At 52.0% G+C, this 70,121-nt stretch overlaps 2 protein-coding genes across 5 annotated transcripts; both read right to left on the bottom strand.

The window, feature by feature from the left end:
• Positions 1–11,680: 11,680 nt before the first annotated feature.
• Positions 11,681–29,161, bottom strand: Tbx21 (T-box transcription factor 21). The gene is made up of 6 exons (XM_052195620.1): positions 28,437–29,161; positions 15,576–15,730; positions 15,128–15,249; positions 13,337–13,495; positions 13,165–13,226; positions 11,681–12,974 (listed from the first exon to the last, which is right to left on the bottom strand). The coding sequence occupies exons 1-6, from the start codon at positions 28,922–28,924 to the stop codon at positions 12,371–12,373; spliced, it is 1,590 nt and encodes a 529-aa protein (XP_052051580.1). The 5' UTR covers positions 28,925–29,161; the 3' UTR covers positions 11,681–12,370.
• A 21,314-nt stretch (positions 29,162–50,475) lies between these two features.
• Positions 50,476–65,789, bottom strand: Tbkbp1 (TBK1 binding protein 1). Of its 4 annotated transcripts, none has more exons than XM_052195435.1 (10): positions 65,703–65,789; positions 63,715–63,968; positions 63,285–63,407; positions 62,985–63,089; positions 61,810–61,990; positions 60,894–61,078; positions 60,744–60,805; positions 53,669–53,787; positions 52,816–53,534; positions 50,476–51,927 (listed from the first exon to the last, which is right to left on the bottom strand). In XM_052195435.1, the coding sequence occupies exons 2-10, from the start codon at positions 63,937–63,939 to the stop codon at positions 51,799–51,801; spliced, it is 1,848 nt and encodes a 615-aa protein (XP_052051395.1). In that variant the 5' UTR covers positions 63,940–63,968; positions 65,703–65,789; the 3' UTR covers positions 50,476–51,798. The 4 variants fall into 4 exon arrangements, with proteins under 4 accessions (XP_052051395.1, XP_052051396.1, XP_052051397.1 ...); XM_052195436.1 differs by lacking the exon at positions 65,703–65,789 and adding an exon at positions 65,290–65,450; XM_052195437.1 differs by lacking the exon at positions 65,703–65,789 and adding an exon at positions 64,335–65,154 and having other exon boundaries at positions 60,894–61,075.
• Positions 65,790–70,121: the final 4,332 nt, after the last annotated feature.

Here is a 70,121-nt window from a genome sequence, read left to right as displayed (position 1 = left end):
ATAAAAACAAACAAACAAACAAACAAAACCCCCTTGTGAAATGAGAGGGGTCTTTAAGGAAACGGGGGCATGGCTATAAGAAAGCAGAGCACTGAGCTGGCCAGTTAGCGATGGGAGCTGCCACTTCTACATGTGACATGCTCTCTGTGTCAGGAGCCCAGTCTCTGCCCTCGAACGCTGTCCAGTCCCAACAAGGCCGGAGCAATCAGGCTGGGAAACAGGCACTGGATAAATACATTGGAAAACAAGAGTCACCTAATCTAGAAGGATCCTGAAAGAAACCTGAGTCTGCTTTGCCCAAACTGTTGTTTGTTGTGGTGAATATTATTTGTGGTTTTTCCCCACCTTTGATCATTTAGATCCCAAATAAAAGACACGAAACCATTATATTTATAAAAAGCTTTAAGGCATTAGAGTGGGGCAGATATCAACCCTCTCTGCTGTTCTGTCTGCTTCCCTGTTAAGAACCACTGGTGACGATGAGAACTCACTCGAAGGCAACCAGACCTTTGGGTACAGAATTTAGCATTACAATACATAGCAACAGTCGAAACCCCAACAGTTGTCCTTCCGCTGAGCTATTGAAGATGAGAGAAATTAGCCAAAGAGAAAAGATGAAAGTTCAGAGACAGACGATCACACTTAGAAGCCACAGTTTCCGGTTTGGGAAAGCTGTCCAAGAGAGGGCCACAGCAGGGGGAGGAGAGGGGAACTAGAGAGTCCAGCTTGGCGGGGGACAAGGGAGGGCTGGGGAGGTGGCTGTGGGCCCTTCAGGCTGAGACACCTGGAAGGTGACTACACTGTCTTGATGGCCAGGGAAGGGCACCAGCCACAGTGGATTTGAATGCACTCCAGGGAGTGAAAGCTGAGGACATGGAAAGCACCTGGGGCTTGGGCGAGGGGGACCTGCAACCCAGCCGTGCTTGCTGCACAGTGAACGTGGAAGGAAGCTGAGAGTGACCAGCGCAGGTGAACAGTGACTCCTGCTGCCTTGTGCTTCTCATTTCAAAGCTTCCAAGCCAAGCAGAAGATTTCCCGCCATGGAATGAAGATCCGATGGTCGGCATACTGTTCAGCTACGGCACCCAAAGCAAGTCAGAACAAAACATTGAAAGGGTAGAAGGAACATTCAGACCGTGGGTTCCCAAAGTCCGTCTTCCAGTTCTTCATTAGCAGGAAAAGCTTGAATCAGTGGTTGGCTGCAATGCCCACGAGGAAGACAGCTCACCTCTCCCGCTTCCCTTGCAGCTACACTTGCTATTTAGTTCTACTTGTCCCTTCCTTCCGTGCATCTCCTTACATCCCACTGGCTTTTGTCAGGGAGAAGGGTCAAGAGAGAGTTTCTCTGTATAGCACAGACTGTTCTGGAACTCGCTCTGTAGACCAGGCTGGCCTTGAACTCATAGAGATCTGCTTGCCTCTGCCTCCTAAGTACTGGGGTTAAAGGCATGGCTACCACCTCCGGGCATCCATCCAACTGACTAGAAATCTGGGACTGTTTTCATGGACTGTGAAAACAGCGAGTTGTATCTTCACTTAAATAAGGCTGAATGCATGCTCAGTTCTCAAAGAGGCTAAAAGAAGGCGCTACATCCTGTAGAACCGGAGCTTCCAATGGATGAAGCACCAGTGGGTGCTGGGAACTGAACCTGGGTCCTCTACAAAAGCAGCAAGTGCTCTTAATCATGAGATGTCTCTCCGGCCCCTTTTATTGTTTTAAATTACATGTGTGTGTACCACGTGAGTTTGTGCATGAGTGTAGGTACCTGCTTAGCCCACAGATCCCCCAGAAGTGGAGTTCAATCAAATATGGACGCTGGGAAGCAAACTCAGGTCCTCACTAACTACTGTAGAGCCATCTCTCCAGCTCACCTCCATCCATAACTACTTTTGTTTGTGTGTGTGTTTTGCTTTGTTTTTGAGATAAGGTCTTACCAGGAAGCTCTGACTCGCCTAGAGCCTGCTCTACAGACCAAGCTAACCTGGAAGTCACAGAGATCCTCCTACTTCTGCCTCCTGAATTCTGGGATAAAAGGTGTATGCCACCACACCCAGCCCATTTCTAACTGAAGTTAATCTTGGGGAAAGAGGGTTGGACTTGGTGGGGGTCAGAGCCTGGGAACGGAAAGTGTTTGTTCCCTTTACTTCTGTGATTTGGTTTCATGTAAATGGATATTGAGCTTTCAGTCCATTTTCTGTTGTTATGCCAATATTTACAGCTGGGTAACTTACAGAGAGAAGTTGATCTAAATTACAGTTCTGGAAGCTGGGTGTCCAAGGACGTAACAGCGCCATCTGGTTAGGGCACCGTAACATGACAGAAAGTGGGACGGTGAGAGTAAATATAAAACAGAGCAAGGAGGACTGGGCGAGTTTCCCGGGGACCCACTCTTCCTGTGAGAGGATTTTCATCCCTCTTAATTGCTGCTTGAAGGCTCCACCTTCCACCAATACCGCAGTGATGGTCCTGTAAGGACAACCTCTGGTTTTGTCGACCCCCAGATGAGGCCCACTTTGTTACTTCCACTGGCCTGGGGGAAGGGTGCGTCTCCACCTGATTAAGTTGGCTGGCCAGCTGTCCTCAGAAACCAGCCTGTCTTCACCCCTCCTGGGAGTTTGAGTGTACCCCACAATGCTCAGCTTTTCTCATGACTTCTGGGGGATCATGGACTTCTGGGGAGGGGGGTCAAGGTAGGTCCTTGTGCTCTATAGCAAGTACTTCATCAACTAAGCCTTTTCCCAGTTCATAACACACACACACACACACACACACACACACACACACACACACGTGTGTTATGGATGCCAGCTGTAGTGGTGCACACCTTTAACCCCAGGAGGCATAAGCAGGTGGATCTCTCTGTGAGTTCCAGACTAGCCAGGTGTACAAGCTGGTTCTGTGTATCAACTTGACACAGGCTGGAATGATCACAGAAAAAGGAGCCTCTCTTGAGGAAATGCCTCCATAAGATCCAGCTGTGGGGCATTTTCTCAATTAGTGATCAAGGAGGGAGGGCCCCTTGTGGGTGGTACCATCTCTGAGCTGGTGCTCTTGGGTTTTATAAGAGAGCAAGCTGAGCAAGCCAGGGGAAGCAAGCCAGTAAGTAACATCCCTCCATGGCCTCTGCATCAGCTCCTGCTTCCTGACCTGCTTGAGTTCCAGTCCTGACTTCCTTTGGTGACGAATAGCAGTATGGAAGTGTAGTGTTTATGTAGGAATAGAAACCCTGACTAAGACACCTGGTGTGCATAATAAGTTCCAGGTCAGCCAGGTATACAAAGTAAGAACCTACCTCAAGAAACATAATAAATACAAATAAGATAAAACTTTCATTTATTACTGTGTGTATGATGTGTGTATGTATGCGGAGTGTGGTCATGCATGTGCCACAATGCATGTGTGGAGGCCAGAGGACAATTTTCAAGAGTCAGTTTTACCATGTGAATCTTAGGGTTCAAACTCAAGACATCAGATTTGGTCATAAATGCCTTTATTTGCTGAGCCATTTTGGCAGCTCCACTATGTACTGCAGGCATATATATATATATACAGATGTGTGTATGTATGTATATATGTATGCATATATGTGCACACATGCACAAACACACATACACACACACACACACATACATATGTTTGTGTGATTCTGGGTATCCCTGGCTCTCCTGGAACTTGCTCTGCAGACCAGGTTAGCCTAAAACTTGAAAATCTGCCTGTCTCCATCTTCTGAGTCCTCGAATCAAAATGTGTGTGCCACCAGGCTTGACCCCAACATATTTTTTTATATATAATTCTTCCTTTGTTTTAATTTTATGTGTATGGATGTTTTGCTTTTATGTATGCCTGGGCATCAAGAGTGTGCAGTACTCAAAGAAACCAGAAGAGGGCATCAGATCTCCTAGAATTGGAGTTGCAGATAGTTGGGAGCTACAGGGTGTGGGTTCTGGAAATTGAACCCAGGTCCTTTGGAAGGGCAGCCAGTAAAGTCCAGGATGGGGAAAATGTACCAGATGGATAGGGGCTGGGCCTGGGGGTGTGGTCATCTGTTTCACAAGTCATATGGTTGGTTCCAAGTTGGGCCGCTCTCTGAATTCATCTCAACTTGTCTTCCACGGCCAGACTTGAAAAACTTTAAAGTCCTGCAAGAGTCCCACTTCCTGCTGGTATTAGAGTTGGACCAGCCTCAGAGCTGAGTAATCTGAGGCCCTTATTTTCCAAGCTTGAGATTTTTCTGATGACACAGATTGAAGTAAATTTCACTTGGCTAGCTATCTGCCATTCAAATTCCTGGGAATACCATAGGCAAGGAACTAATGCCCAAAGCTGTCACAGTCATGAAATTTGACCCCAAACCTAGTTGTAGCGGCTCTGTCTTGTTAACAGGCCTGGAAGCTCTGTTGGAATCACCCCACCCAGATGTTCTTATGCCCCTGCAGGTAAGGGTCTCCTGCTTCTGGGCATAAGAACATCTGGGTGGGGTGGTAGAGAGCTTGGGGACTGTTGTTGTTGTTTTCCAGTGGAAAAACACCTGGCTGGCATCTTAAAGCCCTGGATTCAATACCCAGCACAAGAGAGGGGGAGGAGGAGAGACAGACAGAGACAGATGGACAGACAGACAGAGACAGACACAGAGAGATAGATGGACAGACAGCGCTCTCATGTGAATCTACTTTAAAGAGCTATCTATCTTCCTCATCTTATCATCACCCAAGATAATTAAACTAGTCTGGGATTATTGTTTGCTCCAAGATTGTGCCCATCAGTCCTGCTTCGTCTCCATAGCTAAATTGATTATTCATGACTGGCAGATCAATCAGAATGAATCACGGAAGTCATTTCTGGGAACCAGAAGATAAGGACCTACTCTGTAAGGTTTCTTTCTTGAGACAGGTTTTCACTATACAGCCATGGCCTGCCCAGAATTCCAAGTGAAGAGCAGGTCAGACTTGAACTCATAGCAGCCCACACGGGCAGTGGTGGCGCACACCTGTAATCCCAGCACTCAGGAGGCAGAGGCAGGCAGATTTCTGAGTTTGAGGCCAACCTCATCTACAGAGTGAGTTTCAGAACAGCCAGGACTATACAGAGAAGCCCTGTCTCAAAAAAAAAAACCACTTAATTAATTAACTAATTAATTTAGTTTAATTATTTTTATGTGTATGGGTGTTTTGTCTGCCTGTGCATCTATACATACTGTGCATACAGAGACCACAAGAGGGCGACGGATACCCGGGAACTGGAGTTAGGGTTGGTTGTGAGATGCCACATGGGAGATGGGAATGGATTCCGCATCCTCTGCAAGAACAGCATTGGCTTCAGTAGCCATCTTTCTGACTTTAACTCCATGTCAGGAGTGTACCATGGCAAGCCTCGTGAGCTTCGCCGTTCACACAGAACTGTCTCCTTAACTCTGCAGGAAAGCTAGGTATGCTGACGCATGCGTGTAATCTGTGGGCAGAAACGGGAGGCTGTACGTTCGAGGGTAGCCTGGGCTCAAAAGGAAAAGGAGAACAAAACCTCCAGGAAGACCTAGGAATGACAGCGCCACCTTTTGGACGGATCTGCAAATGACGTCCATAGGGGTGAGGTGTGGCCTCTGACTCCATCCCAGCCCCAGCCTGGGAAGCATCTTCCCAGAGAAGGAAGTGAGCACATCACATCTTCATCCTCCTGCTCACAGAGACATGTGACATGTTTATCATGACTGGGGGAGGATGTCTTCATTGACATGTGCTGAAGACTTTCAGACTCCCACTCCAAATCAAAGGGAGGCTGTTGCCAGCGCTAGGCGGTGACTGCAGGACACGGAGCCGCCCTCAGGATACCTTAGCCCAGCGGGGTCCGGGGAGCTCCTGTGCTCTTGCTCTGGCTGCCAGTTACTGCTAACTCTGTGTTCCTGTGTCTGTGCACTGACGGTCTCACGCTTATCTCAGTACCTTGGGCTTGCTTTAAATTCATGGCTACTCCCCTGCTTCAACTTCCAGAGAAATGAGATTATAGATGCCCAGTAGAGTGTTTGTTTTTTTTTAATTTTATTTTTGTTTACTTGACATAAACTCGAGTCATTTGGGAAGAAGGTATCTCAACTGAGGGATTGCCTCCTTGCCTCCAACCAATTGACCTGTAGGCAAGTCTGATTGTTTTTTGTTTTTGTTTGTTTCATGGGTTGGTTGGTTTTTTCGAGACAGGGTTTCTCTGTGTAGCCCTGGCTATCCTGGAGTTAACTCTGTAGACCAGGCTGGCCTCGAACTCAGAAATCCGCCTACTTCTGCCTCCCAAGTGCTGGGATTAAGGGTGTGTGCCACCACCGCCCGGCACAAGTTTGATTATTGTGAGTGAGCCCAGTCCATGCTGAGTGGTGCCACTCCTGGGAAGACAATTAATTCTGTGCTAGGAAGAAAGAGAGAGACAAAGAGACAGAGAGACAGAGAAACAGAAAGAGGAAAAGAAAGGGAAGGGAAGGGAAGGAGGGAAGAGGCAGGAGAGACAGCTCATTAGCTAAGAGCACTGGCTTCTCTTTCAGAGGACCCAGCTTTGATTCTCATGCCTACACGATGGCTCATAGCTGTCTGTAACTCCACTTTTAGAAGATCTGACCCTCTTCTGCCCCAAGGGCGTGCTACACTCTTAGTGCACACATACACACACATACAGGCAGAATGCCTTACACATTAAAACAGAACAGAACAGCTGGGCAGCAGTGGCGCTCACCTTTAATCCCAGCACTTGGAAGGCAGGGGCAGGCAGATCTGTGTGGGTTCGAGGCCAGCCTGGTCTACAGCGGAAGTTCCAGGATAGTCAAGTCTACACAGAGAAACCCTGTCTCAAGAAAACAAAACAAACAAACAAACAACGGAGCGAGCCGGAGGGAGCCGTGGGAGTCAGCCAACAGGCAGTGCTCTTCCATGGGCCACACTTGAGTCCCTGCTTATTTTTCCTCAATAATGGACCAAGATCAGAATGTGTAAGCCAAACATAAATGTAAGCGTCTCCCCTGGCCCCATGTGCTTTTGGTCATGGCTTGTATCCTCACAGCAACAGAACACCAAGGACCCCACCCCACTCCTATATGTTCATCTGCTTGACCGATCCATTACAACACAGTTCACAAAGCCCCCATTAGAGTGCCACCCGAATCTGCTAGCTACCCCTCCATCCCAACTCCTTCATGCAACAAGCCCCTTCCAGAAGGCTCTGATAAGGTATGGGGTGGGGCACGAGAGGGGACCCCTTCCCATCATATAAACCTGACCTACTTAGGGAGAGGTGGGGGACAGAACTTTTAAAAAGGACTATGATCTGACAGGTTATTTTGAGACATGGTCTTATGGAGCCTCTGCTGGCCTCTAGCTTCCTATGTGGCTGACAACGACTTGGGAATAACAATACCATTACACAAAATGGAGCTGAGGATTAACATGCCTTCTAAAAGGGAACTGATTCGTTCCCCCAAGGGGCGGTCAGCAGCGGTGGAGGAAGGGCTTGAGCCCCCCCCCCCCCCCCCCCCGCCGGAGAGAACTAGAGGATGATCAGAACTCTGAATTCAGACATGTCAAGAGACTCATGGCTGCCTCTCAGGCTGAGCGAGCACCTGGTGCCACCCCAGCTCCCCCACCCAGGAGCAGGGAGCCCTTCTCTGCAGAGGAGGAGGGGGACAAACACAGGACTCAGAACACGGAGGCAATAAGAGGGATTGGCAAAATGGGAAAAAGAAAATGAAAGTCACATTTGTTGCGGAGGACTAGAGAGTTCAGTGAGTTAAGAGCTTGTCACACAAGGTGACACGCCTTTGTTCATGTCCCCAGAGCTCATGTAAAAGCTTGGCATGCAGTTCAAACCTGTAATCCCTGTGTTCCCAGGAGCCAGGTGGTGGAGACAGGAGAATCCCCCAAAGCTCACGAGTCAGCACACACACACACACACACACATACACACAAATGGTAGAAAAATAATAGAGTCTCAAACCAGGGGAGAGGGAAGGACTGATACCCAAGGATGTCCTCTGACCTCTGTGCACATAACATAGCACACACATGTGCATGCACACACACACTCATGCACAACCACACACACAATCACACACATACAATCTCTCATGCACACAATCACACACAATCTCACACACACAGTCACACACACAATCACACATGGTGCATGCGTGCACACACACCATACACACACAGTGGGCTTTAGTTTCCCATTCTGCTGCCCCACTCCCAGGATGCTGTCAGCTGCAGAGGGTTTCCTGGGGAGAATGGATCTTCTCCATGGAGAAGGGGTCTCTCTGTGCACTAGTAGTGCAGGGGATGCCAGCTCTCAGTTTTGCATTAGGAAACACAAGCTCTTTGGGAGGAACTGTGCCTCACTGCAGTGAGGACTGATTTCATGGTGTAAATGTTCCACTGTGGACAACGTCAAGCTCCCAACCTGATGCCACTGGATGCTGTGAGGAAAAGCTACGCCTGTTCTTTTTCAACCTAAGAGACAATGGATGGATTCAGAGAAAGGAGCTGGTAGGAGGTCACCCTTCACAGCAGCTTCATTACACGGGGCCTTGGGAGGTGAGAGTGGCCTTCGGAGTCGGAGTGGCCTGTCGGGTATGATGGGGACATGAAGGGACATGAAGGGACCCTCAGACCCTTGAGCTCACAGACTGTCAGTTACACCATCACAGCCATAGGGGGCAATAATGGAGCCTTAAAGGGCAAAGAGAATCCCTTCAAATCCAGATTCCCAAGGCAGTTTCTGGCACTTAGAGGTTTTCAGTGGGCAAGCTTCATACTATGTGGTCTAGCCTGGCCTACCTGTCAAGGGGCACAGAACAGGCACTAGGCAGGACTAGAAACTGGAACTGTAAGACCACAGTCCAGTATTTCTCATCAACTCTGTCCTAGCAATAGTGGGCTGGCTTTTCCCTCGGAGATCTAAGGACTCCACAGTCACAGCATCTATTAGTTCTTTGTCTTAAGGGACATTGCATGGAAGTGTGGCCTGAGAGTCTTTTGTTTTTGTTTGTTTGTTTTTGTTTAAGACAAGGTCTCTCTACTACACAGCCCTAACTGTCCTCAAACTCACTATGTAGACCAGGCTGGCCTTGAACTCACAGAGAGCAGACTATCTCTGGAATTAAAGGTACCACCAGCCAGGTTTTGTGGTGCACACCAGTAGGATTTGCTGAAGGAGGCAGAGGCAGGAGGGTCACGAGTTCGAGGCCAGCCTGGGCTACACAGAGAAACCCTGTCTCAAAAAAAAAAAAGAAAGAAAGAAAAGAAAAGAAAGAGAGAGAGAGAGAGAGAGAGAGAGAGAGAGAGAGAGAGGAGAGGGGGTGGAGCTGGGCTGGCTTTTCCCTCGGAGATCTAAGGACTCCACAGTCACAGCATCTATTAGTTCTTTGTCTTAAGGGACATTGCATGGAAGTGTGGCCTGAGAGTCTTTTGTTTTTGTTTGTTTGTTTTTGTTTAAGACAAGGTCTCTCTACTACACAGCCCTAACTGTCCTCAAACTCACTATGTAGACCAGGCTGGCCTTGAACTCACAGAGAGCAGACTATCTCCGGAATTAAAGGTACCACCAGCCGGGTTTTGTGGTGCACACCAGTAGGATTTGCTGAAGGAGGCAGAGGCAGGAGGGTCACGAGTTCGAGGCCAGCCTGGGCTACACAGAGAAACCCTGTCTCAAAAAAAAAAAAGAAAGAAAGAAAAGAAAAGAAAGAGAGAGAGAGAGAGAGAGAGAGAGAGAGAGAGAGAGAGAGAGAGAGAGAAAGAAAGAAAGAAAGAAAGAAAGAAAGAAAGAAAGAAAGAAAGAAAGAAAGAAAGAAAGGTGCCACCATGCTCAACACATTCAGGCTTTATAAGCTAATGAGGGTCAGCTCTAGCTCCCCAATGCCAGCTTCTCTGCAGGGTCACCCTTCCAGATCACCCCAAGGGAAGCCCATGGGATACAGCCACTTCTCCTATACACCCAAGTGTTCTTAAGGGGATTATTAGAGCCTTGTTATTAAATGTGAGCTGTTAAGGATCACCCAGACTCCAATGTGAAAGAGAGTCCAGAGCCCTGATTCTCAACCTTCTTAATGATGCAACGCTCTAGTAGAGTTCCTCATTTTGTGGTGACCCCTCCAACCTTTTTTTTCTTTTCTTCATTTCAGGGGTGTGGTGTCTGTGCAAAGAATAGTTCTGCTAGTGAAGAAACTTTATCACCAATCAACAATTCTCTTATTTCAGCTGGGCTCTGAGGGTTTGTGTGAGAGTGAGTGTGTGTGTGTGTGTGTGGTTTTTTTCTTGTTTGTATTACTAATTTATAAATTAAAATACAATCATTTTCATTGAGACAAAGCATGATTTCAGTAGGGTCACAGTTTTATAAACCTTTCTGTTTGTCTAACCCATGGAGCAGTAATGTCAATTATTCAAGTGTAGCAAGATTTGACATAATTTGCAGTTGTCCTTATTCTTTTCCTCACTATTTGAATGGTTTTCCTTTTGAGACAGGGTCTCACGCACTATACAGCCTAGGCTGGTCTTCAACTGTCTGTCTTCCTGTCTCAGTCACCCGAGTGCTGGCTTTGCAGGCAGTTGCCACCACAATTGGCTTGGGTTGTTTTGTTTTTTTAATTTTAGGGTATGCAACAGTGGCTCATGAGTTGAGAGCATGTAACGATGTTGCAGAGAGCCTGAGTTTGGTTCCCACCAACCCATCGCTCATCTTGAGGCTCAAAGCCACATCTAACTCCAGCTTCAGTGGAAATCTGATACCCACTTCTGGTTGCCATGGCACCTGCACAAATATACACATACGTAGCTGGGTGTGGTGGTTCATACCTTTGATCCCAGCTCTCAGGAAGCAGAGACAGGTGGATCTCTGTAAGTTCGAGGCCAGCCTGGTCTATGTTGTAAGTTGACTTTCAAGCATCTTACCCACCAGACAGCTCCTTCTGTAGCTCAGGAGACACACACACACACACACACACACACACACACGGCGCACCCCCACCCCATTTGCTCACAACACTGTAATTTCTGCTCTCACTGAAGTTCTTGGGGTTCCATATTTTCCTCATTCCCCTCCAAGTCTAGCTGGATTGCAAAGTTAAGTTTATGATTATGAATAAAAACTAAATGAGAGAGAGAGAGAGAGAGAGGGGAGAGCGCACAATGACAGCTCTCACTCTGAGGACTTCGTCAAGTGTTAATTCTAAATTCTGCCAAATCCTGCCCGTGTACTAAGCTGACTCCTATGGATTTGCTGGTGTGTGGCTGATCTTGACCTACAAAGAGCAGCAATGTCACATGACATCGTCTTTATTTATGCCTTTAACACTTGAACAAACCTAAAAATGGGGAGTGTTCAGATGCATAGATAAATGGAGAATCCTGGCTTTCCCGAGCTCCGCCTGACACAGCCTGGTCCTAACCTTGCCCCCACACTGCCTCCTCCAGGGTCCTGAGCAGGCAACACAGGCTGAGGGGCTCTCTGCTCACAATACACCTTTGGTCACATGAACCATCAGCTGGAGTGCTCAGGACAAGACATACACTGAGTTTGTCCCTGAGTGGGGTCACTTTAGGCTCCTAGCAGTTACCCCCCAAATCAAGAGCCCACCGAACAACTTTGTTAGATCAGCCAACCTTGATCCGCACACACCCCCTCCCACCCACCAGCCATGGAAGGAGGAAGCACTTAACAGGTCCACGTTTATTTTCAGAAAGTGATGCGAAACAGAAGAAATACATCCAGACACCACTCTCTCTACAATAAATAGCCTCCCCCTCCCGAAGAAATAAAAAAGAACCAAGCCTGTGTATACACACCGGTTCAAAGTGACCTCGCCTGGTGAGATGTGCACCCCCAAGCCCCCCCAAGCCCTTCCTCTGCATCCACTCTCTGGTCTCCTCGCAGTGGCCCAGCCCACCGTAGTCATCTGAGTCTTCTCTGTTTGGCTGGCTGTTACAAAAATGCTATCTTTACTTTCAGGTCAGAGATTAGCAGAGACCAACAGTCGAAAGTTACTGGGCAGGGGAAGAGAGCAGCTCGCCAGTCCTGGACTCCCCCTGTGACCCCTCCACCTCGCCAGAAGCCATGAAGTCCCTCTGGATCCAAAACTTCCTGGAGTCCATTCTCCATTCTCCACAGAACCATCCGTCAGAAGCAGCACCAGGTACGTGACTGTAGTTCGGGCAGAGGAAGGGGCAGGGGACACTCCTGCCATATTTCCGTGTGGGCCAGGAAACAAGTGAACCCCAGAATCCTTCTTACCCTTCTTCCTCTCCAACCAATCGCTATACAGGGAAGGGATGGCGAGAGCTCGGGGCGGAGCCCCCGTGTCTGTTTTCTAAGTTAGTTGGCGCCTTCCAATTCAGCGGCATTTTCTCAGTTGGGAAAATAGTTATAAAACTGGCCTTCGGTTTCCTTATCAAAAGGAGAAGGGGCCCCAGCGGGAGAGGAGCTGTCGCCACTGGAAGGATAGGGGGATATTCTCCTCCTCTTAGTGTCTCCTTCACCTAGTCCTGAGTCGCTGGGCTCCGGCTGTAGGGAGGTGACCTCAGTCCACAGCGAGGGGGAGCCCTGTTCCTCCGAGGATCCCAGGCCGGGGTCCATGGGCAGAGTTCGCATGGGTCGGAACCAGCCAGCTGGGCTCATCTTAGGAGGGTACTGAGGGGCCACGGGCCAACCAGCTCCAGGTGTCAGGACATCTTGGCCCCGGTAGTAGGGCACGGTGGGCCCAGGGGCAGAGGGTAGGAATGTGGGCTTCATGCTCACAGCGCGGAACTCTGCCTCATAGCTGTGTTCTCGGGGTGTCCCCAGCCAGTATGGCTGTGAGACCATATCTTTGGGCTGGCCTGGAAGGTCCGGGTAGAAACGACTGGAAACAGGATACTGGTTGGATAGAAGAGGTGAGTAGGGGTCCCCCCCAAGCAGTTGACAGTTGGGTCCAGGTGGCGAGGGAACACTCGTGTCAACTGATGCATACATGCTTAAAAAAAAAAATAAATAAAATCAGTGAATGAGAAACCAAGTCACAAGCATGTCTCTTCCCTCCCCTGTTCTCTCTCCCCGGCCTGCCTGGCCCCCCAGGTGCCGAAAGCAGAGACAGGACATGCTGAGCACTGAACTACAGTTCCATCTCAGAAAAGCCAAAGGGGATTTGAACCCAGAACACTTACGACTCAAAGTTCTCCCGGAAGCCTTTGGCAAAGGGATTGTTGTCGATTTTCAGCTGAGTGATCTAGAGAGGGGAAATAGAGTTCTCTGAGTCCCTCCCCACATGAAGTCTGTCCCGCCCTCCAGCAGATGCCCACCCCCAGGTCCCCAGCACCCCATCGCCCCAGCACTCACCTCTGCGTTCTGGTAGGCAGTCACTGCAATGAACTGGGTCTCTTGGAAAGTAAAGACGTGAGTGTTAGAAGCACTGCAGGTGGCCTCTGACTCTCCATCATTCACCTCCACAATGTGTAGCCGGGGCTGGTATTTATGAAGGGACTGCAGGACGATCATCTGGAGGGGGGAGCAGGTGATGACAGGGTCACAGAAGGAGCCAGAAGGTCCTCCCGACCTCATGGTGGCCTCTGGATACATTCACCTACCAGTAACTACTAGCTTCACCCATCCTACCACCATACAAGGTGTCCCTATTTGAACTCACCAGTGACCCCTAGGGATCCACTTGTCCCAGCCCCCACCCCAGTGCTTAAATGACTGGTTCATGCCATTACAGCCGGCTTCTCTTTCTCCTTTAACCTGGGTTCTAGGGGTGAAACTCACTCAGGTCCTTGCTTTACCAACTGAATCCTTTCTCCAGCTCCAGAATTAAAAACAAAAGGATTGGGGCTATGGAGATGGCTTAGCAAAGATGGCTCAGGCTTGCTGCCAAGACTGGCAACCTGTTTGATCCCTGGGATCCACATGATGGAAAAAGAGAATCAACTCCAGCAAGTTGTTCCCTGACTTCCACAAACACACCATAGCAACTCACTGCCCCACAGCTAAAACTAACTTACCAACTTACTAACTTACTAGCTAAATAAGTAAATAACCAGATATAGATAGATAGATAGATAGATAGATAGATAGATAGATAGATAGATGGATAGATAGATAGATAGATGCATGGATAGATAGATGGATGGATGGATGATGAATGAATGAATGGATGGATGGATGGATGAATGGATGGATAGATAGATGGATGCATGGATGGATGGATAGATGGATGGATGGATGATGAATGGATGGATAGATAGATGGATGCATGGATGGATGGATGGATAGATGGATGGATGATGAATGCATGGATGGATGGATGGATGGATAGATGCATGGATAGATACATGGATAAATGGATGGATGGATGGGTGGATGGATGGATAGATAGATAGATGGATAGATGGATAGATGGATGTATAGATGCATGAATGGATGGATGGATGGATGGATGATGAATGAATGAATGGATGGATGGATGGATGAATGGATGGATAGATAGATGGATGATGAATGGATGGATAGATAGATGGATGCATGGATGGATGGATGGATAGATGGATGGATGATGAATGCATGGATGGATGGATGGATGGATAGATACATGGATAAATGGATGGATGGATGGGTAGATGGATGGATAGATAGATGGATGGATAGAGGTAGTAAATGTGTAAAACAAACCCAAACAAAACCCATGATTATTCAATGTGAAGTCACTTTCACATAGAACATCCATTCCCTGGGACACTGGGACCATCAAGGTGACAGATCAGGATCTAGTGAAGAAGCCATCATACTGTTCTGGCCTGAGAGAGAGAAACCCCTGCCAGAGATCCAGTGTCCCCCCCTCCATCTCATTGTCTCCCCAAAATGGGTAGGAAAGAGGCATAGAGAGGAAGGGAAGGAGCCTAGCCTAGCTCAGCCGATAGCACATCTGTCTAGTCTGCTGCAGTATCTAGAACCACATGCATCAAGCCTGTGATCTCAGCACTCGGGAGCAGAAGGAGCAGAAGTTCAAGGTTATCCTTGGCTATGTGGGGAAGAGGGGGGAAGAGGAGAGGAGACTCCAGCAGCACAAAGAAGTGTGTGTGTGTGGGGGGGGTAGATCTCAGACGCAGAGGCAGGTGGGGCTGACGGTCCTACCTGGGTCACGTTGTTGGAAGCCCCCTTGTTGTTGGTGAGCTTTAGCTTCCCAAATGAAACTTCCTGGCGCATCCAGTGGGCTCCAGTGTTGGGGGAGTCTGGGTGGACATATAAGCGATTCCCTGTGGACAGTTAACCTCATCGTCAGGTATTGAACAGACACTGGAGATGTGGGATTTTTGCCTGTTGTGGGAGGACCATGAGAAAGATGCAGGGGAGAGGACAGGCAGGCTGAGAGCAGGGGCAGATGAGGGCAGAGGATTGAGCAGGAGTCTCTATCCCCCCCCCTCCCCAACCTCAGTTAAATCAAATTAGAGAGGAGGTAAGAAGCCAAAGGGAGGGTGAGATGGCTGTAGGACTCTTTCTCATCGGGGCAAGGGCTTGAATAATCCACCAGGGGGCGCCCAGTCTAGGAGAAAAAGCACGCCCACCACCCCCAAAGTCATACCTGGCATACTGCCTTCAGCCTTTCCACACTGTACCCACTTGCCACTCTGGTACCGCCAGTGGTGCTGGTCCACCAAGACCACGTCCACAAACATCCTGTAATGGCTTGTGGGCTCCAGCCCGGCCACAGTGAAGGACAGGAATGGGAACATTCGCCTATGGGGAACAGAAATTCCAGGGTCCGTCAGCCGCAGCTCAGTGGCAGTCACCTGTGCGCATGTGTCAAGCTGCAGCCAGCCTCTACCTGTCCTCAAGACCCAACTGACAAGTGTGCCAGAAGGTCTCTAGCTTGTCAGTTATTAAATATAGATGTGACAGAAAATTAATTTGCAGGGCCGAAGAATGGCTCAGTGGTTAAGAGCACACAGTGGTCTTCCAGGGGGACTGAGTTCTCAGCACCTACACCAGGCAGCTTGCTACAGTTTCTAACTTCAGCTCCAAGGTGATCCAATGCCTCTGGATTCCACTGACAGCCACACGCATGTGTGCATGTGTGTGCAAGTGCGTGCATGCACACACACATACACACATACACGTGTGCATACATACACACATGTACACACTATTAATACATCTTTTATAAAAAGCTAAATTGTACTAGCCAGTGTGGCAGCACACACCTTTAATCTTAGCACTTGAGAGCAGAGGCAGGAGGATCTCTGAGTTCGAGGCCAGCCTGGTCTACAAACGCAAGTCTCAGGACAGCCAGGGCTACACAGAGGAACCCTGTCTTGAAAAACAAAATAGGGGGCTGGAGAGATGACTCAGTGGTTAAGAGCACCGAGTGCTCTTCCAAAGGTCCTGAGTTCAATTCCCAGCAACCACATGGTGGCTCACAACTATCTGTAGTGAGATCTGATGCCCTCTTCTGGAATGTCTAGAGACAGCTACAGTATACTCACATAAATAAAATAAATAAATAAATCTTTAAAAAAAAAAAAAGAAAAGAAAAGAAAAACAAAACAAAAATTAAACTGTCCACACTTAACAATTGTTACGTTCTACTGAAAGCCAAGATACACAGGTGTTTTGCCATGTTGTACTGTGGCCTGAGCTTAAGGTGACTTGTGTCTTTGTATGAGTAGTTGAAGAACAGACAATGGTTAGTGTGCATTGCCCCCCCACCCCCGACTCTGTGTTCAACCCCATCACGCTGGGAGCTTAGAGTCTGCGACAGGACATCAGCAGACTTGATAAATCAGTGCCTACCCCTTTGTAGAGCTGCTGATTAAGCCTAAGGCTTGGTGTACAATGGGCCTGCACTCTACCACGAGCCACATCCCAGGCCTTGACTTTTGACAACGCTTTCCTCTCAAAAGATCAGTTACCAGATAATTATCTGGAAACCACTGTCTCTAACATTAGTGAGCTTCCTGCATGGGTCAAAGGCACCAGGCAACCCTTTAAAGAGAGTACCAGAAGGTGGGCGTGCCTCAGTTCCGCGTCTCCACCGTGACTCTCCCGCTCTGCAGCACACTCCTGCCTCACGGCATTCACTGACCGGCCCTCCCTGTCCCGCATTCCCCCGCTCGGGTCACAACATCTATGGTACAGTCTGCCCCAAGTCTGGGCCTTCAGACACCCTGGGTGTTGTGAAGACTCTAGCTGTTCTTACGATTAGTCTTGGGTCCCAGGAAAAGCAGAAGTCGGTGGGTCGGATCCTCCCTAGTTCTAAAGTGAAAGCGACAGAAAAGGGAGCACTCTCCTGCAATGGCCTCCTCACCACTTCCACCGTTGCTGCCCCCATTATCATGATCCGACAACCACCACCTCCATATCACAACCACCATCACCCTCACCGCTATCTCCACCATCACAGCGACACTATCTTCACCAGCACAACCTCCAGGGTCGTTACCGTCGTTTCCACAATCATCACCGTTACCATTACCACTCCATGATCACAGCCATGGTGTCTCCATCCACCACCTCCATCACCAACACAGACACCATGTCCACCACCTCTACAGACACCACTACCTCCATCTCTACAGACACCACCTCCACCATCAATGCAGACACCACCACCTCCATCATTAGCTACAGACACCACCTCCACCACATCTGCAGCGACTGTCTCTACAATCTTATTAATAGATCCACCAATTTTACCATGTCTTCTGCCTCTCAAGCCACCACCTCCATCAAAGCCACCACTCCCACCCTCCCTCCGGCTACGCCTCCCCGCCATGGCCACCGTCACTCCGCCACCACACCCACCATCTCCGTCATAGTTACAGCCACTGACTCACACCTGCCATCACGACAGTCTTGACTTTCATTATCACCACCACTACCGCCACCGTCACAGCCATCCTGTCTCCAAGTGCTACCGTCACCATCTCTTCCGTCCGCTCTAGCTGCAGCCTTCGCTGTCACGACCGCCATGGCCAGCCTCAGCCATCACCAATTCCAATTACTGCGCTCTGCCTTCGAGCCCCAGCAGGGAGAGCAACGTGGTCAGAACAGCAGAGTCACACACTCATTGGACGTCCCTTTAGGTCCCACATCCCACCTCTCAGGGAGCCACATAGGATAGGAAAGCCCTGGCCTCTTAATCAAGAAACCTAGAGACTAGTGGAGCCTCGATCTCACAATGCAGCTAAGGATGACTTTGAATGTCTGGTTTCCCTGCCTCAACTTCCAAAGTGCTAGGATTGCGGGTGCACACCACTATATTCAGTTTACATAGTGTTAGGGATCCACCCAAGACTTAGTGAATTTTAGACAAGAATTCTACCAACCTAGCTACATCCCCAGCCCGAGAACTAAGTATGGAAAACCCGAAGTGTGGAGAATATTTTCAATCCATTTCTTTCGCCACCTCAGGTTAAGCCATATTCAGATCACAGTTTCCGAAGCTGGAGCACCTACTGCTCTTCTGGAGGGTCAGGGTTTGGTTCCCAGAACCACACCAAGTAGCCCACAAGACGTTTGTATCACCAGTTCCAGGGCGTTCAATAGCCCCTGGCCTACACAGGAACCTGCATGCATACAGTGTACATAAACTCACAAAAGCACACACACATGTAGATAAAAGTAAGTTTAAAAAATAGGGAATTGGGTATGGTGGCATTTATGATGATGATCATCATCATCATTATTACTTGTTGCCTTTTTAAAAACATTTTTAGACTTTCTTATTTTATTTTATGTATGAGTAGTCTGCTGCATGTACATCTGTATACTAGAAGAGGGCATCAGATCCATGAGCCACCATGTGGTTGCTGGGAATTGAACTCAGGACCCCTAGAAAAGCAGCCAGCCAGTGCTCTTAACCATCACACATCTCTCCTGCCCTGTTTGTTTTTCAAGACAAGGTTTCTCGATGTAGCCCTGGCTGTCCTGGAACTCACTCTGTAGACCAGGCTGGCCTCAAACTTAGAGATCCACCTGCCCCTGCCTCCCAAGTGCTGGGATCAAAGGTGTACGCCACCACTACCTAGGTTTATTTTATTCTTTTGAAACAGGGTTTCATATGTAGTTCTGGCTGTCCTAGAATTTGCTATGTTGGCCAGGCCGGCCTCAGACCCTCAGAGGTCCACCTGCCATGCCTGGCTTGGCATTTGTCTCTAATCCCAGCACTCAGGAAAGAAAAGCAAATGAATCTCTGTGAGTCTGAGGGGAGCCTGGTGCGTGTATGGAGTTCTAGGATAGCTAGAGCTACAGAACAAGGAGAGTCCGTCTTAAAAGGGTAAGGTGGCTGGAGAGACAGCTCTGCTTTTCCAGACGCGCTGGGTTTGATTCTCCACACCCACACGATGACCCACAACTACCTGTAAGACCAGTTCCAGGGGATTCAACACTCTGTGTTGACCTCAGCAAATTCATTTGATACACATGCACAAAGAGATAAAATAAAAACCATATATAGATTCTTATCTAGTGACCAGGTCTCATTCATATTTTCTATTCTAAAGGAACAGAATAGTACCTTTTTGGTGCTAAGTATAGAACCCAGGGCCTTGAGTATGCTAGGCAAGGGCCCTGAGATTCAGCCACATCCCCAGCCTCACACCGTGTTTATCCATCCTCTACTTACACGCGAGCCAGCTCATCAAGCCCGTCCTGGGATATATAAAATGTCTTGAAACTTTACACTTGAAGACACTGACACTTATATAGAGATTGAAGAAAGTATGGTTTCTGTCTGTCTGTCCTACTCTCGTCCCAATAGTGGGTGACAAGAGATACAGGAAGATGGTAAGTGAAAGGCACAGGAGGGGGGGTCTTAGTTTCACTTTAAAAGATGGCGCGATGTTGCGCAGTCATGAAGCCTTGAATGCCCACTACCCACAGGAGGAGGAAGAGGAAGAGGCAGAGGAAGCCTGATGTGATGTCACACAGTCCCAGAACTGGGAACGCAGAGACATTTAGACTCTCATGGTTTGCCAACCAGCCTAGCCTACTTGGTAGACTCTAGGCTAATGAAACCCTGTCTCAAATAAATAAATACATACATACATACATACATACATACATACATACATACATACATACATAAACAATAAGCCAAGCGTGCTGGTGCATGTCTTTAATCCCAGGATTTGGGTGGCAGAGGCAGATCACTGTGAGTATGAGGCCAGCCTGGAGTTTTAGGACATCCAGGGCTACATACAGAGATTCTTTTGGGGGGAAGGAGAGGGGGACAGGGAAAGGAGAGGGAGGGGAGGGGGAGAGGGAGAGGATTCCTGAGGAATGACCTGTTAGGTTAACCAATGGCCTTCACACAAATGTATACACATGGACATGTACACATTCACACACACACACACACACACACACACACACATACACACACACAGGGCTAAATTAATCAGCAGCCCTGGCTGTCCTGGAACTCACTCTGTAGTCCAGGCTAGCCTCAAACTCAGAAATCCGCCTGCCTCTGCCTCTGCCTCTGCCTCCCAAGTGCTGGGATTAAAGGCATGCGCCACTACCACCCAGCACATCGACCTCCTTAAAACTACTTACCACATTACCCTTCAGGGGACAGAGTCAAGATCCCATAACTCCCTGCTGTCCCAAGGGCTCGCCCATCTAGCGATGACTTTTACAGGGTTGTGGGACATGTCTGGGAACAGAGTGAATTCCAGGCCAGACAAGGCTACACAATGAGACCTTGTCTCCAAAAAGAAAACAATGACTAGTTTCAGACATCCACCAACTTTCTAGAGGGCTGACTGGCTGTGTCTTCTTCAGAGCAGGTAAAAGAACAGCCAGGCTTTTCCACGTAGCAATTTCTAAGTGATTTTGAGATTCTTAGTTCATGGGTTCAAACTCAGGAGGGAGAAGGAAGAGGTCTCTTGAAATAAGTGGTTTGTAAAGATCTGAAAAGTTAAGTTAGGACCAAAACTCAGTATAAGAGCGCATGACCAGGGGCCGCAGAGGTGGAAGGTTGATTGCCTAGTGAGACCCTGGAACAAAAAATCCACGGGTGGAGAGGTGGCTCAGCAATTAAATGCACTTATTTTGGGGCCTGGAGAAATGGCACACTGCTTAAGAGCCCTGGCTGCTCTTCTAAGAGGACCCAGGTTCAATTCCCAGCACCCACATGGCAGCTCACAACTGTCTGTAACTCCTGTTCCAGGGTATCTAATACTCACACAGACAGACAGACATATAGGCAAGACACCAATGTACATAAGATAAAAATAAATAAGTTATTGTTTTTCAAAGAGCACTCGTTCTTGCAGAGGATTTGGGGTCAATACCCAGAGCCCACAGTTTGGGAGCTAGCTCACAACAATCTGTACTTCCGGCTTCAACACTGTCTTCTGACCTCTGAGCGTACCAGACAGGCATGGGGGGCACAGGACATACATACATGTGAGCAAAACATTCATGCATGAGATGCATGATTATTAAGCATTCGATTTAATAATTTATAAAATGTCGAATTTTATAATTCGAATTTATGATCATAAAACATCAGGCTTACAAATAAGTCTAAATTTAAAAAACGTCTGACAGGGGCTGGAGCGATGGCTCAGCAGCGGTTAAGAGCACTGACTGCTCTTCCAGAGGTCCTGAGTTTAAGTCCCAGCAACCACATGGTGGCTCACAGCCATCTGTAATGGGATCGGATGTGCGCTTCTGGTGTGTCTGGAAATAGCTACAGGGTACTCGTATACATAAAATAAATAAAATCTTTAAAAAAAAAAAAAACGGTGCTGCACATCTAAGCAGTATCTATGAGTAACCTGGACACAGGGCGCTCCGGGCTAGCCTGGAGTGAGCCTCTGTCTTAGTGAAAAAAAAAAAAAGTAAAGGACTGGCGAGGTGGCTCGGTGGTTAAAGATAATTTCTGCCCTTACAGAGGACCCACGTTTGACTCCTCTATGGGATCCTAGCCACTATATAATTCCAGTTCCGGGAGCTCTGACCTCTACAGGATCCTTACAGGGACCATACCCACCCCAGCCCCACCCGCATACTCATAAAAAGTAAAATAATAAGTAAAAAAGTCAATTAAAAATTGCTGAGAGTTGGGAAGATGGAGAAAGGACACTAAGACACTGCGACACTACCTCCCATGGAGGACGAGCAGCCTTCGCCACCCGAACATCACATAACCAAACGCAGCTTCTTAACACCAGCTCTCCCCAAAGTTATCTTAATTATAATAATTAACCAATCACAGCCTGAAAAGTGGGGATTACCAACAATTAGTACCCACCCACACGCCCACGGGGACCGGCCTCTCTTTCCTACTGAGAAAGTCTTCCATCCGACGGTTTTTATTTGTATTTACCATTCACAACACACGCTGTGCACAGAAGCGCTGGCTCAGCCTGCCTGCGGAGTTCCCGGGTCGCTCCAAAAATGCACAAAGGAGACTCCAGAGTCCTCTTCCTGTTTGCTTGTTTGTTGTTTGTTTGCTTGTTTGTTTTTAAACTATCATATCTAATAAAAAGGTAGTGACACACACCTTTTTAATCCTAGCACTTGGGAGGCAGAGGCAAGCAGATGTCTGAGTTCAAGACCACCCTGGTCTACATCGAGAGTTGCAGGTCAGCCAGGGATACCCAGAGAAACCCTGTTTCAAAATCCCTGTCCCCCTCAAGGGGCTTGGGTGGGAGGAAAACCAAAGAAAAAGACAAGTATTACATTTTATTCTTTTTATTTTGTAGGTATGTATATGTCTGTGTGTTGGGGTAACCTATTCCCCAGGGGCACATGGAGGGAGCTGAACTCAGTTTGTCAGGATCAGCAGGACACACCCTTATTCCTGAGCATCTCTCTGGCTCACCTCAAACTCTTCCTAGTCTCAATTTTCTTCTCTGAGCCCCACGAGGACCGCCCTCATCAGGCATCATCCACTCTGTTCTCCACTCAGAACCAAAAGCATCACTACCACTGATCCACACTAGTGGGTGGGCCCAGGGTGGGTGGGAGAGGAGGGACCAGGGACAGACTGAGTCAGCCCAGGACCAACGGCTGAGGCGCTGTGGCTAGGTCTGGGATGGAAGAATTTTTCAAAAAGAAAGAAGGCCGTGGGTGATGTGGTGACTTGCAGGTCACTGAAACCCACAGAGGGACAGGCCAGTCTGCCAAAGCTGGAGGACTGAAAGGACTCTGCTCTGAGCCCGAAACTCTACAGCAAAAGGAAACAGCCTAGGACCTCCTGAGCTCAAACTGAGAAGATACAGAGGCCACAGGGCTTGGTAGAGCTGAATTGATGGTGGTGTGCCCTGTCTTCTCTTCAGGATCGGACCTCTAGGGTCTGAAGAGAGGCATCAAAGGGAATGATGGGAAGTCACTTTCCCATCCAACAGGGACCCCATGTCATGTAGTGTGGCCTTAGGATCCAAAATGTGAGGATTCACACACCACACACACACACACACACACCACACACACACATACACACACACACACACACAAAATGCTAGCACTCTTATGAAACACTCAGAAGGCATTTAGGAATTTCTAGGTACGCTAAAATTTTTAAATTTTTAAATTTATTTATTTATTCATGTGTGTGTGTACACATGCATATATGTATGTATGTATGCCCATGTCAATGTAGAAGCCAGAGGACAACCTGAGATATCATTTCTTAGGTACTATCTGTCTCTCTGTCTATCTGTCTGTCTATCTATCTATCTATCTATCTATTATCTATCTATCTCAATACAATCTTTCATTGGCCTAAAGGTTTTTGATTACGCTAGGTTGGTTGGCCAGGGATTACAAACACCACCATACCTTGGTAATTGGCTAATTTCCTTTTTCTTTTCCTTTTCTTTTTCTTTTCTTTCTTTCTTTCTTTCTTTCTTTTTTTATTTTATTTTATTTATTATTTTTATTTTTATTTTTCAAGCATGGTTTCTCTGTATAGCCCTGGCTGTCCTGGAACTCACTCTGTAGACCAGGCTGACCTCAAACTCAGAAATCTGCCTGCCTCTGTCTCCCAAGTGCTGGGATTAAAGGTGTGTGCCACCACTGCCTGGCTAATTTCTTTTCTTCTTTTTTTTTTTTTTAACTTTTTTTTATTCGATATAATTTATTTACATTTCAAATGATTTCCCCTTTTCTAGCCCCCCCACTCCCCGAAAGTCCCGTAAGCCCCCTTCTCTTCCCCTGTCCTCCCTCCCACCCCTTCCCACTTCCCCGTTCTGGTTTTGCCAAATACTGTTTCACTGAGTCTTTCCAGAACCAGGGGCCACTCCTCCTTTCTTCTTGTATCTCATTTGATGTGTGGATTATGTTTTGGGTAATCCAGTTTTCTAGGTCTTTTCTTCTTTTTTGTTTTTTGTTTTTTGTTTTTTTCTTCCTTTTGGAAGATTTTTTTATTTATTGTATGCAAGTACACTCTAGCTGTTTTCAGACACACCAGAAGAGGACATCAGATCTCATTACAGATGGTTGTGAGCCGCCATGTTGTTGCTGGGATTTGAATTCAGGACCTCTGGAAGGGCAGTCTTAACCACTGAGTCATATCTCCAGTCCTTGTTTTTTGTTTTTGTTTTGTTGTTTGTTTTTCGAGACATGTAGCCCTGGCTGTTCTGGAATTCACTCTGTAGACCTGGCCTCACAGAGATCCACTCGCCTGCCTCTGCCTCTGCCTCTGCCTCTCTCTGCCTTTGCCTCCTGCAAGTCCTCATGTTAGCAAAGCAAGTACTTCACTGACTGAGCCATCTCTCTAACCCTAGTTGATTTGTTGCTTTTTGTTTGTTTTGTTTTATTGTTGTTTTTCTGACTTTTACTTTTTTTTTTCTCAGATGGTGGAGGTGGTGGACTATACCCACACGTCACAGCCTATGTTTGGAGTTCAGAGAACAATCTATGGGAGTTGGTTCTCTCCTTCAACCATTTGGGCCCTGGCAATCAAACACCCAGGGCAATCAAACCGAGATGTGGCAGCAAGAAGTCCCTTTACCCACTGAGCCATTTTGCCAGCCCCCCCCTTTTTTTAATTCCACTTCTAAGCCAAGCATGGTTACAGTGCACGCTTGTAATCCCAACATTCCGGAGGATGAAGCAGGTGGGTTGAGAATTCCAGGCTAGCTTGGGATATATGAATTAAGATCTTGTCTCAACCAAAATTCATTTTCAGAGAAACATAAAGATTCAAAGCAGAAAGATCACCAATTGCGGACCAATTTTGATTGCATGGCAAGATCCTATTTCAAAATACCCACAATGTGGCAAATGCCTTTAATGACAACACTCAGGAAGCAAGAGGAGACAGATCTCTATAAGCTCAAGATCAGCCCCATAGTGAGTTCCAGGCCAGCTGAGCCTGTATAGTGAGACCCCTAGTCAAAAAGAAAACAAAAACCAACCAACCAAAGTAACTCACAGCAAGAAAGACCAGAGGAATACTGAATAGTTTTGAAGCCAAGCTTGATATATTTTCTACTTTTATGTTTATTTAGTTTTGGGTTTTGGGGTTTTGGTTTTGATTGTTTGATGTTTTCAAGACAGAGTTTCTCCCTGTAGCCCTGGCTGTCCTGGAACTCACTCTGTAGACTAAGCTGGCCTTGAATTCACAGAGTTCTGCCTGCCTCTGCCTCTTGAGTGCTGAGATTGAGTGTGCCACTATGCCTGGCCTTTTATTTTTATATAGTGTGATTTGTCATAATAAAAAGTTAGTTAAAGTCGGGCAGTGGTGGCACACGCCTTTAATTCCAGCACTTGGGAGGCAAAGGCAGGTGGATTTTTGAGTTCAAGGCCAGCCTGGTCTACAGAGCGAGTTCCAGGACAGCCAGGACTACACAGAGAAACCTTGTCTCGAAAAACAACGACAAAAAAGTTAGTTAAAGATGTACCTCAGCAGTAGTGTGTCTGTGTGTGCAGAGCACACACAAAGCCCTGGGTTCAATTCTTAGCATTGAAAAGTATTAATCCCAGCACTTGGGAGGCAGAGGCAGGCATTTTTCTGAGTTTGAGCCCAGCCTGGTGTACAGAGTGGGTTCTAGGACAGTCAGGGCTATACAGTAACCCTGTCTCGAAAAAACCTAATCCAAAAACCAACCAACCAACCAAACAAACAAACAAAAAACAACAAGTAAAGTAAATTAATTTTGGTTCTTTGAGACAGCATGTCAACCATGTATGGTGATGCATCTTTATAATCCTAGAACCGGGAAGGCAGAGGTAGGAAGATCTGGAGTTCAAAGGGAGCCTTTTCTACATAGCAGAGAAAAAGGAAGATGGAGGGGAGAGTTACTATGTAGCACAGGCTAGTTTATTATGCAGCACAGGCTAGTTTCCAATTATGAGTGTCAGGGATGCGTTACCACAGCTGGCTTAAAAAAAAAAAGAAGCATATCTATCATACACTAGGCCCCAGGTTCCAACTGCAGCACTAAAGCAATATGAGAGAAATGGAAAGACATGGATCCAAAGGGAGAGAACAAAAGCAGTCACGGGAAAGATATCCAATAGGCATACCCAGGAGAGGAGACCATAGAGTCGGGCCGGTGATACAGTTAGTGTCCCTCCAAACGCCTCCCCTAGCAGCCCACAGGCAGACACAGCTCAGCCATCACTGAGGTTGAGGCCAATGTTCTCTCTGACTGGAGGAGCCTGACAAGGTATTGAGAAGACCGGCCAAGCCCAGGATGAGAGGGCCTCCCGTTTCTGACACACTAGAAAGTACCACGGTTAGAGGCCCCACCTCGCCTGCTGCAGGACCTAGCGTAAGCCGCTGGTTATCCCAGCAACTCAGTATTCTTGGGTATGAAATGGGGAGAAGGCTAGGCCTGTCTGGCTCGCCGTGAAATAATGGAAGCGAAAGCACGCGGGTGTACCATGCACCCGCTGTGGTGGCTGTGGAGACTGGAGAAAGAGGAGCAGACAGGTGCCATCTGAGGCCTGGCCCCAGCTGTGGAACCTCAGAAGAGTCCCTGGGTCTGTTTCTCTCTCTAAGCAATGAGAGACAAGAACTTCTGAATCCTTTCAGCTCAGACATGCTTTAGAACCAGAAACCTGGCCAGTGCCAGAGACACTCGGAGGAGGATTGGGGGAGTGGAGGAGATGCCTCAGAAGTCTTTGGAGGTGAAGGATGAGCCAAAACCAATCAAATGGCTTGGCCTCAGTTCATCCCCGTGAGGAAGAACTGAGAAGCTGGAAACCAGCTGTAGTTAGCAGCTATCTGCCACCCACCCCCATGCCATCCAGAGGGAATATACTCTAGTAATGCCTCCTGAGGCCCAGCAAGGGCTTCTGTGCCCTGTCCCAGAAACCCCACCCTTGCAATCTCTCAATTACCTCCTGAGTCTCCATCCTGACACCCCACATCCTAACTCACTAATGGTGAAGTCTTGGCTGGTCCCCCACTGGGAAAGGTAGTTGCCTCTTCCCATAAGATACAAGAGGGTCCACTTAGGATGTTGATTACTAAATGGCCCCTCGAAAACTGCAAGTTTCTCTTTCTTTCTTCAACAAAGAGACTCCATCCGGAAGCAGCAGACGGAGCCACAAACCATACCACTAATGCAACAGCCTCAGGGGACCCCCTCCATCTTCTCCCAGACTGGACTGGTGAATATCTGGGTGAGGAAGTGGACATATTTTTAGGGACTTGTCTCAAAGGGCACAGTACAAGACTGAATACCAGCTGCAACTAGTCTTGAACTTGGCACATTCAGACCCTGGGCATTTATTTGTGCTTTCATAAGTTTTGTTGCTTTCCACCACAGGAGACACACACACCTTTCTCTCTCTCTCTCTCTCTCTCTCTCTCTCTCTCTCTCTCTCCCTCCCTCCCTCCCTCCCTCCCCTCCCTCTCTAGACATATGATCTCAAAGTAAGACCGGAAAAGAAACTTGGCGACTGCTCTCCATGTCACCAAATCCCGGTCTGCTCCCCCCTCCCCCATACGCCAAAGCCACCCTAAGCACAGCAGTAGCAAAGGAACAGGCACACTGAGATCTCAAAAGTATTCTACCCCCAACACTTCAATTTCCCATACATAAGGACTGAAAGGCGACCAGCTCCTGTCGGGTCCATAACACACACTCCTTGCTGCCCTCTGCGATCCCAGACTGAGGCAAGGAGCAAGTTTGCTCCCCCCCATGTACCCCACCACCACCACCGCGGCCAACTCTCTGAAGCGAGAGTCATCCTTTCCTCTGCACCAAATAACTTCTAATTGCGCCCACAGCATCATCTCTGTCCTTTTTGAGCTCCCAGCACCCGCAGCTCTTCGGTGCCCTCCCCGCAAGCCTGCTTCCCCTCCTTCTCCTAAAACTGAAGCTCAGACTATGAACACGAAGACGCAGCAATCTACAGCTTCAAATTTTGATTTCAAAAAAAAAGAGGAAAGTCCTTGTTCCGGCGGGCCACCGAGACCAGACTCCCGCCGGCTCCACCCTGCGAGCTCGCAGCGCTCGGCGCGCACCTCACTCACCGTCCTTGCTTAGTGATGATCATCTCTGTCTGGTGCTGGTTGAACTTGGACCACAACAGGTGGTTGCTGAGCGCGACTCTCAGCTTCCCGGACACCTCCAAGCCCGCGGGCAATGCATAGTCCTCGCGCGGCCCCGGGTAGAGCCCCGTGCGCGGGTCAGGGGCAGGGTAGCCATCCACGGGCGGGTAGCCCTCCGCACCCGCGGGTGGCGGGAAGGACTCGCCGGGCCCGGGGAACCCAGCCGCCTGGGCCCGGGGCGGGTAGGCGTAGGCTCCGAGGAAGCGACTTGGGGCGGCAGGCACCAGGGCGCCCCCAGAGTAGGGCGTCCCCAGGCTGCTACCTGCGCGGCGATCGGTCGGGTCCTGTGCGCCCGGCTCGGGATAGAAGAAGCGATGCTGCTGATCCGCTCCGGGCCCCCTGCCCTCGTCACTCGGCATCGGCTCGGTGCCGGTCAGCATGTCTCCGCAGCCCGGCTCCACGATGCCCATCCGAGGCGGGCTGGGCGCCTTCCCGCAGCCGTCGAAGAGACCCGAGGGTCCTTGCGGCTGGGGCGACGGGGGCGGGGTCCGGGGACCAGTGGAACTCCACCCGAGCAGGTGCTCGGACGTCTAGCTCCTAAGCGCGCGTTGGATAGGCTCGCAACTGCGCCTTGGCTTTCTCAGCAGCCGGCCGCTGTCACTAGCGACGCGGCGGCCTTTGCTGTGGCTTTATGAAGCTCCTTGGGTCCCCCTCACCCCGCCACCTTGGCCCCGCCCCGCCCCGCCCCCTCGTGGCTAATACAGCGCGAATTCGCTTTTGGTGAGGACTGAAGCCCCCACCCCCACCCCCAAGTGGGGATCGGTAAGTCTCTTGTCGCCCCAATCTGGGAGAGAGTCAACCTGCCTCCTGAAACTCGAGCGGGTTTCTCTCCCCAGAAAATTCCGTCGGTCCTGGAAGACACAGCAAAGGCCCTTCACCAGATGGGACCATCTGAGCATTCTCACGCCTCCGGCAGGCTTAGAGCTACTTAGACTACAATATTCAATAGATATTTGTTGCTGCCTTCTGTATGTGACTTTGCACAAAGTGTTTGTCTGCTGTCTCTTGCATACCGCTCCCCCCACCCCACCCCCATCACTACCCACTCACCCACTCCCGAGCCAGGGGAAGATGTTTGTCCCTCTAGCCCAGGAGCAGACTTGGAAGCTGTTGGATAACAGGCTCCCAAAAAGATTGCACCCAAAGCAGCCAGCCCACCGTGGCCTGGGCTGGGTGAAATGCTCCCACAAAAGCTCGTTCACGTGGCATAGCAACCAGCAAAAAGACACGGGAAGTAGCGCTTGACTGTCAGTGTTCAGAGTCCCAGGGCTGACTCTGACTGTGACTTGGGTGTGTAGGACCTGGGTAAGTCACTTCCTTTGCCTGAAAGTCCCTCAGGCCTGATGGGGTAGGCTAGGGAAATAAATATTCGGGGGGGGGGCGGGGACTGTGTATCTTACACCAGTAGGTGTCTGTGTGCTTCTGTTTCCATTCTATTATAGAAGAAGCAAAGGTAAGTGGTCCAAGCTGGCTGACAGGGAGCCCAATGCCTGCTCTAATGGAGACAGAAAGTCAGTCCTCCACTGTTCTATTCCAATAAGTAAGATAAGTCATGCTAAGCCATGCATTTGAGTAGTATCTTACCTCCCAACTGAAAATGAATCCGTGCCGGGCGGTGGTGGCGCATGCCTTTAATCCCAGCACTCTGGGAGGCAGAGGCAAGCAGATTTCTGAGTTCGAGGCCAGCCTGGTCTACAGAGTGAGTTCCAGGATAGCCAGGGCTACACGGAGAAACCCTGTCTCAAAAAAAAAAAAACAAAAAACAAAAACAAAAACAAACAACAACAACAAAAAGAATCCATTGAGAGTTTTCTTTTGAAATAAAAAGCATCCTTGGGCTCTGGCATGTATGTAGTTCAGTCAATGGAGCACGTGCCTAGCATACAACGCGCTCCTGGGTCCAGCCCCGGCTCTGTATACATGGGGCGTGGTGGCATATGCCTGTGATCCCAGCACTGGAGAGAGTTGGTAGAGGATCAGAAGTTCAAGGTCATCTTCAGCTACAATTTGGACCAGTCTGGATTACATAGAATCCTATCTCAAAAATAAGTAAATAAGAAGTAAAGCATTGGGCTGGAGAGATGGCTCAGCAGGTAAGAGCACTGCCTGCTCTTCCGAAGGTCCTGAGTTCAAATCCCAGCACCCACATGGTGGCTCACAGCCATCCATAAAGAGATCTGATGCCCTCCTTTGGTGTCCGACAATGTACTTACATATAATAAATAAATAAATAGATAGATAGATAAATAAATGAGTAAAGCATCATTCAAGAGTTACTTGTTGGGCTGGAGAGACTGCTCTTTCAGAGGTCCTGAGTTTAAATCCTAGCAACCACATGATGGCTTACAACCATCTGTAATGGGGCCTGATGCCCTCTCCTGGGGTGTCTGAAAACAGCTACCATGTGTTCACATGCATAAAATATATAATAATAATAACTTTTAAAAGTTACTTGTTATTGTGGGGGGGGGTGTCTGTGCCGTGGTACATGTTCCGAGGTCAGAGGTCAGCCGTGTGCGTCAGTCCTTTCTTTTCATCCTTAAGTGGGTTCTGGGGCTGGAGCTCAGGCCATCCGGGTTGGAACACAAGTGCCTTTAACTGCTGAACCATCTTGCTGGCCCCAGGACTAAAAACATCCTTTGTTCAAATCTAGGCAGTGAAGAAAAGCAAAAGTTAGACAAATCACCCCCAATACCAGCTCCCTGAAGCAAACAGTACTAACGTTTCAAGAATACCCTTCCAGATACCTCTCCTGTATAGATCCCCTCCGTGCCTCTGTCTTTTGTATGCACACACAAATGTCTAATTTTACATAAACGTCGCAGTCGGCCGTCACATGGGTTCTTGTTTTTTTTCTTCACTAAGCAAGGTGTAATGGATTTTTATTTTGCATGTCAAATATATAAAGATTTACATCTTAAAGAATGCTCCAAAAAAAAATACTTCCACAGTTTTATTTCTTTAAAAAGAGACTTCTTTCCCTGATCTCTGCCCCACCCCACTTCTCCCCTGGGGTGTGACTTCATAGGTGTATTTCTATCTCAGCTCAATAGGACTTCACCCGTAGGGGCCCAGGGGGGCACTCTCCTCCCAACTAGAGCTGAACCAAGAGACAGGCTGCTAGGCAAAGGTGAAGCTAGGGACCCCAGGAGGCAGACGTGACCCGGAGAAGGGTGGGGGTAGGTGATCAGCGCATCTCTTGAGACTGAGGCCTGGATACATGACAGCACCAGAAATCGCGGTTGGGCTCCTCCTCACCCCCGGCCCCCACTTCCCCATAAAGGCTTCTATGTGTTATGTGTTATTGGTCAAAATGAGGTGGCATGGCTTGACAGAAGGTGACCTTTGAATCCTTGGCTACCTGTTGTGAAAAATAGATTTCTGAGATTCCTTCAAATGACTGATTTCCTCAGGAAGTGAAATTTTTGAACCCTGAGAACTCTTTGGGGGAACATTTTTGCTAAGTGTCCCATTACAAAAGGCCAAATGGAGCCTTGTTCCTTAGTCTTTCCCTCCTTGATCTTTCATGCTGTTCCTCAGGTCAAGTGAGCCATCCCCCTGCTTCGGAACAGAATATTCTACACTCCCAACAAGCTCTTCAGAGAAGGGATTATGACTATCATAGCTGGGTGGTCCTGGGAGCACATCTCTAGAAGGAGGGGTGCCTAAGTATGGTCTCCCCATAACCTGATGGGTCGATAGAGCCTGCTTTATTAACCTCAGATTCCTCACCCCCTCACCCCCCAACTCCCTCTAATTTCTTCCACCCAAAAAAGAAAGTGCTTGTGAAAAGCGGGGGCTGAGTGGCCCTGGTGTCACCACTGCCAGTCCCGCCCCTCTGCCAGCTTGGGTGAGAAGAAGAGCCCTGGCAGCGACACCTCCTGCTGCCACCTCATCCCCCACCTTCCCAGTCTCCAGGGCTGGAGAGGTGGGAAGCCAGGATTGCGGAGAGGAGGCCCCTTGGGATCCCCTCTCGTCCCTGTGGCTGCTGCTCCCAGCCCCTCTCTCATTCTGCCAGCACATGCTGGCAGCCCCAGACTGGCCCTGGGGATCACAGGAGACAGAATGCTCCACAAGTCACACACCCTGTTTGCCACAGAGCTAGGGCGGAGGGTCTGAGGCAGATGGTCAGCCCAGTGTTCTTTCCAGAAGTCAAGTAAATGAAAACCAGCCAGGGGATGGGGGGGGGGCGGGGGGGGGGGGAGGGCCATGGCTTGGCAGTAGAGCAGGTATATATGCATGTACATACCTGACATACCTGACTTGTGTGAGACTGTAGCTCCATCCCCAGCACCACACAAAAGAAAAAGTCTGACACTCTCCTAGAAAAGATTAGGAAAACAGGGGCCAAGGAGAGTCCAGCCCCCAAGGCTTAGGGGCAGGCCTAAGTCCTCCAACTTGACACTGGCTCTCCCCGCCCTGTGCTGTTCTACAGGTGTGCAAAACTTCTTTCAAGTCTAGGACACAGAGTGCCAGTCCCAAGGCCACACAGCCCGGCCATCCCTGTAAGCCTGGGACTTGCGTTTAGACATTCTGATTCTGGGGCCTGACAGTGTCTTGAGTTAAGAACTTGACGCTGGGTAGTGGTGGTGCACGACTATAATCCCAGCACTCTGGGAGGCAGAGACAGGCGGATTTCTGAGTTTGAGGCCAGCCTGGTCTACAGAGTGAGTTCCAGGACAGCCAGGGCTATACAGAGCAACCCTGTCTCCAAAAAAACCAAATCCAAAAAACCAAACCAAAAAAGAAAAGAATTTGAGGTGACCAAGTTCTTTACTAGTAACCAGTCATGTGCTAGCAATCTAGGTGTTTTAACCTGTATCTTGTTGTCAATGAGTAATTTTCCATAATCTTAAATAAAGGCTTTTTCTGTGTCAAAGAAAAAAAAAAGAACTTGAGGTGACAATGGCCTTTGGGGATGCTTCACATCCCACTTTCAGGCCCCTCCCTCTTCTCCTCTGCTGTCTCCAAGTCGGGTGTGACAGAAATTCCCAGGGTCAGGGAATAGTGGACGAACGGAAGGCCCACGGCAGGCATTAGTGCCCTGGTCGACACTCTGCGCCCAGATCCTTCCCCTCCTCCATGTGTCAGTGGGCCTGGTCCTCTCCTGAACATGTGTGCAGGCCCAAGGCCTCCATCCCAGGGATGCAGTGGAAGGATAGACATGGAGTGGGGGTGGGTAGGGCTGGCGGCCCAGACCTCAGAGCACCAGGAGCCACCTCTCCTTTGGCACCCACAGAGGCTAGAAGAGTGACTGAGTGAGGTGCCAGAGGAAGGAGTCCCTGGCTCAGGATATGCTCATGAGAGATTCAGAGGCAAGAAACCATGAAGTCAGAGCCTTAGCTGTGACTCAGTGAGAAAGTCTCAGGCCCCTGAAGGGGCGAAACAAGAAAGGGGATGCCCTTGAAAGCAAAGACCTCAGAAGCTAGAGGGTTTGGGGATATCAAAGGCCTGACAGAGGGAAACATCTCCCACAGTTGGCTTAGTGGGAACCCCATAAGTCCAACACTCACTGTCTGGGCAACCTAAGACCGTGTCCTGACAGCTCTAGTTTCCTTGTCAATGAAAAGATTCATTTGGACCCTAAAGGCTGAGAGCCCTGCCCTGGGGCAGGAAGGGGCCCAGGCCACGCTGAATTGTCCACCTGTCTTTTACCTCCAGCCACCTGTATCTTCTCTTTCTTCCTTCTAGCCTCATGGGTCCTCCACAAAAGGCCCCTCACACTCATCCCTGTCTCTGCTAGGACCCGGGGCCAGAAGAGAACTTGTTCAGGAGACTCCTGTCAGTAAGTAAGGGCAGACCTGCCTCCCTCCTGACCCCGTACACCATTTCCTGAGGGTTGTAATAAACTAGGCCCTGGGGATTCTGAAAACCTAATTTAGAATTAGTCTCTTAACCCCAAGAGCTCCTAGCTAGGTAAGTGACCATGCGCTCCAGACTTCTCCGGCACTTCAGCCCACTGGTCCCCACCCAGACGCAGATTGGCAACCCATAGATCCCTGCACACAGTGCTCACATTAACATGGAAACACAAGTCTTGAGAGTCCTCCTCAAGATAACCCCTCCGCCCCACCTCCATCTCATGCTGTTACCCACCCACTCTGGAGCCCTCCCTGCTCTGGGGCCAGACTGCCAGTCCTTCAGAGAGCATGGCTATGGCCATGGCCGGAACCATCGGCTTAGCAAGGAGGGGGTAGGGCAATGGCCAGCACCTGGAGAGCGCACCCCCCCCCCCAACAGTGACAGCTGCAAGAGGAATCCCCAGTAGCCAGTACCCAGGGCTTACTCCAAGGTCAAGGGCTTCAGGCTCTCAAGTCTGGGTTGGGGGTCACCCTTTGCCACCCTGAATACCTCTTCAGATGGGTAACTTTCACCCTCTTATCCTGGACAACAACTCAGTCCTGAACTGCAGTCCTTTCCCCCCCAAACTTCCCTGTGCCTTTCCACCAGCACCCCATCCCTAGGGATGAAGGAGATACCCTTAATGTTACCACCGGAGCAACCCTATAATCCCAGGGACTGCTAGGGTACTGAGAGTGAGCACAAGCTTTAGGACCGGGAGATGGTGCCCTGCCCCCCCCACCCTCAGAGAATCTGGCAGGCAGGCCTTAATCTCAGCAGGAAGCAGGGTCTGGTTACCAAGGATGGGGGTGGGGGAATGCCAGGGCCTTGGGTAAAGGGAGCCTGGGAGGAAGGACAGGAGAGAGAAGCCAGGGCAAGGGTGGAGAGGCAGCCTTAACTCCTGTGTAGCTGGCCGCCTCTGTCCCTATTTCCTCGGGGAACTATCTATCTTCCTGAACAGTCCAGCCATGCCAGGCTGGGCAAGATAACCTCACCACCTGCGGGAGTCCTGATTTCTCCCAGGCTCCTGAACTTGCCTAGAGCCTGTGTGTCTGTAGCTCTTTCTGTTTTCTTCCTTCCTTTCTGTTTAGAGACTGTGTAGCACTGGCTGGCCTCCAACTATGTAGGGCAGGCTGGCCTCGAACTCGCAGAGATCTGCCTGCTTCTGCTTATTGAGTGCTGGGATTATGCGCTGTGACTGAAGCCTCTTCCGTTGGTGCTTCTCGGCCTTGGTGGCAGCCTGCACACATCTCTAGATCCTTGTGTCCCACCTGTGGCTCTGTAAGTCTCTGTCGCACCTCCCTCTATCTGGATCTATCGAATCCTGGATGACAGTATACCCTATCTGAAAATTAATTAAAACTAAAACAGCAATTCCACTTGGCTCCTCCCAGGGACGTAACAATGGCTTACATCATCATCTGACGGTGGACTGCACCGCCCCCCGCCAGCTCTCTCTGTGTTCCCATGTGTTCCCAGTATTCTCTCTTCCCCCTTTCTGTCCTTCTCTGCTCCTAACAGTCTGCTCCCATCTGTCTGTCTGTCTACATGTCTACTTATCTGCCTCTGCCCCTTCTCCAAGTCCTCTCTTTTCTCCCTTCTCCCAATAAACCTTCTTTATACCAACTCCGCTGCATGGTGTAATTACTCAGGGGCACTCCTTGGCATGGGTCTCCCAGGTACCCCCGTCACCACATTATATTTCATAACAAATATGGCTGCTGGTGTCTGAGCAAAGGGTCTCCCTGTCCCTGACTTTTCGAGTATTCCTGTTATCCCTGGCTCCATGAACCTACTGTGATCTCTATCATGGGTTTCTGTGTGTGTCTGTCTGTCTGTCTGTGCATCTCCAAGTCTGTCAGAGCCTCAAGGCCAGTTCAACTGCACCCTATTGCATGCCTGTTATAACTGGGACAGGGTCTCCTTTTTGAGGCCTCTCTCACACGCAGACCCTTGGCTTTGCCCTTCTTGCTAATGTGACAGGATAAGTTGATATGGAACAGCTGATAGTCTGAGGGAAGAGGGGACAGCAGGTGCATGCTGGGGGAGTGATCAGTCTCTAACGGTGTGTGGAGCAAGCTGGACAGCCCCTGACCTGAGGATGAGACTCACAGAGGGCACAGAGTGGTGCCCTTGCTCAGGGGATAGGGACTGAGTCACAGAAAAAATAAGGTGGCAATGTAGTATCACATGCCTAGAATGTCAACCCTCAGCGAGCTATGGTAGAAAGACTCTGAGTTCCAGGCCAGCCTGGCATACATGGTGAGGCCCTGTCTCAAAAACAAAGACAAAAGACAAAGGAATCAAAAATGGGCTCAGTCGCCAGGCAGTGGTGGCGCACGTCTGTAATCCCAGCACTTGGGAGGCAGAGGCAGGCGGATTTCTGAGTTCGAGGCCAGCCTGGTCTACAGAGTGAGTTCCAGGACAGCCAGGGCTACACAGAGAAACCCTGTCTCAAAAAAAAACAAAAAACAAAAAACAAAAAAAACAAAAAAAAAACAAAAAAGAAAGAAAGAAAGAAAGAAAGAAAGAAAGAAAGAAAGAAAGAAAGAAAGAAAGAAAGAAAGAAAATTGGACTCAGTCAAATAAAGGGCATGTTTCAAGAAAGGAGGACCAGAGTTAACTCTCCCACACCTTTGTGCTAAGCACAATGTACCCACGTATGATCCTAACTCTGGGAGGGAGGAGGCCGGAGGATTTCTGGGACGCAGTGACCAGCCAGAGTAGTCGAACTGGCAAGCTCCAGATTCAGTGAAAGGCCCTGTCTCCAAAAATAAAAGTGTGTGGGTGGGGAGGGTTGGAGACATGGCTCAATAGTTAAGAGCACTGACGACTCTTGCAAAGGGCCCAGGTTCAGTTCCCAGCACCCACATGATGGCTCACAAGCATGAGTAACTCCAGTGCCAGAAGATCTAACACCCACCCTTGGCTGCCAAGGGCACCACCCATCCATATGACGACATGTACACATTACTTGCTAACACCTGCACGCATTAGGAAAAAAATGTTAAAATAAATGTATGTGGAGACACAGTTGAGGAAGATGCCTAACATTGACCTGTGGCCTCCATAAGCACCCACCTAGTGCATATGAACACACACACACACACACACACACACACACGCACACACACACGCACACACACACAAGAAACTGAAACAGATTGGAGTGAGTGAGACCCAGCAACAGACATAAAGACAGACAGAAAGATCTGGGTTCTGATCCTAGCTTCCCCACCAGCCCCACATGACCTTGGGCCTGTCCTTTTCTCTTGTAGTACCTCAGTTTTCTGTCCTGTAATTGAGACCCTTGGCAGAGATGATCCCCTACAATTCTGCGAGACCCAGAATGACATCTCTAAATTCAGGTCCTGAGGCTGGGACTTTTACTTTCCTTAAAGGAGATGCCACAAAGTCCCTTCCAGTCTAGACTGTCAGTCCCTGCACCTGCCATGCAGCACCACTAGGGGCAGGACAGAGAAAAGAATGGAGGTTAGACAGCAGGAAGGACTTCCTGCCCTGCCATAGGAGGGAAAGGAGGCCCCAGCTTCTTCTAGCAGCAGGCCTCCAGGGCCCCCTCTGTTGGGGCTGGGGGTGGAGTAGCAGGAGTGGGGGGGCACGCAGCAGCTGGGTAATTAGCCTTCGCTCTCAGGCCCTGAGGGGAGGGGCCGCTGGACTAAGAAACCAACACAAACTGACAAGGGTGGTTTTGACACGCGGTGGAGCTGACGGGCCCGGGGGCCGGGGTTTGGTTTGGGGGGGGGGGGGATCTTATCAAATGATTAAAAAATAGGTCAGAAGGAAGAAGCCACAGCCGGCACGACACTGGGTCCGCGGTGACAAGGCCACACAGCTTCCCCAGGGCTGTGGGCTTTGGTGGGGTGGGGGTGCTGAGGAGGGCTTCTAGAAGCGCGGGGGCTGGGGGGAGATGGGCTGGGGACAAGAAGATGCTGGCCTGGCCCGGCTCATGGGCTGTTGGGATTCTGCTTTTAGCTCCCTCTGGTCACATTCCCCCTTAAAGGAAGGACAGCACTGCCCTTCCTTCACCCACCCTACCCTAGCCACATCGCACTCCCTGCACACTAACGCCAGAGACCCTGTGTGGAAGTCCTTCTCACCCTCTAGTCTCTAGTTAACTGCTGCAAAGACAACTAGCCAGCTGCCCCGTTTCTTGCCTCTTCAAACTGCCTCCTGTCTATCACCTCGGCAACTCTGAGTCCTGCTGGAATCGACTCTGGCCCTCCGACTTATTCTTCCAGCTTTGCCGTCCCCGTCTCTTCCTATGAACATTGTAAGAGTCGCAGCCTGTAAAAGGCAAAGCCTGCGGTGAGAACCAGGAGCATAGGGCAGTGTGGTGATCTCCAGGAGCCCAGCAGTCAGGCTGAGAGTCTGTAATCTATCTGAGATGCCTGGTGGGTTAGGGCCCCACCCCTCCCCAAGGCTGGGCATCTTTTCCCATGAGCCTACGCGCTCAATCCCATTTCTCTTCTGAGTTTCCTGAAACAGTAAAGACCGTTGAGGGTCCTTGGATCTCTAGGTACTGGACTAGAAATAAGGACAATAATTGAAAACCCGATGACCACAGTGGAGAGACAAGCTGGGCAAGGTGCCATCTCTAGTAAAGGGGACATCAAGTCTCAGCTGCCACCACGCAGGGCACCAGGGCCATGTTGGCATGAAAATGGATTGGCTAGATCTGACCTTGAGATTAACCCCACTTATCACCCCAGATGTAGATCCGCTCTGACACACAAGTCTGTGATCTCCCTGGGGCCTGATGTCTACAGTTCACTCCTCTCAGCGACCCAGTACGTATGACAATGCACGGTGGCAACCTCCTCCCGCCAGGGCCATGGGCAGCTGGTATTTTGTGCAGGACCTAGAAATGGCCTGGACAGCATTTGGGGGGGGACAGTGAGGTGGCCTATTAGTGCTCCCCCCGACCTGCCTCTCTTTCCCCAGTACCCATCTGGTTTTTTCTCCTGTCACTGACACCAGATTCTGACATCATATGGGGGTGGGAGGGTCGGGGGAGGTAGCGTCAGGGTCAGGCAAGTTCTTAGCAACCGAAGCAGTAGCTGGAAGTTGAAAGTGCATTTCCTTGCCCTGCAGGGGGAATATCTGTGCATTCAAGCGCTGACCTGGGCTTTGGGGCCTTGGACACCTACTGCCCTGGACATATCACCCCATCTGGCTTCTGCTTCCTCTAATCCCTTTCTCAGTGGTTTTGGAAACAAAACCCCAGTTTTTCTGCTTGTCCCTATCCCCAACCCCTGTACTCATTATACTTGAGTTGGATAGGGACCACTCTGCCTGTTTCACACGTGGAGGAAGGAGAGCAGAGGCCCAGAGAAGGAACCTATATTCTCAGGGTCACACAGCTGTAATGCAGTGGTAGGCATCTCAAGAACTCTGAACCTTGCTCATTGGGGCCTCTCTCTCTCTCTCTCTCTCTCTCTGAGAAGATGACATTGTTTCTATTTCCATTCTACAAATGAGATACTGAAGGTCACGCTGAGGGTGGTGGTACAGGCTTGTAATACCAGCACACCAAAAAGGCTGAGGCAGGAGGATAGCCTTGATTTCCAGGCCAGTCTGAGTTCCAGAGTAAGACTTTAGAATCGAGGTTCAGGAAGGAAGATGGCACCACGTCCCTAACACAGTTGTTTGTTTACTGGATTCTTCTCTCCTTTCTGAGCGTCCTTCCCAATCCAACCTTGGCTCAGAGTCTTGTGGAAAGGCCAGCGAGCCTCTAAACCCTTCTTAGACAGCCTGGGATCTGCCCATTCCTCCACCCCTCCTCCACTCCTTCTGCCTGCTGACCCTGAGCAGGGTCAGAATTGGACCCCGTTACTCAGCAACTCCATCACCTTTATGAGCTGAGAGACTTCAGGGTCAGAGATGGGCACAGTCACACAGCTGAGATCAGGCTGTGCAGGCGAGAAGGCAGGAAGTTGTCCTGAGCGGAAAGACCCTGGAGACCTGGCTTCTTGGAGCAGGAGTGGGAAGCAGGGGTGCTCCTGCTCCCCCTGAGATGTCTGCTCTTGGCTGACATCTATCTGGGCAGGCATGTGCTTGACTCAGAATGGGAAGGTATGGGGCAGGCCTGCACAGCCCTTGAGACTAGGTGACTCCCATGGACCCTGTGGGAGGTGCTACGTTCCCTAAGGCTGGGACACCTTACCCTGCCCTGCTGGCCAAAGGCTTCTTCTCCTTTTGCTTCTCACCCTGGGACCTGTCAGCCAGCAGTTAAGAGGTGGGAAGTGGGACCAGCTGCCAAAGGACTGGCGGCCATTCTGGGGTGGGGGTTGGGGTGCTGAATGTCCCCTCTGAAGCAGCAGAAGTAGGCTGGGGACAAACTGGAATTTATTATTATATTATAATATTATAGTGGACTGGAGGGATGCCTCAGTGGTTAAGAGTATTGGTTGGTCTTCCAGAGTTCCTGTGTTCAAATCCCACCAACCACATGGTGGCTCACAACCATCTGCAATGGGATCCGATGCCCTCCTCTGCATGCAACTATACAGGAAGACAGACCACTCATATACATACATAAACAAATTTTTAAAAGAGAGAACTGTTGTTTGGTTTGGGATGAGGAGGGGGATTAACAACATATGGGGAGGTCAAGGGTCACCACCCTTTGGCTCCAGATACCTCTCAGGATTTACACCCTTAACATGTTGTTCTCCTTCAATACACAAGACTTCGAGAAAGCTCCTGAGATAGAGTCTTTTTCTTACCCACGGACTACAGGTTCTTCCTCGAGTCTAGCCTTAATCCATTACTTAGAGAGGGGTGGAAGGGAACAGAGATGAATCGCAGTTTCTTATAAACCTGGTGGCTTCTTGTTCTCCGACGACAGTACAGTGAAGGAGCCCTGTGGTTCTGGCTTTGAGTCAACCCCCTGGCCTGGGCGTCCCCAGTGCCATCTCTCTCCGCCCCGCCCGGACTGGAAAATCAGGCTCACGCCTGTGCCCGAGAGTCAGTGCTTCCCCACACCATCTCGCTTTCCGCTAAAAGGAGGTGTTTCCTCGAAGCTGGGAAAAGTCAGAGACGGGGAGGCGGGACCCAGGGGGCGCGGGCAGTGGCGGGGGTGGGCCTACCTGCCTTCCTGTCCCTCTCCTGCCCCCTCCTCAGCGTAGGTCCCCACCCCCTTCTGAGAGCCCCATGCCTTTGCGCCATTAACTAACGAGTTTGGCTGTGGGGGGGAGGAGCTCCCGTAAGGAGGGCGGAGCGGAAGAGGGAACTAACACGCTTCTAGTGTCATCGAGTGACATGAGACATAGGTTCATACACAGGAGGTTCCTGGTCCCTTCCTACATCCATAAAGTTCCTCCCAGTACGGGAGAGCCCCTCCTCCTTGTATGGGGATGTTAAGTGTCCCCCCACCTCCTGAAGGCACACCGGGACTTGCTGTGTAGCAGAGGCTGGCCTTGAACGCCTAATTGTCCTGCATCCCACTTTAGGGGTTGATGAGAAGTGGGTACCTCCCATCTCAGAATTCCGACTCTTCTTCCCCACGGAGTGGGGGCAGGGCACCAGCACTTAAATGGAAGGGTATAAGTCACAGGTTATGGGTATAAGTCACAGGTTATGGGTATAAGCCACAGGTTACGTCCTGCAGACCCTCCACCTTCCCTTCGTTCCAAAGCTCCATACATCACCCCCAGGCATCAGAGGCAGACCCCAGGCCCCAGAGTGTCCCACTCCTAAGGAAAGCAGGGTCCTGCAGAGAGAGAGGCTAGGGAGGCCTGGGCGTTAGTGTAAGGAGGCTGAAATAGAAAGAAAGATGGAGAAAGAATGAAAACAGGAAAGAGGAGTGAGAATGGGAAACTGAGACGGGTGGACAGTCAGAAAGAGAACAGCACCGGGGCACTGGAGGGGGCTCTGGGCTTGGGCTCCAGGGGAAGGCAGAGCCCAGGTTCTGCTTCTGCTTCCCTCTAGCAGGACAGACAGACACACCAGCGTTCAGCTCAGACAGTCATCAGAAGCTCTTCACAGCAAGGAGATGCAGGGACTAGGCTGGCTCCGAGGACCCCCTCTGCAGAGTCTGGGTGGAGCCCATATCCAGATGAGGCCCTTCGGATCAATAGCCGCTTTGGGGAGCCTCCACAGGGGCAGGGCAGGCTCTCTGTAGGCAAGGCCTGGAGAGCTACCTCTCCATCCCAACTGGCATCCGGATTAGTCTTCCGGCTGAGTTTGCCTGGCCAGTGTTAAGTCGTGCTTAACCGTTAAGTCGGTTCTGATCAGTGGAAATGGCAACCTTGCAGAATACAGAAATGTTACGTTACTTCCTCCCTTCATGCTCCCAGCACTGTACCCCAAGGAGGCCAGAAAAGAAGCCAAGAGTCCCAAAAGAAAAAGGAGAGGTCTCTGTCTCTCCACCTACCTCCCCTGAACTCAGGATCAGCTCACAGGTGGGGCCCTGGAAAATCAGACCTTTGGACCATTCATAGGGCCCGGACCACCGTGGAGGCTGGGCATGTGGAACCCGGCTTCTGCCACCTGTACCACTCCTACCTGAAAGACCATCAGTAGAACTTCCCAAGAAAGGGGAAGAGTCTGTCCAGGTAACACAGCTAGGTAACAGAGGCTTAGGGGAATTCCATCCTAAGGGTCTTGGTCCTAAACTTCAGCACCAGCCCTGGCTAGTACTTGGGCTCTAGGTAGAAAATCCACCCTATCACCCTATCGGGTCTGATCCTTGAGAACTGGAGCAGGGACAGACAGGCAGGTGGAGATTAGCTCTTCCCAGGACCCTGAGATTCTCTGGCCACACCCCTCCCTACCCCAAGCTGTGGGATTGTTGCTACCAATAGCCAGGTGGTGTCAGGGACCCTCGGGATCTCTTAAATGTCCCCCAGAGGGAACCTGAAGATTTGGGGGGGTCCAACGAGAGGGGTTCTTAACCCCTTTAGTCATCTTGGGAAGCCAAGCTGAAGAGCATTGACTGATATGCACTCAACCACAAGCCAATTTTGTGGTTTCAGTTTTCAGAAGGCAGAGTGATGCGCTTGGCCCTGAGGAGTGGGCTGTGTCCTGGACGGGACGGGTGCACCTGAGGCTCAGTAATGAAGAATGTCCCCAGCTCAAGATCACACCATCAGGATAGGCTGTGACTCTAGCCAAGCTTCCCAAGCCCCTTCCCACACCTCTGCTTTCTGAATGCTGGGAGAGCTCTGTGCCAACGCCCCTCCCCCTCCCTTTCTTCCCTCCCCCCCCCCCCCCCGTACATTTCTCTTTTCTGTTCTCTCCTTTTTCTCCTCTTTCCTCTTATTGCGTTCGTTTCTTCATTTCCACTGTCTTCTCTTTCTCCTTCAGTCTCCTCTCCAGCCATCTTGTCAGGAATTCTCAATGTTCCCAAAACACCTTTGTCACCTCCTTATGACCTACAGGGAAAGAGATGGAGTTCTGAGAAAATTTCTCCCTGCATAGAGTCTAGAGGGATCTGAAAGTGCAGAATGCCAGTATGTCAGCTCTGAAGAACAGATCAGCACCACCTCGTCCAGTCTCTTGCTATCTTCGTGCTGAGAGTGGAGGCTGAGCCAGGGCCCTCTCACACCCCAGCGGGTACGGCCTCACCCTCAGACCATTCTGCCAAGTGCAGGTTCCCTCCCCTCCTGTCAGCTTTCCAGGGCAGGCCAGACATTTGGCCCCGTGACCTAGAAGATGGGAGAGAAGGAATGAGGTGCTTGAGAGCGGGTTGCGGTCCAGATATGGAGTTTTAGCAACAAACGGCACCCCAGAGCCTTTTTCCCGGAAGCCATCCTGGGGTCACTGGTGGCCTGGGCCATGACGGGAGGAAGCAAGGTAAAAGAGACATGTGTGAATACCAGCTCGCCCTTGTGGCCCAAGGGATGCAGGAGGAGAAGAGAAACGGTGGGAGGGTGAGGTACATAGGCGTAGGGGTAAATGACACTTGTGAAGGGGATAACCCCAACCTCCAGGAAAAGCTGTCACCGATTCCAGGATAAGTCACTGCTGCAGAGTGACTGTCAGGGTTCTGGGGAGGGGGGTCCTGCTCCGTGATCATGTGGGCTTCTATTAAGGTGGCCGCAGCCGGCTCTCACACAGGAAGAACACAGACGCGTGACCCTTCCCACCATCTGAGTAATCGGTCAGACGGAGAGCTGGTTACTAAGTGTCCATCGGCACACCACTGGCTGATGGGGTCAGCCTCAAACCCAAGAGTGCCACACATGTGATCTGTGCATGCACTCTCTCTGGTGTACCCATGATGCTTGAGGCGTACCCATGTGGCATTGCGATCCAGTTGGGCGAGAGGCTGTGTGTGTGTGTGTGTGTGTGTGAGAGAGAGAGAGAGAGAGAGAGACACATGCACAAGAGAAAATGTGTCTTGCCATGTGTGTGTCCTGGAAGGAGTGTGTGAGTGCATGCATGTGTGCATGTGTGATTGTGTGTGTGTGACAAGATGAGTCTACAGCATCTACCTGGACATCAAGGGGAGGCAGTCCATTTGTGCCCACCATGACACCATGAGGGCCGTGGACACACACACACACACAGAGAGAGAGAGAGAGAGAGAGAGAGAGAGAGAGAGAGAGAGAGAGAGACTTTGAGCACAGAACTCCTGGAGGGCTGCATGCACTGGGGTCTCTGCATCTGGGAGGCAGTGGGGTACCGAGGCAGGCAGGCAAGGGGTGCCAGTGCTCTGAGTATACAACAGAACCCGTGCGCAGGACACGCCACAAAGACCAGTACAGGGGGCACTAGCCTCTCTCTTGCCCCTCACCCATGCTGGGGAAAGCTATCTCCTTCACACCATCTCCTCGTCCTCCCCCTCACCTCCCATCCACAGTTGCTTTTGCTATCTGTGGGGGGGGGGAACGGAGGAGATATCAGCTTCTGTCACACCCACAGGTCAAGGGCTCCAGGAAGGGGGGGCAGTGCTCCTCTCTCCATGGGCTTAAAGCAGGGGTCTTGCAAACTGAGCCCCTCAGCTCCTTTCCTGGGGCACAGGGCTCCCTCATCAGTTCCTGTCTTTAGGAAGGCTGACCTCTTGCTCCAGAGCACGGAGGAGCCACTGTCTCCCTCACTCTGGGCTGCAGAGCCAGAAGAGGGAAAAGGCTTAAGGACAAGAGCCCAGCATGGGAGGGCCTGCGATGGCAGGAGAGCCTCTGGTCCTATGGCCTTCTAACCCATGTCCCTTACTTGTGGTAGGGACTCACCACCGTCCCTCCTTGTCTAGAGCTTTCAGACTCTACTGCCTGCTGTGTTCCCTCTCTGCCTGACAGGACCCTGACAGGCCAGCCTTAGAGGAAGGGAGCAAGCACTGTGGCCGTCCAGGGTGAGGGTTTGCGTTCTTCTGCTGCTGTCTGAACTTCTTTATTCTTCCTAAAGTCTAACCCCCCCCCAGGAGCTCCTTCGATTGCACCTGGTCCTGAGTTAGGAGATGGGCTTTCTCGCCACCCCAGCCAACCTTCTTCAGGCGAATCCATACCTTTGGGGAGATAAACAACTGAACTCCAAAAATGAAAACAAAAGTCTCCAGCCACACTCTATCTGCTTGCTTTTCCCTTCCTCTGCCCCAAGCCACCACAGAAACCCACAGGGCATTAGAGCCTTCATCCCAAAATGAGTCAGGGCCCTTGAGAGCTGAGCTGAGGTGCAAGAATTTCCCCTCTGTGCCAAGCAGTGGCTCTGCCTCTTGATAGCACACTCCATCTAGCCCCCCGGAGACCCGGGAGCAAGACTGGCTTCCCCAGGGAGGGCTGCGGCTTCTAGACAGTAGCCTCCCTGACCGCTCCCCCCAGGCCTCTGTTAGATGCTGAGAGGGAAGAGGCTCCAGAGTGCCTTTGGAAGACATTAGAATAACCCAGAGTCTTCAGCCTGACTCTGTTCCCCAGTACCCTCTACATGTTTAACCGAGGATACAAGGATAAACTGAGGGTTTAAGCCACAGTCTGTCTCTAAGAGGCCTTTTCCCTCTGACAGAGGCCACAGGGACCTTCCAGGGAGGTGGTCAAAGGCTAGCTCCAAACCTCTCGGCCCATCTCTCCCTGTCTCAAGTCAGGAACAAAAAAGATTTAATTGAGAAAGAGGCAATAAAGGTAGCACTGAGGCCAAGGAAGATGGTTGGGAGAACGAGAAGCTGAAAGCAGCTGGCTGACCCCTGGGGAGGCGGGCAGCCTCCCCCACTGCCCCTGCACTGCATATATTCTCTCCCCCAAAATAGCATCTCTTGTGGGGGGGAGTGAAGGGAGTTCTCAGTTCACTGTTCACTCCCCACCGCACCTTCACAGCTCTCCCTGCTGTCTCTCGCGACCTCGTTTCCCTGCCTGGCCCTGGCTCTGCCTGTGCCCTCCTCCCTCACCTCTTCACCACCCCAGGATCCCTTGCTGGGAAGAGAACCTACTGACCATGGTCCACCTTCCGTACCCACTGTCTCCTGTGCTCCCACCCTCTGCTGTGGCTGCCCTGTGGGGGCAGAAGTAAACTTAGTGTAAACAATCTGAGCATCGAGTGTGTTGGTGAGGGTTTAAGCCACAGTCTGTCTCTAAGTCAAGGAAGGAAAAATGGCTGACTGGGACGGGAACTCGGTAATTGAGTTCTTCCTACTGCGTGCAAGGCTAACAGGTGTGCTCCCTGGTCTTTCCCTCTGTGGCTCAACACGGGGATCTTATTTAAATAAAGATGGCCTCCATTTGAACTGGGAGCCCCAAGAGGAAAGGTTCCTCTGTGAGGGTACTGTGCTGTCCCAGGGGCTGAGTCTTCACACTGGTCTCTGATGTTTCTATCTCCTGCCATAGATTCCAAGCATACACTCTGATGATATTGGCCGCACTGTTTCCTGTGTGGCATGGTCTCCTGCTTTGCTCATGGGCAGACAAGAGGCTCAGGCTCAGGATCTGGGAAAGATTCAATCGGATGGAGGAGGCGGGCTCTGGACTGGGGAACATGGACAGGGGCCACGTCCCAGTTGGTAGGGCTGGAGTCTTCACAGTAGCAAGAAGGGTTGGTTCACTGGGTAGGGACGTGGGGTAGCCTCAGGGATGGGGTAGCCCTAGGGAGTGTGGGGTTGGCAGCATCGCATCGAGAGGCTGGGATGGGGTGTCTGCTGAGTCTGAGGGGGATGAGGCACAGTGGGTACATCTCTCCCCCAGGCCAGCTGTGAAGCTGACCTCCTGTCCCCTGCACCGTGGGAGAGTTGAAGGCAAGGGAAGAGCCCCCTGTGTCATCCCCCGAGGGACCCACTCCCCCTCCCTGTTATTTCTGGCTCCATTTTCTTGGTCAAGAAGGGTGTCAGTGACAATGCAAATGAGGAGGTGCTGGAGGTGCTGGTGACACCCATCCTGTCCCCCAGCTCCTCCCTGCCCTCCCCTGTGCCCACATTCACACAGCAGTCTGGAACATCTACCAAGAGCACCTAGTAGCTCTGCCCTTGGCCAAAGTGGCCGGGAGAGGGGCCGAAGCTGCAGGTCGAGGTTGCATCCTTAGAGAGAGGGGGAGGGAGAGAGAGAGAGAGGGAAAGGGAGAGGGGGGGAGAGAGAGAGAGAGAGATCTGTTTTTGCCCTGAAGTCAGTGTGGGTACAAAGTGAGCATCCAAGCCCTTCACTGAGCCTGCCCCGCCTACCCTCAGCCTCCCCGCCGCCACCCCCACCCCACCCCCACCCCCCCCCCCGCCTCAGGGCCATGGATGGGGAGCTGTGTCCTGGTGATTGCATAGACTCTAGTGTGTGCCACAGACCAGTACCCCAAGTCAGAGCTTCCCTCTCAGGCTGCTCCTGGGCAGGCTCAGAACTGGTTTTCTAACACTCAGAACTGGTTTAGAACTCTCCTGGCGGATGGAATTAGATCTCATGGGAACTGGGTGGCCAGGAGCAGTTCTGTGGGGCACTGAAAATCTCACAAGTCGCAGAGTGGAAGTGGAGGAAGAGCAGGAAAAAGAACGAGCACTGGGGCTTTCACGCCTCTCTCTCTCTCTCTCTCTCTCTCTCTCTCTCTCTCTCTCTCTCTCTCTCTCTCTCTCTCTCTCTCGCCTTGCCCCGCTTCTCCCTTTTACCCTTTGCCCTCCCTTTGCTTTTAGTGTCTCTTCTATGACCTCTATTCTCTTTGTGGTGACCAAAGTTGCTCTGTTTTCATTCTTGCTGAAAGAGAGAGGTCCTAGTCCCCTGCCTTATAAAGACCTGGAGAGTAAGAACTCCGCCCCTGTCTTTGTCAGCTGGGTGAGGTTTTCTCATGAAGGCCCACTCATCCATACACCCCTGCCTTTATCACCAATCAGCTTCTTCTCAGCAGAGGCCACGAAGAGCTGTGACCCTCCTCAGTAGATCACCTGACACAACCTACACATGGACCTAGCTAGGACAGAGGCGAAAGTCTGCATGACCTCCAGATGGGGAAATCTGGGGGATGAGGCCAGAACTGGAGATGCGGTTGGACAGAGATGCCCTGGGTGACTTGGCCTCTGCTAAGTCCTCTCCCTCACTCCAGGGTCTTAGAGCCTGTGCTGGGGAGAGCAAGCGGGTTCGCAGGAGTCACTTCTGGCCTCTCAAGAGTCTCCGTTCTATCCTACTCAAGGGAAAGCTGTTCCAACCTTCCACCTCATTTCCAGGAGCCTAGAAATGTCAACCTCCTGGTCCCTGAGCCCTGCTATTCTCAGTCCCTGTTGCCCTCTGGGCTTTGGAGAACACTCCATAGCAAATGTCCTCTGTGATCACGAGCCTGCTTGAGAGGTGGAAGGGATGGGGCTCGCAGGGTCCCCAGCTCCCTTGTTCCCAGCCCCTTCCTTTCAGGAGTGTCGGATGAAGTCTGTGCTGTGGAGGGGACCTAGATGGAGGCCCACTGTTCTTCCCTCCTCCGCCTTCTCTTCCAGCCCGCAGCCACAACGTTCTGTCCTGTACCTGAGCCTTTCCTGAGTCCCTAAAAATCAGGGAGACAAGCTGCCAGAATCTGCATCCAATGTCCCCACGCTCTCTTTACCCTGATGACAGGGGACTGTCCAGGCAGGACACCTGGGCCCACTCCCACTTCAGCCCCACCCAGGGACTACATTCAGGGTACCCGGCCTGCCTGTGCTCACGTGTGGGCTCATTCGCAACCTCTAGCCACTCCGGCCTTCTTTTCTCAAGACCCGGGAAATCCCTTTCTTTCTGTGTCCATCCTTAGGACCACCCCTAAGTCTCTGTGTCGCATGAGCCGGTGCTTCCAGAACCACGGGGACCACTACGGTGCTCTACAATCTTTCTCGGGGCTGGGAGCCACATCTGCAAGTCGCTCTGCCCTTCCTGGCACTTTGGCGGGTCTTGGCTGCAGGCAGTAGCTGCTGATTTCCACACAGGAGTCGGAGAGGTCGGCTCTAGCTGCAGAGTGTGGAGGGGCAGCTGCTGTGTTCTAGAGCTGAGCTCAAGTCACTGATGGACACAGACCTCCATGTCCTATATTTTCTCTCCAGTTCCAGGGGTTCAACCCAGGGCTTTTGTACATGATGAGCAAAAGTCCTACCACTAAGCCACACCCACAGCCCTTCCCAAGTCCCGTTTTCTGTTTTGAAGTGAACGTTTTTTGGGGGTGGGGGAAGCATGTGGAAATGATAGAGTCAATGAATAAATAACTCAAACTTCTTTTTTTTTTTTTTTTTATTCCACACAGAGGGCACAGCCAAGGCTAGGACAAAAGTCATGAGTTCGTGACCCAGCTCTGACCTTCCAGTTTGGGGTGTTTGAGGTAGCAGTTGAGCCTAAAGCCTTGCCCTGTCCTCATAGTCTTAGACTCATGAGGATCTGGAACACAGGTCTCTTCTATGCTATCCCAGCCTGGCTCCTGGCATCCAGAGGTTATCTGAAAAAAACGAGGGCTAACTACTGATCCATTAAGATGGCCCAGAGCACTAGAACTGCTGCTGGCCAGACATGCTGAGGGAAAGTTCAAGAGCCCCTGCACCTGATCAGGGATGGGCTGCTGCCTCAAACCTGTTCTCAAGGGGGACATGAGTCACCTGTCACCATCAGCCACAGTATGATCAACAGAATCAGAGCGGGAGCCGACCACGCTGGCCAGTCCCAGCTGTCCCGTGGCTGCAGTTTCCCAGACCTTCCAAGTGAGGGTCAAGGCCCCATCTCACCCACGGAAGCATAGTCTGAGCACACGCAGATGGAACAGGTAAGTTTTATTTGGACTTCCAACTTGTTCAGAGAGCACTTGGCCCTCTCCCCTCTACAGGCCCCCTTCCCCATGTCCCCTCCCTGGGGAACACTCAGGGTACAATGACATGTCTCTGGAGTCCTTGGCCCCTTCCCTGCTGACATACCCCTCACCCCCTGCACAGAGGAAGGAGGGGTGTGGGGAGGGGGCCTGGAAGATTTGGATCAGAATGGCACATTCGATGGACAGTAGTGTTCACTGCCATCGGCTGGCCAAGGCCCCGGGGAGGCTTGAAGCAAGGGGTGGATTCATAGTGGGCCACAGACTCCCTCAGGAGGCTCCCACCTCAGCCTGGGGCCCCAGCCTCCCACTCCCCTGTCTTTCTGAGGGGACGACTCTGAGGTAGATTTCACAGAGGGAATGGGGTGGGTGGGTATGGGAAAGGGATTAGCTCTTTTGAAATTGATCTCCACAGCACCCAGGGCCCAATCTCAGGTTCTGGCCTGGGAGGAGGGGCTGATGGCACCCACTCAGCAAACACAGGCGGAGTCACACTTGGGCTCTGGGGAGCCTGTGGTGTCAGGAGCTGCAGTGGGAGCAAGGGGTGGAGCATCTGCCTTGGTGATCTGCACCTTAGTGCCAGGGGCTCCTGGAGAGCCCAGGCCTGGGAGGCTGGACTGAGGGTAATGGCCCAGGAGTTCCAGCCTCAAGGCAGCCCCTTTGGGCTGGATCATCCAAGGCCTGCAGGGTCCTCCCACCCCTCTACCACATTCCTGGTTTGCCAGGGTGGGCAGAGGGGGAGAACAGAGCTGGCCTGCAGTGACTAACAAGAAACAAGATGCCTCCTTCCCCAGTACCACGAGCCCCAAGCTGATCAGTCATGAGACAGGCTCTGACACCATATCAAGAGGTCTTTCCTGGAAGAATGCAGCCCGGGAAGGACAGACATTTGGGAAGGGCTGCCAAGGCTCTTGACACCCCCTCCTCTCCCTCCCCTGAGCACTAGACTTCCTCATGGAGACAACCCTGTTGAAGAACAGAAAGGCAGAGAGAGGTGGAGGGTATCTCCTCCTCATCCCAGACCAGATCCCCACTCCCCAGTAGAAACCAGGAAGACGGGGAGAGCCTTGGTCGACCTCCAGGAAAGAGCCAGAGCTGAGTGGTGCCTGGACCAGGGAAGACGGCACACACATTGACTCGGTAGCTAGTGGAGGTATCTGGGGACCGCAAGGGGCAGGGGCCCCCCACGAGATTCATGCAGCATTCAAAGTGAGTGTTTGGGGGGTGATGAGAGAGAGAGAACAGAGAAACAGCCAGTTGTGGGAGAGGGGCCCTAGATCTTGCTGTTCTCCAGGTGGGAGTCAATGTGTTTGACAAGGGCATCATCTGGGTACCCAACAGGGAAACCCAGCTGGCAGAGGGGGCAGCTTCGGATGTCAGAGCCCACCGTCTCCATCAGTAGCTGTGGGAAGAAAATGAAGGCACTTAGAGTCTATCTCACATCTCGCCCGCTCTGTCCTAGGACTCATATCAGGGAGGGCTACAGCATGTAGGAGTCTGGACATCCTTTCTCCAACCCTATCCTCAACATTTGCTGCAGTCTTTAGTCAGCATTCACCACCCTGCCCACGAGGCTTTGAAAGCACGTAAGAGTCCCTGCTCAGTTAGCTAAGGCACATCAGTAATGACGGGAACCAAGACCTCCCTTGGCATGCTTCCGGAGTGACTGAGACACAGTCACCTTAACCCACGTGCAACCCTGATTTCAGTCCTTCCAAGTGGCAAGGGGTAGCTGTGTCACTCAGGAAACGTGTTAATTTAGTGGAAGGCTGGGGCCCTGAAATAAGCTATCCTGCCCGGACAGAAAAGAGCCCAGGCTCTGAGGCTTGGAGGAGGAACTGAACAGTAGGCCTGCCTCTAAGCGGGTCCATGTTCTTCTGTTCCTCTTAGTAGCCCATCCTTTGATCACCAACAATGGCCTGCTTGAGACACACATCCTGAAGACTACTTCAGGACCATCGCCTCTTCCTAAAAACCTGCTAAGGTAATAGCACCATTGTCCTCCTTTTACAGACCACTGAGAAAACTTGAAGGGGGTCCTTCAGACAAAATGGAGTTAGACTCAAAGCCAGGGCTGTCACTTTGAGGACCACACTTTAATAGTGCAGGTGGGGGTGGGGCCTTATTCCCACCAAGCTGGAAAGGAGGAAGGGAAAGGCTAAGCAAGCTAGGATGTCGGCCCTGCCAAAGTGTGAAGATAAGCAATAAGGTGCGACCCAGAGCGAGGCCAGGCAGGCTCTCGCTCTGCATCTTAAGTGACCCAGACTGAGGGAAGCAGTACACTACTCACATTGATGGACGGCCAAGACTGTGCGTGCTCGGCGTGGGCATAGGCGGTGGCCGCGGGGGACTCTGGGATGGGGAAGCCCGCACAGAAGGAAGCGCAGCGGATGGTGCCCGCTTCGGGACTGGGAGGGCTGGCGGGCATGGCCCACTCCTCTTCCTCTGATGGCTGCTTCTCAAAGCGCAGGCGGATGCCCTCGAAGGCTCGACGTGGGCTGAGCGGCCTGCCGGGGCCGTAGAGCTCGCCGCCATAGGCGCGGGGCTTGGGGAGTGTGGCAGCCTCCGCCTGCAGCCAGGAGGGGGAGGCACCAGCGTAGGCCGCCCCCTCCGCCAGCTCCGAGTAGCTGCGACGGCCCTGGAAGCCGGCCTTGGCATGATGGCTGGGCGGCTTGGCATAGGCACGCTCGGCCAGCGTCCTCTCCCCCGGTGGTGGCGGCGGCCGGGGCTGTGGGGCCGGACAGCTGGGTGGCACAGGTGAGCGGCGCTGCGGACTGGGCGACTGGCACGACGGTGGCACCGGCGAGCGGCGCTGTGGGACTGGGGACGGGCAGGACGGCGAGGCGGGCGAGCGGCGCTGCTGGGGCGAAGGGCACGGGGGCACGGGCGAGCGGCGCTGTGCAGCGGGGGACTGGCACGGGGCACAGGGAGGCGGTCGGGCAGGTGGGGAGGGTGAGGGGCACGCAGGGGCCGGGGAGTGAAGTTGCGACAGCGGTGAGTGCCTTTGGCCTGGGAAAGACAAAGCAGGACAGACTTGGGTGGAGAGGCGAACCAGGGGCTTACTAGGGCAATGCCCACCCAAGGGATGGAAGATGACTCCTGGGCCCAGCACCCCTGTTCCCACGGGGCTCAGGCAGTCTCACCTGCGTTGCGGGCCTGTTCCTGTAGCAAAGTCCTTAAGATCCTCCCCTGAAGGGAACTCAACTCCCGAAGCCGACCCAGCTCCTCAGTCAGTTCTGTGTAGGCCAGCGCCAAGTTCACCCTGAGGTCAGAGGGCAAGGGGTGAGGAAGAAAAGGGATGTGGTTCTTAGGCCCTGTCTGTAGAAGAGCCTGCTCTGCCAAACAGCGTTCACACCTAGCCCAGCTGCAGGAATCCTCTGTGCTTTAAGATCCTCCGCCTGACCTAGGGCAAGGATGTAGAATAGAGAGATTCCAAGGGGTCCCTGAACTAAATCCCATTTGGGGGTTGACCATAGCTCATGCAGGTATGTGTGAATGTTTTTCTAATTTTTGCAGAAATTGCGATTCCTAAGAAAGCTGTACTGAGAAGCCAGGAGGTGGAGGCGCACACCTGTAATCCCAGCACTTGGGAGGCAGAGGCAGGTGGATTTCTGAGTTCGAGGCCAGCCTGGTCTACAGAGTGACGCCAAGACAGCCAGGGCTATACAGAGAAACCCTGTCTCAGAAAAAAAAAAAAAAAACTGTACTGAATTTACACTGCACACATACTAGCCCAGGTCCCTGATGACAGGACACACACACACACACACACACACACACACCAGACCCCACACCCTGCTCAGGAGGCAGATGCAGGAGCAGAGGGACGGACAGCCTGGGATACAGATCAGGTTCAAAGTTCGGCTGCTGAAACTGTGCTCTGGAGCTGACACTGAGTAACCAAACGGCTTTGAACCCAATTACAGTAAAGACTCTGGGAGCTAAGCCCACTTCTTAGGGAAAGCAAGGCGTCACTAGCTGTCATCCAGGGAACCCACACCATGTTTGTGAGATGAGTCTTCTGCTCCACCACCTTCACCTCACAAGTCGGGGAAGAAGTCCAGGTATGTCCCACACCAAACTGGGGACTCCTCCAGGGAAGTCTCACTTTTTAGACTGAAGGCAATCCGAGGGCAGCAGTTGTGAGTTCCTAGTCAGACTGGGGGCTTCTGGGGGGCAGGATCACGCTACGCACATAGCAGTGGGAGCCCGGGGTGGGGGGTTCAGGACAGTGCAGTTGTGGAGCGTCAGGTCTGCCCACAAAGCACAGTTGCTATCCTTATCCACCTTCCCTGCTGCATCTCAGGTGACAGATACAGGTCGTCTCCTTCACACCCCGCCTGGGAGATCTCACCTGTCACATTCATTCCCCAGGTCCCCTGCTCCCCTGCTGGCTCCCTTGCCAGGAGCCACCCTAGTTTCCACAGCCCAGTGCCTGGCACTCTCCTTGGAGTGGAAAAAAATAGGAGCTACAAGAAACTGAAGAAGCCCTCAGCTCCGAGTGCTCAGACCCTCTCCAAGACGACAGTGGGCCCTGAGCAAGCCGATACAATCCTCTAGGAGCCCCAGGCCACCCTCGCAAAGACTTCTGAGACCCTGGACAGACTGAGGTGCTCCGGCCTCCTCCTGACAGACCTGTGGGGCATGCCCTTTCTCTGGCATCTCTCCCCACACACCAATGGTTGAATAGGCTACGTACCAGAATGACTCACTGAAAACACTGCCAATTCAGTGGAAAAAAAATCTCAATGTGACAACACAATGTAGAACCTCACACGTGCGTCTAAATACACACCCCGCTTCCTGACTTCCTGGCCACACCTGAGAGGCTTTCCACCATCAGGGCTTGAGGGAGAACAGGTCACAGGTCACGTGAGCAGTAGCACTCGCTGCACTGGGTGAGGAACACTGATTAGGGTCAGGCTCGGTGCTGGGACCTTCATTTGCCTTCACAACTATTCTAAGACGATCCACCTCACAGGTAAGAAAAAGGTACACAGAGGTAAAGCCACTTGGTCAAGTCCTTGACGCTCGGATAGGAACACCATCCTCCCAGATTCCTAAGTCCAGGGTAGAGACATTACTCATATGGCTCCCAGACTTCACAGAAGTGAGAGAAATGAAGGGAGAAAGCAGAAGGGAGGAGAAGAAACCATTGTGTGACGAGTGAAGAAGGCTGGCGGGCATACAAGGACAGGGACGATTCCGGTGCCCGCAGAGCAGCGACTCAAACCCTTGCTCTCAGCCCACTAGGGTGTTCTCCTCAGAGAAGCCAGAGTACCAATAGCAGAGCTGGCAGGAGAGGCCTCCCTCTCCTTTGTGACTTAACCTTTCACCTCCAGTAGTCCAGGGATCTCAGAACCCTCCTGGAGGCACTTGTCTTCACTGTCACTAATAAAACACCGCAAACCAGAAGGCCCGAGACCCGAGCGCCCTCTCCCATACCTCAGAGCCATTTCTGAGCCACACAGACTCCCCCAGGCTCCCCGCATCAGTGCAGGGTGGGTTCAGTAGGGCCAGAACTCAGCTAAGTCATGAGACTGGCTTAAAGACTGGATGAAAGGTGGGGTGAGGGTCTGGCTAGACACAGGGCTGGTAGTTCTTCTGTGGTCAGGGTTATGGACACAGCTGAGGGTCAGGATAAGAGACAGGGATGAACTCAGGCACAGTGCAGTATAGGGCCAGGGACAGAATCAGGTGCGGTGCCTGAGGAGAGAGATGGCAGAGAAAGGGCTGCCCTGGGGTCAGAACCATCACTGGATGCAGACCTGGGAGAAAGGCAGAAACAGCATTCCTAGCCCTCCCAACCCTCCCGTCTTTACCCACGGCTGCCCCTCACTGCCCCAACCACCCCACCCAGCAGGGGAATTTAGGGGCCAAACTTTCCACCCACCCACAGGCACACCCAGCATGAGTCTTCCCGCCTGCCTGCCAGACCCTCAGGGAGGGGACCACAGGCACCAGGCCGTGGAGCGGACTTGAGGTTGCGGGCTGGCGGAGGAGGAAGTCACTTTGCAACAAGCCAGTGCTCCACCACTTCCTTTCCAGAGCCTTGAGCCCTCATGCTCCTCGACCAGCTTCGACTTGTGGTCCCCAGACCTGAGCTCTTCAGGGCAGCTTCTGCCAGGCAGAGCCAGGTGGCTATGTGTCCAGAAGCTTCCCCCCATAGGGTGGGACTGAGCAGCTCACAGTATGGCAGGACCCAAGGTCCCCGGTTTGTCCAGGCCTGTCCCTGCTCACACTAGTTGCATAATTAACAATGTCCCCTTTCACTTTCAAAAGTGATGCAATTTGGTCAACAAATCACATGGTCACCCTCTTATAAAAGCCCTCCTACCTGCAGAACCACCTGAGCAGACAAACAGTGAGCCCGGCCACTCCACTCACTGGGACCTGCCTGGACTGCCTGGCCCTGGTTCCTCAACTTCTTATGCCTCATCTTTATGAGAGTAAGATGAAGCTTTGTAGAGATAGCACCTCACTTTGGGTCCAGTCTAGACAGACAGGTGTGGATGACAAAGCCCACGTTAGGGTTTCGGCCTTTAAGGTACTGGATTAAGATTTAGTATGTTGGATGTAGTAGCTCATGCCTATAATCCAAGCACTTGGGAGGAAGAAGCAGGAGGACCACCCTAAGTTAAAGGCCAGCAAGGCTACATGGTGATATACTATCTCAAAAAAAAGACATAAGTGCCAGGTATGGTGGTACATGCCTTCAATCCCAGCAGAGGCAGGCGCATCTCTGTGAGTTCCAGTACTGCCAGAGGTAAATAGTATGACCCTGTCTCAAAATAAATAAATGAATAAAATAAAATAAATAAAAAACCCAACTGGCAGCACACTCTGTAATGTTTGAACTTGGGAGGTAGACCAGGGAGGGGAGGGGACAAGGATTTAAAGGTGTCCTCAGCTATGTAACAAGTTCAAAACTACGTGAACCTGTCTTAAAGAACAAAAACCAAACCAAAACTCTGACAAAGAACAACAAAAACCACTTAGTGATGAGCGATAAGGTACGTATGTCTCTACAGGGAAAGAGGAGCCAGTCTCAGCTCCGGGCTGGTGGCAGCTGTGCACAGGGTGGAAATGCCCTCCAAACCCACAGTCCGCCAGACCAGCAGAGCCCCTGCCCACCCTCAGGGTACCCTGCGGCTCAAGTGCTAAGAGGTGAGTTCTTTGTGCTCTGGGCCTGAGGAGACTTACAGGAAAGGAAGTAGGGAGGGTGAGAAGCCCAGAGGAGGCGGCCCTGGGCTCACGGCTTGGGGGGGGGGGCAGGAGGCTAAGCTCGGGGTACACGGGGGTCTCCGACTTCCGTCCTGACCCACCCCACACTGCCCTTGACCTCTGTGCAGAGTTTCCATCCTCTCTCTTCTGAGTTCACACTTCCCCACCACTAACCACAGCCCACGCAGAGGCTTGTGGGTGGAGAGAGGGGGGTGGGAGGAGTGGGCGGAAAAGGCCCAAGGTTGCAACCTTGAGCCCCCCACACTAGGAAGAAAGGGCTGTAATTCATGATTTCCCCCTCATTACCCATAGCGGACCTCGTCTTTTCATTGGGCCCCTCGCCAGTAAGACTCTGCCTTCCAGAGACACTACCTACTTGGAACCCTTTCTAAAATACCTCTATTCCCCAGCACTTGCCATGCTTTCAACGGCCCCACCCAGGAATCCACAGGCCCAGAGGGGAGGGGACCAGGGGCATCCTCCCTCCATATGCCATCTTGACTGGGACCTTCCTGGGTCCTTTTCTTCCCTGAAGTCCTCCCAAGTTCAGTGAACTCCACTGCTGCCCCCTCCCTCCTCATTGCCTTCCTCTGTGGCCATTTGGCTCCCTGGGCCGAGCTATGACCACCAGGAAGCAAGCTACCCACTAGAATCTTACCCACAGGCTGGAGGATGCCAGCCTGGTGTGTCTGACCTGATGTCAGTCCTGCTTGCTGGAAATGACTGGTGGTTAGAGTTTGTAGGCCAGGAGCTGAGACCGAGGGACTGATGCTGCCCCCAAGGCCTGCTCCTCAGCACAGGCGGCACAGGGTGGGGTTCACACAGGCAAGACTGTGGAAGGGGCGGCTTTAATGCAGGACCAGTGCAATCACGTTGGCGGCTCCAGCAGCCAAGCTGAGGCTGAAGGAACCTTTCAAGATGGGAAGATTTATACCCAGAGGCAGGCTGAACTCAGAAGCTGTTCCCCCCCACCCCAGGTAATCGGGTGCCTGCATTTCATTCCCAGGAAAGCCATCAATAACATTTCCACCGATCCAGAGTCAGCGGAGGTAAACGGAAGAGGAGGGCTGCTGATCCCTGATCCCGGGAGCTGGGGAGAGGTGACGGAGACCTCTTTAGGTGGGAGGATGGGAAGGAGCCCCAGGGAACTGCCTATTACCAAAAAGGCTGACTTGATAAGAAAATAAAGCTACCAGGAGAGCAAGGATTTCCTGTGAGAACTGATTCTGCCACGCCCGCTGGGGCTGTCCAGAAGCTAGGGCTAAAGGAAGGAAAGAGCAGCCGGGCCTGCTAGGCTGACAGAGATCCAGGGACCGCACACAAGTCTGGGAAGAGCCCACCATGCCACGGGAGAATTGCTTCAGCCAGCTCCCTCGGGTTGGGAGGGAAGGGACTGGTTTGTCCAGAAGAAGCAATGTGAGTGACAGCGCTTCTGGGATGGTGTCTCCCATCCCTCGTCCCTCACCACACACACACACACACACACACACACACACGCCCCTGGCTCCCGAGGATCCTCCCCTTCTACCCTGTCCCAAGGTTTACTTCACCCTCTCCTTTCACATCTGGCAGCAATGGCTGACTGACTCCTGAGCCCCAGAGGGGACTCCAGGGTCCAGAGAGACAAAGGCTAAGCCAAGAAGGCAGAGTTTCCCCAGCCCAGGCAGAGTTCCCGGGATCAAAGCCATGTGTCAGCCCTGTGATTTCCATTAAGCATGCGTTCGTCCCTGGGGGCTGGAGAGATGGCTCAGTGGTTAAGAGCACTGACTGCTCTTCCAAAGGTCCTGAGTTCAAATCCTAGCAACCACATGGTGACTCACAACCATCTGTTATAAGATCTGATGCCCTCTTCTGGTGTGTCTGAAGACAGCTACAGTGTACTTACATATAATAAATAAATAAATCTTTAAAAAACCAAAAGAGCATGCATTTGTGTGTGTGTGTGTGTGTGTGTGTGTGAGTGACTTTCACTATAAGAAGGAGTTGGATCACTGATCCCTAAGGGTGCCTTTGGTATAACTTCTGGAATGAGCAAGAATCCACATCCTGTCGGTATGTGCATGTTCCAGGCTTGAACATAGGGCCCTCAGTGGTCCCAGAGCCCCAGCCACAGCTAGCGGTGGATCCTTTCCACCAATCTCCTTCCCAACCTCCACAAACCTAGCTGAGGGGGGGGGGTCTCCTCATCAGTCCCACAAACTGGGTTCTCACCCTCTCAGCTGCCACAGCTCCACCCAGGTCCTCACCCCACTGAGGGGAAGAAGCAAGGGGTCCCCCTGGCTTGCCAGAAACTGATAGGATGCTGAGGAAACCTGTTGGAAGGGAGGGCCCTTGGGATCCTGGGAACTGGTTATGCTGTGTGATGGAAGGTTAGCACCTCCCTCTCTGAGCCTCAGTGTTCTCTGGTAAGGAATGTATGAAGCCCGTATGTATCACTTGCTTCCTCTCCTGGAGAGGAGCTAAGCAGTTTCTCAGAGTGGGTGAGGACAGGCACTGAGCAGCTGTGAGAGTCGCTGACGCCATTACTGCTCACCCATCTGAAGGCCCCGCCGTCACGTTCCCCACAGACGCAGCTATTCTCTACCCATCTCAAGGACCCCTCACTTCAAATAAACAGACGAGGCAGGTCAAATCCTAAATGAGGGAGACCACCTCCCTGCTCACAGGTCAGAGTGGGTAACCTGGCCTGCTAAGTTTCGTTTCTAGTGCGTAAACTCAGTACAGAGAACACAGAGCAGGGCGGCAGTGCCACTGAACACATCCCCCTCCCCGCGTGTGGAGAAGAGATGGGCCTGGTCCAGAACCAGAATACTTCAGAGCCCCTCCCCATTTCCTGTAACAGGGGCAGAGTGGCAAGCAACCCAGGCGCCACACCCCAAGACCTCAGAAGAGAGGTCACTGAGATCATGTGGACAGATGGAGAGCCAACGATGGAGACCTGGGGAGGTCCCCTAGCATATGGGGTTGAGAGGGCAAGGGCTAGATATGACTTACTGATCATCCCCAACTCTCTTTACCCAAGCCATGTCACACTCCGACTGGTTGGAGGCCAGATCCTGAGGAGAAAAGCAAGAGGTCAGAGCGCCTCCCCTCGCCTCGCCTCGCCTCTGTCCCGCCCCTTCTCGGCTGCTGTGTGCCCCTTACCTGGGCCCGGGTCTCCTGTAGCTGCTTCAGCTCTCCCTGAAGTCGCTCACACTCCGCCTGGAGTTGCTCCTCCCGGAGCTGAGCTCCCCGGGCCTCTCCCTGCGCAGCCTCCAGCGCCTCTTCCAGGCGTCTCCGCTCCAGCTCACTCACACTCACACTCACACTCGCAGGGCCAGGCCAACCTGCTGTCAGGAGACAAGATGATGCCAGGTAGGCGCTAGCTGGCCCCACCAACTCCCAGGTCCGTACAAAGTGAAACTGCTGGGGCAGGGACTCAGCCCAAGGCACTGAGAGGAGCCAGAAAGACAAACACCCAAGGACCAGATACTATTACAAGGGAAATCCGGATGGCCTTGTCGCAGATAGTGGAGGAGAAATAAGGATGCAGTCAGGAACATCCTCAGGAGCCTCTACCAGTCACAGCCTAGGGGGACCCTGAGTGGGCACGCCCTCTGCTGGCACACCTGAGAATTGCATGATCTAGGCGGCCAAGGGATGTCAGTGGGAGAACTTGTGAAAGTGTAGCTGCTGTGGAGGAACAGTTGGAGGGGAGAATGGAATAGTTATGCATACAGTTAAGATACTGAAGACACCAGCCTGGTGTAGTGTTACATGATTGCAGTCGCAGCACTGGGGAGACAGAATAAGGAGTATGACTCCAAGTTCAGGGACAGCCTAGCGTACACAGTAAATAGCAGACCAACTGGGGCTGTGTAGTGAGACCTTATCTTTAACCAAGCAACCAAACAAACAAACAAATAATAGGAAGAAAAGAAAGGAAGAAAATAGAAAGAAAGAAACAAAGAAACATATTGCAATGAGGCTTTAGGAAGCCAGAGGTGTCCAGGCACACTGAAATGGTTACAGTTAGAGACAGGGAGAGCGGGACGGTAGGAGCCATTGAGATCTATCTCACCATGACCCAAGGCAGGTCCCCCTCTCAGAGCCAGATAGTGCAGGTCCAGGTCAGGACAGGCTGTGGCAGGAACAGCTGGGGGGCTCAGGCTGGAGAAAGCTGCATCCCGGAGGCCTTGCTGTTGCTGCAGCTGTTTCTCCAAACCACAGATCTGCCGTAGGTGGGTCTCCACCAGGGCCCGCTGCAGGGAAAGACAGAGGGCCAGGGGTCTATAGAGGGCCAGGAGAGTCCCCCGGCTGGGCAGTCATCACTCTCCAGACTGGAGCACAGACAGCTGGAGTGTCCCACACTCACACTCCACGTGGTCACAGGTGTGAGGGCTCCTCTCCCAGCACCTGCAATGCAGATGTTTCTGGCTGCTGTTGCTGGCAAGGTCAGAACCAAACCTCCTCTGGTCTTGTCACGCAGGGACGTTTTTGCAAACACTGGGCTCCGGGTCCAGCTGCCCCACACCCTCCCTCTCCTTCTCCCTCGGGATGTAACTTGCGTTTGCATACAGGACTTAAGCACTTCTAGGCTTTGTGTAACTCCGGTATAAAATGGGGATGGCAGTACCACGCCTACCTCTTTGATTGTTGTGAGAGCTAAAATGAGTAAGTGTGTGTGGAGGGATAGGAACGGTGTCTGGCATACAGAGAATTCCAAGCAAACGCTCCTGACTATAAAAGGAAAACCGTTTTACACTAATGTCCCATTGCCCTCCTAGCAGCTAAATGAGATGGCTTACCATTTTCTCTGCTTTTCATCAAGGATGAAATCTAAATAACTTGACCAAGTTGGTCACAGCCAGGAGTTGACAGAGCCACCTGCCACATGGTGACTCTTGTCACGCTTGTGCTGGGAACTATGTAGTGCTCTGGGCACCTTTCGTGTCACTCACACCCTCTCCCAGACACTATACTGTAGGTACAGGGTTGATGGAGTGTGCGAGCCAAATACACACACACAACATCCTAGCACTGCATAGCCCAGGGTACAGTCGCCCATGACCAGGGTGATACGACTGTGTCATTCACACGGCAAAGCAGGCATTCACAGACAGGGATGAGTAGATACAGGGAGTGTGTACACAGCAGGGTGTGTGTGACACACGGGGCAGCACACACTCGCAGGGTTGGAATGCTCGGAGAGAATCGCACATGTCAGGTACCTCACCCCCACTCCCTGGGCCTCACCATCTCCCCCAGCTCTGTCTCCAAGTCGCTTTTCTCCACACACAGTTTCTCGTAAGCCTGGATCATCTCCCCGAGCTGTTCCTCCTGCTCCTTGTTCTTCTGCAACTGGGTAGGCCCGGAGAGGTGCGCCAGGGTCAGGGCCATCCTTGACAGGGAGCAGAGGGGCTCCCCAACTTCCCCAACCCTATTCCCAATAGAAATGGGAAGTGCTGAACCTGAATTAGGGAGGGTTGGGGCAAGGTGATGGAAGCAGAAGGACTAAGGGAGCTGGGCTGGCTGGGAAGCTAACCCAGGGCTTACCTCGTGTTGGAACTGGTTGAGCTGCTGCTGCAGACTGACCTTCTCCACCTCCAGCAGGGAGCCATCCTTGATTTCATACAGAGGGAAGCCATGCTCCTCTCCAAAGTCGGTGATCAGCGGATACTGTGGGAGGGCAGTCCTCAGAGAAGCCTGGCTTCCCATCCCATGACCACTCTGTGCCGGAACCAGAACCCCACTCCCAGCTTGGGAGACTCCTCTCCCTGTCCTCCCCAATGGACCCACCACTCCAGAGCTGAGCTGCTCCTCCACCCCTGAGACTGGCTGCAGGAGTTCCTCATACCCAGAGCAGCCACTTCTTCAAGGCCCAGCCTCCAGCTCTGGCCTCCTCCTCGGACCCTTGGGATCTTTTCGGCACCCTCCCACCCTAGCAGCAGGACCATACAACTCTCCATCGCATATAGGTTCTGACCTTGATCTCATAGACTTTGAGGCGACGGCGGAGGGTGGCGTTCTCTCTCTCCAGGCCTCCTAGCCGCTCCTTGATATCTCCATAGGCTGTGATAAGAGCGAAGTGGGAGGCAGAACACATGTCCCCTTCCAGGGACGGGTCTCCAGGACCATCCAGCCACACCTCACTGGGCCCCAAGGCCTCTTGGGTCAGGATGCTGATGTCATCTTCAAACATGGACTCCATGGTAAGGGGTTCAGGCCACACCGGGCCTCCTGGGAAAGCAGGAACAGAGTAAAGAGGACCACCTGCTGTTTGTCCCCAACTCTTCCATGCTTATTTGAGGAACCTGTGGTAGCTGTAAAGCTTCGGCTGGAAGACAGATCTCACCTCTCTACCTCTACCTCTCTCTCTCTCTCCTGCCCTATCCTCTGCTGTGACTGCTTATAGGGGAAGGAGATGGAACCAGATAGATCTCTTGAGTGGAGTCGGGGGACAAATGACAAATGATAAACAGGGCCAAGGGAACCCAGAGAGACCTGTGACCGGGAAGGCTGCTGTACCAGTACTGGCACAGCCCAGAACCTGCCCGGACTACTCGGCTTGTTCTCCTCCCCAGATCTCCCTTTTCCCCCAAGTACCTCGACAGCCGCCAAGATTCCCATCCCAGGCCTCTGTCGCCTGCTCCTAAGGAAGGCCTGTGCTTCTGGCCGGCCAGTCCCGCCAGTCAGCCTGGCCTCTGCGGCCCCCGCCCAACTTCCTCCCGCAGGATCCCAGAGTTCAGGAAAAGGAAGTGCCTCCCCAAGTGCACCGGGGCTGTGGCAACTGTCCAGGCGCAGACCTACAGGAAGTCCTTGGCTGAGTGTCAGAGGCAGCAAACTGGGCGAGGGGGCCCAGGGGAAGCGAGACCATCAAGGGAGACTCCAGCTTGTCCTATTGAGCCTGCACTCGGGGAAATGGGGCGCCCTGGGAAGGGGGCAGGAATGACTCAGGGCTCCCAAAACGAGTAGGCAGCGAGGGGGTGCGTGTGTACTTCTCCCGGCCCTGTTTATGAATGTGTGGCTGCGACTGGCATGTGGGGGGGAGTGTGTGTCTGTGAATGAGTGTAGGTGTGCCGCCGTCAATGAGCGCTTTTGCGGGGCGGAGGACCGGGGTCAGCGCGGAGTTCGGGAGCGACCAGAGGTTGTGTGTGCGCGTGTGAGCACGCGTGCGTGAGCGTGTGGGTAGGGTGGGCACGTTCGGGCCGAGTGTCACGTGAGGCACTATGGGAATGTCCGAGGTGTGTGTGCGCGCGCTGGAGCGTGTGTGCGCCTCGGCGAGGGGGCTCAGTCCGAAGGCGCGAGTTCCGACAGTGCAGGCCTCGGCCCCCTCCCCCCTCCCAGCCTCGGCTAAGTGCCGGAGGGACAGACGCGTGTGACAGGTCTGAGTAAGGAGCGTGTGCGCGTGTTTGCAGGGCTGGCCCCACCTTTAACCCTTTCTTGCCCACGCCATCCCCCTCCCCCTACTCCGCCGGCCAGCGCTCACTACACACCCCACCCCCACCCCTGCCTACGACTTCGGGCCACCCCCACTCGAGGACTCCGTGTCCCCACACACCCCGGCCGTGCAACCCAAGCTGCCTTCCTCCGCATCCTGGGGCCGCTCGCCGAGCGCCCGCGCAGGCTCCTGGGGAGGGGGCGCCCGTCCCGGCCAGGCGCCTCCGGCGGTCCCTTTAAGAGCGGCTCTTTAAACCCCTCGGGCTCGGCCGACAGAAATTGACGCCCCTCCCCTCTGTGGGGCAGAGACCGCGCAGCCCCCTCCCCCACCGCGGCCGGGCCCCGGGCGGGCTACTGAGCAGCGGCGGCCCGGCCGGCCGCGAGCTGCGGGCAGCGGCGCAGGACCCTTGCCTGCTCTGCTCCCAAGCGAAGCGCCTGCCCACCTGCGCCCGGCCCCGGCCTCCCGCGCCCCGAGCCGCCCCGGTCCGCCGCGCCCCTCCCCCTCCCCCGGTCCGGGCCCCAGCCCGCACTCACGGCTGCCGCGGGCTCCTGCTCGCAGTCGCAGCGCACCCCTCCGCCGGCTCCCTCCCCTGACCGGCCCCGGCGCCCCCACCCCCTGGCACCGCGCGCCGCTCCGCGCCCTGCCGCCGCCGCCGGGTCTCTCCCCACCCCCTCCCCTCCCCTCCCGGCCCCCTCCCTCCCTCCCGCTCGCCCGCCCGCCCCGCTCCTCCTCCGCCGCCGCCGTCTCCTCCGCCTCCTCCTCCCCGGCTGCTCTGGGTCTCTGGAGCTGGGCTGGCGCCCGGGACCCCGCGGTTGCCACCACCACGTGGCGAGGGGCGGCGGCCCCCGCGGTGCGGCCCGGCTGAGGCTGGCAGCGCGCCTGGCGCCCACCAGTTCCCCGCCGCGCGGCCTCCCCTCCCTGCCGACCGACCGGCGCAGTGTCTGCGGACTGTGTGCTGGGGCGCCTCGGGGCAGGACTTGGGGTTGCACATTTTCGGAAGAAGTGGAGCTGTTTATTTGGGGGAAAATATTTTTATTTTTTATTGGTCTTCAAAGAAACATCACTAGACTATGTACTCTTTGCTCTCGTAGGAAGGGGCATCGATCTGATCTATCCATTTGAACACAGAGACATTAGAGTTAAATCTAACTTTGAAAGTGAGAGTGAACTAAGGAGATAAAATGTTCATTTGGGAAGACGGACAGCCCTCCCAAGCCCTTTATAGATGCTCCCAGAGGCCAGAAAGATGAAGAAACATCATACCTCGCCCTTTACACAAAGATTTGAGCACTTGCCAAGCTGCCAGGGAAAAGATAAGTCTTTTTGCCACGTTCCCACTGTGTGACCTTGGGCAAGTTACTTCACCCCTGACTTAGACAGGAGATCATTCCCGACAGGCCACCCCAATGGGGAAAGAATAGGGATCAGACGCCAAGGTGCCCCGAGAGTGCTGGGGAGATGTTAATGAGTCATTTTCATTCCCCGGTGGATTAAGAACCGTGGACAGAGGCAAAACCAGCCTGACTCTGCTGGGAGAGCGCCAGAGGAAAGCTGAGAGCCCTTGCCTTGCGAGGGAGGTAGATGTGAACTCTGCAGGCCAGGCATAAGCTAGGGAAGGGGCTCTGATGGGGTCGGTATTTAGTTAGTAAGATGTCCACGGGACCCGAGTCCACCTTTCTGGCTTCTAGCAGAGTACTTCGAAACTCGAAACGGGAAGGATGAAAGAAAAGGTCTCTTGTTCTGTGTGAGCTTTGAGAAACAAGGGCAGTTGTCATCTTCTCCACTGTAGAGAAACATGCTAGGCTGAGGTAAGCTGTTCCTCCCAGGATGACCAGCCCCAGTCTTGGACACTCTTCAAAGGAGGGGATTCTCACTGGCTCGGCCTCCTGCTGGCCTGCTCCCTTTTATAGTCCAGAACACAAAGGAAAACCAGCTATTTGCTGGCCAAGCAAGCACCAACTTTCTTAGACCATATAGGATGACCCATCTATCCTGTAGCTGTGAAGGCAAGCTGATTGGAACATAGGTCATCCAACTCGGTAGACCCACGGGCAACGTAGGTGTGCTTTCCCTTGAGGCTCCAGAATTTCTCTTGTGAAGTAAGAACATGCAAAGCTTGAGGCCAGGTCAGGTGTGGAGTCATCTCCACAACTCCTGTGAGCTGTAAACTTGACCATGGCAAGCTCTCCCTCGATGGGAAGGACAGTGCGTGGGTCTAGGTGCCCTCTGAGTACGCTCTCCAGGATGAGTCAGCCCCTGCCTGCAGCCTGGGTCGCCTGCTACCGTAGAGCCAGCTGGTTCTGTCCTAGGCTCTATGTGACTGGTGACAAAAGCTCAAAAGAATTAGCTGACTGAAAACCTGCCCCTAAGTCTGGCCCTGACTCCAGCATATTCTAGGACAAGAGCTCATCCCAGCTCATGGTCAATAAAAATGTACAATTATTTATAATATCTTTGAACATATTTTGAGACATAGTTTCACTCTGTAGCATCAAATGAAAAGCAATCTTCAGCCGGGTGGTGGAGGCGCACGCCTGTAATCCCAGCACTCTGGGAGGCAGAGGCAGGCAGATTTCTGAGTTCGAGGCCAGCCTGGTCTACAGAGTGAGTTCCAGGACAGCCAGGGCTATACAGAGAAACCCTGTCTCCAAAAAACAAACAAACAAACAAACAAACAAACAAAAAACAAGAAAAAGAAAAGTAATCTTCTTGTTTCAGCTTACTTTGTCAGGGAAAGGATTGTCTGACTTTTAACAAAAATTTCTCAAACATCCATGACATACTGCATACTGAATACACAGTAAGAAGTGTGCTCTTTTTTGCTCTCATGGGCCTTTTTTTTTTTTTTTTTTTTTTTTTTTTTTTTTTTTTTTTGAGACAGGATTTCTCTGTGTGGCCCTGGCTGTCCTGGAACTTACTCTGTAGACCAGGCTGGCCTCAAACTCAGAGATCCACCTGCCTCTGCCTCCCAGAGTGCTGGGATTACAGGCGTGCACCACCACCGCCTGGCTGTTCTCATGGAACTTAAAATCTGGTAGAAGAATTACAAAGAAAGAGGAGAGAGAGAGAGAGAGAGAGAGAGAGAGAGAGAGAAGAAAGGAATTAGTAATTAAAACAAGTTGGCCAGGTACATTTGGGAGCCAGAAGCAGGCAGGTGTCTGAGTACAAGGCCAGTCTGGTGTATAGAGTGAATTCCAGCATGGCCTGAGCTACACAGAGAAGCCCTATCTTGGAAAAAGAAAAAGCTGAAGGCTGGGTGTGGCCATGCTTGCTTTTGATCCCAGCACCTGGGAAGCAGAAGCAGTCAGATTTAAGAAGCTGAGTGTGGTGGCCTCCACCTGTAATTCCAATACTGGGGAGGTGGTGGGCTATGTGGTAAAGTCTCAAAAAGCAGGGGCTGAGAGAGCAGTCAGCGATAGATAGGGTTCTTTCTGAGTGAATGTAAGCCGTGGGGTGTGGCTTCAGGGTTGTCTAGGAAGAGCTGCAGATGACATGGCCTTTGAGGTAAACCCTGGGGGATCAGAAGGCATGTTCTGAATTATTGAGTGAATAGAGGAATGAAACTATGAGACTTTAGGTACTTCACTTCTCTGAGAAAGCTGGGTTTTGTCTAAGTCTTTCTAGGAACCATGAAACCATCTAGGCTCATCCTAACGAGGGGACAGAAGGGGAGCACCAGGGGGATGGAAAGGGTAGGGAGGAGGAGTTAGATAGAAGAGGGAGTCGTGTTGGGCACTAGTCAGTCTGTGAAACCTTCCTAACTGATCTTCTCAGATACAGCAAGAGAGGGAGGCAGTGGTGTAGCAGAGGCTTGGCAGGTAACCCTCCTGGAAACCATCAGAGAGAGCCTGTCTCCCACTCCCATGACTCCTTATTTGGAGAAAGACTCTTGTCTTTCCTGTCCCATTCTTGCCTGAAAAGGAGGAGGAGGAGGAAGCAGCATTAGACTGAATCAAACCAGATGTCTCAAATAGCTGGCGGGCAAAACTGATTAGATGTATGTGACAGTGCCACCTTTGATGCCTCACATCCAGGCCTCAGGAAGTCAGGGATACTGTGGAACCATCCTGGGTAGCTGCTGGGTCCCTCTGGACAGAGGTGAGGTCAGTGGGGGAAAGCAATTCCTGCACTAACTTCCTGTTCTTTCAGAGATTCAAAATGCTCTGCACCTCAGAGCAGCCATGGACTCTGGGACAGAGCTTTCCGGGGGGAGACCTGGTACGTTGCAGAGCTGTTTCACAACTAACTGTCTCATTTTCTCAAAAACGATGTTTATTTTTATCCAAAGTCAAAGTTATGGTGTGGGGACAAACCTGGGCGTTTGCGCATGCTTGACAACTGCTTGACCACTGAACACATCCCCCGCTCCCCCAAAATTGCCCCAGTGGTGTGTGCTGCTAACCCCAACTACTGGGGAGGCTGAGACTGGAGGATTAACCCTTTTTTAAAAAAGATCAATTTATTTTATGTGAGTACACACCTGAAGAAGGCATCGGATCCCATTACAGATGCTTGTGTGCCACCATGTAGTTGCTGAGAATTGAACTTGTGACCTCTAGAAGAGCAGTCAGTGCTCCAGTCCAAAACCTGGGTCTCAGTGGAAAAACAAGTGTTCCTAATCACTGATTCATCTCTCTAACCCTGCCTTTTATTTTTAAAGAGTTTATTTTATGTATGTATGTATGTATGTATGATGTATGCATGCATGTATGTATACCACATAATTATGTGTATGTGTACCATATACATGGCTGGTGCTGGAAAAAGCCAGAAGAAGGTGTTGGATTCCCTGGAACTGGAGCTAGAGGCAGGTGTGAACCACCATGTGAGTCTGGGATCTGATCCTGGTCCTCTGTGAGAGCTCTTAATGGATGAGCTATCTTCCAGCCCTTCTAGGCATGGTCCCTATTTTTATTTAACAAGCCCAGGCTCATTTGAAACTTTGCTATGTA

This window comes from Apodemus sylvaticus, chromosome 10, assembly GCF_947179515.1.
Source record: "Apodemus sylvaticus chromosome 10, mApoSyl1.1, whole genome shotgun sequence".
NCBI classification, from domain to species: Eukaryota; Metazoa; Chordata; class Mammalia; order Rodentia; family Muridae; genus Apodemus; species Apodemus sylvaticus.
This window is presented reverse-complemented; position numbering and strand designations above follow the sequence as displayed.

Bases quoted from the DNA above. Each gene is read 5' to 3' on its own strand.
- Tbkbp1 (XM_052195435.1), bottom strand. From the start codon at position 63,939: ATGGAGTCCATGTTTGAAGATGACATCAGCATCCTGACCCAAGAGGCC. The intron at 61,991-62,984 runs GTGAGGCCCAGG...CTTTCCCTGCAG, and splicing joins AGACAGAGCTGGGGGAGATG to CGGGCCCTGGTGGAGACCCA. The intron at 51,928-52,815 runs GTGAGTAGTGTA...TTCTTCCCACAG, and splicing joins AGTCTTGGCCGTCCATCAAT to CTACTGATGGAGACGGTGGG.
- Tbx21 (XM_052195620.1), bottom strand. From the start codon at position 28,924: ATGGGCATCGTGGAGCCGGGCTGCGGAGACATGCTGACCGGCACCGAG. The intron at 13,227-13,336 runs GTGAGTGCTGGG...TCCCCTCTCTAG, and splicing joins CTGCCTACCAGAACGCAGAG to ATCACTCAGCTGAAAATCGA. The intron at 12,975-13,164 runs GTAAGTGTTCTG...TTTTTTTTTAAG, and splicing joins TTCCGGGAGAACTTTGAGTC to CATGTATGCATCAGTTGACA.